General features: G+C 37.5%; 3 protein-coding genes across 3 annotated transcripts; 2 read left to right on the top strand and 1 right to left on the bottom strand.

The window, feature by feature from the left end:
- Window positions 1-30,463: 30,463 nt before the first annotated feature.
- PTGES3L (prostaglandin E synthase 3 like) lies at window positions 30,464-41,251 on the bottom strand. Its single transcript, XM_072403989.1, has 8 exons — window positions 41,135-41,251; window positions 37,443-37,556; window positions 35,939-36,005; window positions 35,728-35,826; window positions 34,328-34,417; window positions 32,781-32,843; window positions 32,188-32,211; window positions 30,464-30,581 (listed from the first exon to the last, which is right to left on the bottom strand). Exons 1-7 carry the CDS (start codon window positions 41,137-41,139, stop codon window positions 32,200-32,202), a joined length of 450 nt encoding a protein of 149 aa, XP_072260090.1. The 5' UTR covers window positions 41,140-41,251; the 3' UTR covers window positions 30,464-30,581; window positions 32,188-32,199.
- Window positions 41,252-45,874: 4,623 nt separating this feature from the next.
- Window positions 45,875-60,609, top strand: RUNDC1 (RUN domain containing 1). The gene is made up of 5 exons (XM_072403990.1): window positions 45,875-46,374; window positions 51,615-51,773; window positions 52,147-52,345; window positions 54,279-54,362; window positions 54,903-60,609. The coding sequence occupies exons 1-5, from the start codon at window positions 45,973-45,975 to the stop codon at window positions 55,766-55,768; spliced, it is 1,710 nt and encodes a 569-aa protein (XP_072260091.1). The 5' UTR covers window positions 45,875-45,972; the 3' UTR covers window positions 55,769-60,609.
- A 3,907-nt stretch (window positions 60,610-64,516) lies between these two features.
- Window positions 64,517-69,252, top strand: RPL27 (ribosomal protein L27). The gene is made up of 5 exons (XM_072403991.1): window positions 64,517-64,603; window positions 65,940-66,022; window positions 66,516-66,685; window positions 66,964-67,074; window positions 69,159-69,252. The coding sequence occupies exons 2-5, from the start codon at window positions 65,942-65,944 to the stop codon at window positions 69,205-69,207; spliced, it is 411 nt and encodes a 136-aa protein (XP_072260092.1). The 5' UTR covers window positions 64,517-64,603; window positions 65,940-65,941; the 3' UTR covers window positions 69,208-69,252.
- The last annotated feature ends 2,837 nt before the right edge of the window (window positions 69,253-72,089 follow it).

Here is a 72,089-nt window from a genome sequence, read left to right on the forward strand (position 1 = left end):
TCTGGCCAATAGGTGGACACAAGACAGGAAGGGTATGTTAAGACACTGACATGCAGAACTGTGGATAATACGCATATTCTAGGATTCTTACTAACACATGGTAAGAGGCTATGGGGTTAATGACATATGGAAAAAACACACACAATTTCCTCCGAATTATAATTTCACACCTTACTTATTGATCAGATGTCATTTTAATTCTCAGTAGTCTACAGATACCCTTCTATATGTTCACCGAAGGATACTTAAGATTCTGTCCCTCCCCCAATTGATTTCCTGATGCAACACCCTCAACCCTTACAGATTTCCAATGTACTATGATGGATTGTTGCTGGAAATGATGCTTCATGATTATTTCCAGTGGCAGATAAATAAATGAGTGCTGCAAAAACAGTGCCATTCCATTCTGTTTCTTGGAGAAGGGAGAGGGGAGGACAAACGAGAGGCACCTTATTGTGCTTTCTTCCATAAGGGTGACTGGCCATCATTCCCAATCGGTCATTCATCAATCTTCTGTGGTGAATAGATGAACAACATTAGGGGACAGTTGCACAAATGTTAGATTTTTAAGCATGAAGTAAACATGACTGTTTGCCTAGAAAAACTATTATCTCATATGTGTAAGTAGCTTTAGGGGTGTGCCATCATAAAACCTGGACTAACAACAGTGTGCAAATGTCACTGCCTTTCTCTGTAGTACAGAGGACTGTCCACCTCAGATAAATTAGATGAAAAACAAAGACTCTGTGCTGACCGCCTGTCTAAAAACCACCTAAAATTAAATAATGCATGTAAATTTTATTTTTTATATTAGCTAACACAGCAGTTCATGAGAATGTACGTTTTTTAGAACTGTTGTGGACTGTTAGCGCACTCCAGCCAAGATTTTGGGTGTTTGTTTGGCCATGGGTGTTACCTACATCGTCCCTACAAATTTTCCTTAACCCTGAAATGTTGTTTTTGCTCATTAATGACTTTTTAAACTATTTTTCAGCTTTCAGCAGCTGTTGGACACAAATTGAAACTATTATATTAGTTTACTTACATTATTAGTGTATTGCTTTAAAATGTTCATTTAACAAATTTGATTTATTAAGAATCATGTAAACACCATAGAATAAAAAGTACAATAGCTTATCTGCTGCAAAAACACCTCAATTATCTTATTGGCCCACAGCTAAAGTTTACATTTGGTTTAAAACGCCACTCTCCTAGCTATGGTACAGTGACACTAAAGCTACGTACACACTTCCAACTATTATCGTTTGTAAACGAACGACGAACGATCCTGCACGATATCTGCGAACGATCGTATAGCACCAATCCTGTACATACAGATAACGACACGATTGTTCAAAGATATTGTACACACGTATATATACACAGTATATATATATATGAATATATATTTGTGGTCATTGGAGGAGCGGAGAGAGCGGCAGGGGGAGTATTTTTTAACCATGTCAGAGATGTAAGTGGGACAATAACTGTGTAGGGATTTACAGACTTTATCTAATATTCTGCACTTAACTGACCATAATTTGATGCTCAAGGTATCCAGGGCAGTTTTTCTCCCTTTTCTTGATCCCCATTTAAGTTGGTTAAAACCAGCAAATTATTTAGAAATGCTCGGCCAACCTCAGGGAGTCATTGTGCGCAGCATTTTAAAATTCATGTTGTGTTGCACCACCTTGCTCGTGTTACCAAACTACTTCACTTTCCCCAGATCACGATCACCCTTTAATCATCACCCTACGTGGTTTCTAGCTCACCCAGGAAAGCTGTTCTTAAAACCTACTAGCTATATAGGCTTGTGACAAGCAAGTCAATGTGTTCTCCTGCAGCTATTATTGTTTTGTATTTGTACAAATCATTAAATAGAAAAAAAACACTTAAAATGGGAAGGGAAAATATACCATGAAATGAGCAAAAACTGTTGATTTACCATACTGAACCATAAAGAATGAACAGCAAATATATTAAGGGCAGAAATGAGGGGGAAAAGTATTTAGTGAAATCTCCTATTAGATAAATGTGGAGAAGTCTGTTAGGTATGTTGGAAAATTTTGGACATATTTGAAATATGTTTTCTGTAACAATCAGTCTTTTCATTCCTGACATGGTAAAAGAATAGGTTTGTTCACAATCTGCAGTTCTCAGTGCTACAATTACAACCAAACTAGATTCTTAAGGCCTCATACACTACATATTGTTAACCTAAGTGAGACTTGCAATTATTCCTACTATGAAACATTGATTTGAGAAGATAACAAGCAGCACATAATACAGGGTGCAACTCCGTCATAAAATTTAAGCCAATATTCATCTTAAAAATAAATGGTGGTCAAGTGTTCTCATTTGAATGACACAGTGTGTAATTTTTTTCGTACCTAATTATATCAACCTGATACAACTAGTAAAAAAAGGTGCTATCCCTATGGCTAGAGAGGTACTATGTATGCATCCGTTCTCCAAAACCAATCTGAATGCCCTTTAACACCAGAGAAATACTTTGCAATGGACCACATAAAACAGATATGACTCTCCAAGCTAAGGTTCCAAATGGTGATGGGGGTTTTATTGTTCTAATATAGCACAATGTTCATTATGACTTAAAAGAGATCTAAAATCACTGTCCTCACAAAGCAACAAGCACATAAGTATTATATATTTTGTATATTTGTAAAAAAAAAAGTCTTGATTTATGAAGTCAATGGGCCTGAATAATTAAAGCTCTCCAAGGACGGAGAAAATACACTTTCATCAGTGAAGCTGGGAGATCCAGCCAACCTTAAAATCATTTGCAAATGATTTGAATGCTGGACCAAATTCATTCCAAGTTTGATGAAAGTGTATCCTCTCCAGTCTTGGAGAGCTTTAAAAAATCAGGCCCAATCTGTGCAGAGGTGACTGGTGTTTTTTCTATTGTTATAGAGGCATTCGCATGCCTTTTATCCCTTTGAAAGAGTATATACCCTGCTCATGAACCCATTGTTTCCAAATAAACCTTAAAACTAACGTGAAAACAAACTTCTAAATTACATGTGTTCGCCGGACTTGTTAACCTTTAGCCGCATTGATTTTGTTTGTGACATAACTGGGTTATATAAGGTTAAATTGCAGTTCATCTGTCATTCTTCAAAAGTGAAGACTTCACAGCCCAAGGTTGGTGACATCATTCCTGAAAAGGGTGTTGACAATTCTGCCTGCGAATCACACCCTTTACATCTGCATAGGCTGACACTGGGACCTTCTTGAATATCAGATTTGTAGGAGCAGCCAGGGACTTCTTATTCTTAATGGACATAGAACGTTTCAACAAGTACCCATGCCAGGGAACATTTTAATGGTCATGCAAAATAACAAGACGTCTGTTTGTTTGGCATTGGAACAATAACTGTCTTGTAGAATGTAGCCTTCTCAAACATAAACAGATATCAGTTACCATTCGCTATCAAAAGAACCTATCTTGCCAGCAGATAAACGTAAACCTCTGAGCTCTTCGTTGTGTAACAAATATTGGATTAGCTGAAAAACATCAAACTCCATACACAATAACAAATGGCTTCCTGCAGAACTTGCTGACTTGCCTTTGTATGTGACCTGGATGTGTAGACGGGGCTTTCATGGTTCTGCAAAATGTTATATATATCCATATACTTCATAAGAAAAAAAGGTAATTAATTCTATTCACTGTTTATTTACAGGCCGGAGAAAGCGCAAGACCTACAATACTTAACTGAAACAGTGAACGATTAGGCATTCCACCAAAGCAAAGCTTAGGTAATCTTGGAAAGACAGAAAGAGAAAATCTTTGGTAGGTTAGCTTTTGTAAATATATATAATATATATACATATATATATAACCCCAACCCTTAATTGGTCAAAACATTTTTTATGTATCTTTCTTTTTCATTTTTTAGGAATGTCTTGCAAAAATTATTTATTTTTTATGCAATTGGAGTGGAACTAAACATAGACATTAAAAAGTTGCAAACAGGCAGATTATAAATCACAGTAGGGATAAGTTGTGTCCCTTCTTCAATAAAAAAAGCTTACCTGCCTAAATTTCCTTGAATCTTGATCCCAGCATAGCCATTGAAAATGAACTCGTGTGGGCAAGCGTGGGAGTTACATCATTCAAGTCTGGCCAATTAAGATGGCCAAGGACCTAAGCCCCAAAAAAGACTGGGAAAAGATGTGGTGCTTGTAAAAGAACAAAGAGAAGTGTGTGTAATTAAAAAGAAAAATCAAAACAGGCAGGTTTTTTTGTTTTATTGCAGAAGGGACATTCTTGTCCCTATTGCAATAAAGAACCTGTCAACTTACAATTGTTTGTTTTTAGTTATGCTTTAGAACAATTCATTTTACTGTCGATAAAATGAAGTGTTATGTTATTATACAATCATATTCATTTTAAAATGGCACTATAATTACAATTCTGGTGCAAAGCATTGAGCAGTTGTTTGATATATTGAATAATATATTGAATACATTTAAATATGTTCTTCAGAAGAATGGGCTTAACACAGTTAAATAAAAACATTTTTAGACTTTTTTATGTAAAGTTTCCTTAAGTGACTTGGTATGCTGGTCAAAGGTTACTTCTTATCCACACATGAATGAGATACCATGTGACAATAATGGTATAGTTATTTCTGAATACAGCCACTACTGTGATACAGGAAAATAGTGTTTAAGGAAGCGGTAGCAGGTTGAGGAACAGGGTGTTTAAAATACATTAAGATACCTATTACCCATTCCAGACAAAATAACATATTCTCTTTAAATCCCATGTCCTAACTGACCTTCACTGAGGTAGCTCAGATATTCACAATCCTCTTCAGTTAAACTTCCTACTTGAGCCAACACAACTTTCTGTCTCTCTTAGATTAACAACACCATGACCACTCATCATTTGGGTTAATTGGCTAATCGGTCATTTATTAAAATAAAAACACACGTTTTGACTATATATAACCTCTATATCTCAACACTTTAAATAACATAACAAACCAGTTAACACTTATCAGGTTGCTGGTCCTTGAGGTTGTTACAATACCACCCTACTATTGTTGCTAACGATATTCAATATTAGCAGCCCCTTTGGCATACCATTCTATCACCACATTTTACCCAAATCATACACCTAAGATGGGTCCCTTCCATACCACCAAAGCTGCAGCCCTTAAGGAGCTTAATTTGCCAAACTTATTAAACATCCCCAGAAGAAAAAACAAAGGGGTGTAGCAAGTTTTCTCTTCCATTTCTGAATGTGGAGTACTCCTACTTCCAGTTACTTCCCCTATTACACTTCCTATTCCCACCCATCCCTCTTACAACCAATCTACCAGATTCACCCTTCCTTAAACAAACCTTTCTTTCCTTAACCCTTACCCAGCTGCTTTCTTTAGAATTGCAGCTTTATTCCCTAAAATAAATTTATCCTTAGTTCAATGATTTGATCTTAGTGAGATTTTCAGCTTTATAGCTTGGCACAGTTCGTTTTCAAATGTAATTGCATTGATAGCCTGATATATACACATTTTAAACCTCTGGATAGAGTACCAATGGATATTAGCTTTAATATAAATGGAATATATTTATTCTTCTGAACAGTAGCAAGATAATATAAGTTTATAAGAAAACCTTTACCCTGACACTACCTGTCTGTAACTCTCTTGCCCTAATAGTTTTTGTAGTGTTATGTTAAAATTGCTGTCTCTTTCCCTTGTTATATGATTTTTTTGTATCTCCTTGTTGTTTGAGACATTGTCAGACTGCATCATTCCAAATCACATTTAATTTAGGAAGTGACCATAGAAGCATGACCACTTTTTGCCCTTGTCTAAAAGAAAACAAAGATAATACATACCACAATAGAAAAAAAACAAGGAAAAGATCACATATTAGCCTACAGATTACCTATTAGCTCTTTTCGTGTGTTGGTTTTGACAAACTGGCTGTGTCAACTCACAGTGCGCACAAAGAGCATTGCAGTGCCATTCTCCTAGAGAAGCTTGAATTGTGTAAGCTTTTGTAGCCAGGACTAGCCAGGACTAGCCAAGAAGTCTGATTACAGATAAAAAGATACAGACTTCAAAAAAGAAGAGTCTACAGTCAGGCAGGGCTCCGCCGTGAAAACCATTGCTTGTAAGCAAGCATGTGTGGAGCATAACCCTGCCTGTCTAGGCTGTGAAAAAAAAAACCAAACACAATCCTGAAGATTTGGAAGATTTGGAATACATCCCTACCCTGCTTGCGAGGATTGCCAGTAAAATCAGCTCCAGTATATGTTTTGTAATTGGTATATGTTAGATTCTTTACCACAGGATCCTCCTGGCTTCATGTTGAATAATATCTAAAGGCATAACTTTTTTTCATCTTGGTAAGAAATTGGCTAGATCCTTTTTTATTGCAGTCTATACAATAAAATTCACCCCTCTATTTGTATTGAAGATAGCTGTAGTGAAAATCTAAATTTTGGAGATAGAAAAACTGTCCAGTGGCGAGATCTGTCTAGAAGCTGAATCACAGCAATGGTTTTGGTAAAAGTTATAACCAATGATCAACCACCTCCCATATGTTCTTAACCTGTTAAAAGAATGAAAGCAGCAACTCCTATTTGTTTCAATGTTAATGGATATAGGTTGCCATTGATCAGTGGTTGCCTATTGTATATTCAGCACTGGAGATTTTTTTAAATCACGTCTAACTTCTTGTTGAATAACTGGACAGGAAGTTAAAGGGGAATTTCTCTAATAGTACACAGAAAGCAAGCAAAATATCCTGACCCTTCTACACTAACCAAAACAGCAATAGGAAGTTTTGGCATTACATTACACTTTAGGAACTCTTTAGGAACTCTAAAGCCACATACCCTTTATCATACTTCTTACCTGACAATATCACACGTTCAGTACTCATTGAATTTATCTAATGTGTTTCTTTTTTTTAACAATATTTCTTATTATTTCTTAATATACTTCTATTTTTAATTTCAGAAGGAAGCCAGACATGACAAACCCTGTATGCATGTAAGCATTTGTTTGTGTGATATAAGCCTATACTAAACCTTTTTACTACCAGGAGGGTTACATCAGTCCATTGGAGAAATAGATCTGTAATTCTAGTTGATTCCTGGAAAAATCTGTGTGGGGATGATTCTTGGAGCTGAGTTAAGGCCAGTCCAGGAGAGCTCTGGCTCATTTCCTCATCACTGTCTCTGTGCCAAAGAAGAAGAAAAAAATTATGGCTTATTTTGAGTCTCATAAAATAACTTCCTCAGAACTTCCCCTTTTGAATTAATTCCATCCATTGCCGCTTTTCCTGAACACTGTGGGAATAGCAGACACTGCTGCTGAGGTTTGACAAGTCAAATAAAATAAACCTACATGGGTTGCTTGCTTTAAATTTTAGTACAAAGACAAATGTTTTAGGACTCATCTAAAGTTTGTTCTAAAAAAAACTAATTAAAACAAGCAATATATTACTTTGTGCGCTCAGCTGAAGGCAATTTAAAGAAAACCATTACTTGACATTGTTAGTCACTTCACAAGTCTGCATAAAAGAGTTTTGTTCATGTCACAATATACAACAATATACATCAAAAACATAATAATGACAAAAAAACTAGAAAAGATGAGCAGCCCACAACGATGTGCAAAATAAATCAAAATCACACAGGAAACAACAGTTTCTCTATGTTAAATTTTGAGTGAAAAAATTACAAATCGATCAATATGTATCCCTTGGTACTCCAGGTGCAGTCACTCCATCTACTGACTGCATCCAAATCACCATATGTTAAAGGGTTAGGCAAGCAATATGTGATAATCTCCTCTCCATGGCATCAAATTTGCTTTCCTCTGTGGTTCAAATATGGAAGCAAACTCTCCTTGTCCCTAGAGCACCTTCAAACTGTCTTTTTTTGGTTTTGGGGTCTTCCCCCATCTTGATTGGCCAGGCCAGAATAAAGTTACTCCCATGTATGCACAGGAAAGTTCATTCATTCAGGTGCTGAGCTATGTACACTGAGCTGGACATGCAATGCATGTGCATACATCAAAAATAACTGCACACAGACAGGAATATTGTATTCTGCATTTGTAAGTTTGTATTTTTGCAAAAAACACTGGGCAGAGGTCCTGTTATTGTGTTCTATTTTTAGGATTCATTTTACCCTCTATAGGAATGGGTAAGGGGTACTATGTAGCCTCATGATCATTTCCCAGGGTGATGGGGTAAATATCTTATTAAATTTTTTTATTAAAGGAGACCATTTTCCAATAAGTTCCTCACCCGCAGATCTCCACAATGCTGGGGTCATGTTTTGAGGATTAGGGCCTCTCTTAATAATGACCCCTGCCACCGGTGAGGGCACCACTAATATGGCACAGTACATACAATAGGTGTCGTCCCTAACAAAGTAATCTTGCCTGGGTTTAGCACGTCCAAAATAAATGTTATATATATATATATATATATATATATATATATATAGGCATTGTTTTTACTACTGTTTAAATTACATAGCAGGTATGCTATGGGAACTGCAAATGTTTAGGAAGCACTGGGTCAAAATAAACTCAGTTATTTGTCTAAGAGATGTTTTGGTCATGAAAGTAACGTTCATCAAGTAAAAAAAAAGGGCTTTGTGGAAATAGAAAGATCGCTTTAAGGGTAAGTAAGCAAATAACGTCAGAAAAGTAAAGTCCAAGGCATTTTCATAAGTGAACAAATATGTTGTGTGTATTAAATTATATTATGGCAGCTGATGTGGTACAGAGAATCACTCCATGACATTGTATTGTTTTGAAGTATAATTTTAAGTAAAGCTGTCACAAATCGAGCCAATATAAACCAAGCATGTGGTAGTAAAATAATGTTTCAACAGAGATTACCTTCAGTGAGAAGCACTGTCAATACAACAGATAAAGATTTGTATATATAGGTAGCTAAACGTATATCCAAATCTCAGTGCTGCCTTAAAAGTTAAACCATATCTTTGGGCTTATGTAACCCCTTCACACACACACCTACCTTCCACCCCGCAGCAAGAAGAGACGGCAGGGAACAGCCCCAATGTTTTAAGATCTTTAGGCACTGTATTACCTACTTTCACATGTTAAAATCCTGTTTGAACAATTCTTACTTACATGGATAGAAGACACATCAACAATGGATGTAGAGCTTGGAGTCAAGCTTTACTTCTGCATTCATCATTGTAAGTATGCAGAAACTTTCCCAGAATGCTGGCAGATTATCCTTGCAATGGGTAGGCTCCTCACATGCCAACACGCCATCACCAATTCGTTACAATCCCTGAAAATGTTCCCATAGGCAGTCTGTACTTTCTTTAATGTGAACCATCATGTTTGTATTGTTTTAACTATTGTTTTACTCAGGTATTCAGTTGTGTGCCCACATTTTATACATATTGCCTTTTACTTAGGAAGCTTCAGGAAGTATGAGAATCAACAAGCAGCAATACTCTGACTGCCAAAAAATTATTTTACATTGTGATCAGCTGTTTATTTATGTCATTGTCATATTGATCTTTTATGGGCTTAATTTTAAAAAGTTTCTATAATGCCTAATTTCTACTACTACAGTATTTTTGAAATTTTGTGTTCCTAAAACCCTAACTACAGCCCTACATATTTATGTGTACATATTGTCTTCCTGAGTTTACCCAATTACCTTTTAGAACTCACTTAAAGCTAAAGTTTATTCTGCTAGATATGATTTTTGATTCAACGATATCACATTGTCTCTGCAATGCAAGAATATCATTGGGAGGAACCAAAAGAATACTGTACATTGATTCCTGAAAACAGGAAGCTGTAATAAGACCCACATACAATTCTGATCTTCCATATCTGAAATCCAATAAAGGAAAGGAGCCTGTACAACCAAGCAAAGGTAAGGATGGAGTTTGGCTTTAAAGAAAATAAGTAATAAGCACAAGTAAGAAATGGTCAACTGTTCTTTAGGCATGTTTTTTCTACAAAAGAAATACAATGACTACACAATACACTATTACACAACTACAATAACGGTTTCATGATGAAGTTTAGATGTTATAGAACAGCATTTCTTCTTCTACTAAAAAGCCATTTTTAAGAAGTATAAAGCCTCCCACCACAGACATTTTTCCATTTGAATGATTTATGTTTTCTGCTGACAATCTTGCTCTTCAATTGAGAGATTGGTTCCCTGACCCTTTTGAAAAAAACAGACCCTTAAGAACATTTGAATTCTATGTACAAACTTCAGTGAATGACCAGCTGGAAATGAATTTAAAAGCATTGAGGAACCAAATAAGTGCATTTGAAGTTCTTTTGAAAGCTTATAATATTAAAGGCAATGCAGGCTTTAGTACATTTTCTAATAATGATTTGCATTACCAGCAAGTAACAGAAAAACACTCTTTATATAAAGGTGAAATATATCCTAAAAGCAAATTCTACAGACCTCTTCAAAAGCTGTTCTATTCGTATAATGAGTATTTCCTGCTCTTTAACCAGTACAGCCTCTGCCTCCAACACTAAATGGGTTTTGGACGTCTTTTCTGAATACACAAGAGAATATGAGTTAGAATGTGAATATGTAAAAAAGCCTATTGGTAAATATAACAGGTCTGGACTTCAATGAGAAAAAAAGAAGAAAAAATATGAATTACCATGTTAACTCTTAGTTTCCAGGAAAAAAGAAACGTGTCCTGCTAGGATAAATCTTTGACTATCAATGATCACTGCAATGCACCATGGAATTAAAATCAAAACTGGTGCTTATTAAACTCTGAAAAGCCTATAGATTTACCCCTTAGTGATTAAAACCCATCCATATCTTCTCCATAACAAAAATGTCATCTAATTCACCAAATGAATGTGACAGAAGAGATCACTGTTCAAACAGTCCACCTTTCACAGTCACATCAGTTTCTCCCAACAAGTTTCACTTGCTCCCAAGCATCATCAGGGGTCACCTAACCTACCCTGGTGACAAGGTTGATCCAGTAATCTTGGGAACTAATGTAGATAATTTATTTTTCCATGTGCACGGTGATCTACCACCAATAATTCAATGGGATATGCCAGATCATCAGTTACTTCTTGAACTACACACACCTGAGGATGAACAGGAGTACATCTAAATGTCAAGCCATTGAAAATATAGAGCATCATTTACTGGTATGATGGGTTTCAAAGTTTTATTATCCTGGAACATGGATATCCAAACTCATACAACTATATTTCTCTGAACTTGTAACCAACTTTAGATCTTCCCATTTATTTACTTGCAATATTGTTGAATTTAGCTTTAGAAAACTGTAGGAATTCTGCAATGCTTCAGTATGATTTCCATTTCAGAATCTGTTTGCATTTTACTAATAAAATAACTTGCAAATGGAAATTTTCTTGACCTTTTTCCTACTACAAGAGTAAGTGGCTGACAGATGTACCAAAGCTAGATGAAAAAGACTGGCATGGTTTATGGGACCACTCATGTTCCTGCATGGAGTCTGCCAAGGAGGGTTGATGCAGTTTAAGTTTCTTTTTAGGATCTATATTACTGCATTTATTTCTGTATATTACACGCATCCTTTCCTTGTGGGGGGTGCTGACTACAGCATGAATGTAGTAAGTCAATTACAAATCTGTTTCTCTTATTAAGAAGTCAGCTTTTTCACATTCTAAACAGTTGGTAGCACTTAAAACAGTTATTAAGCACATAAACTATATAACTGAATCAGAGTTAAAGTATTGGAAAATACGTATATTTATTTATAAACCAACTAAGCTAATTCCTATTCTTTGAAGCTTTTTGGCTAAAATGTAGGGTTATACACTAATGAAAACATCTAATCAATACACATTTTGTGTATTGGCCTAGAGATGTACCTTATTGCCAAACATGTTGTAAAACCACCTGTTTTGCCATCTGCTCCCTTGTGTTTCTATAGGAAATCCATAAAACCCATATAGAACAAGGCAGGAAATTGTTATGTGTGCGTGAAAAAAATCCAATTGTTTAGTCAAAACTGATCATTTCTCAACAAGTTTAATGTTTCCTCTCAAATGAAAGGGGTGTTTCATGTAAACAGCCATCATAAACACTTCCTTGCATTAATTGCTTTGAAAACAACAATTTAAACAAACAGAGCCAGCAAAAAAAGTTCTAAGATTGTCTTTAATTAATGAGGTTTTCCACTATAGGTTTTTCTTAAACGATGGAGGTCATGTTGTGATATTCTGGATAGATCCTAAAGTGTATCTGTCATTGAACAGCAGACAATATTCTAGGATAAAAAGTTGAGTTTTACCCTGTTTTTATTTTGATTTAGAAAATATAATGGTTTTTTTTTCAGATGAATACTTAAAATGTAACAGCCTAATGTAAATCATTGGCTCTGATTTATTAAAGCTCTCCAAGGCTGGAGAGAATACACTTTCATCAGTGAAGACAGGTAATTCAGCAAACCTGTAATGGATTTCCTAGTAGAAATCTAGTAGCTAGTATTTCCTAAAAGTCATTAGCTATTTGTTAGCAAACCTTTTCACTCCTGGACCACATCCATTTCAGGTTTGCTTTATCACCCAGATTCACCTAGGAAAGTGTATTTTCTCCAGCCTTGGAGAACCTTAAAAAAATCAGGGCCATTGTATCAAAGCATGTTACTCTTTAAAAAAAAACGTGTTTCTATGTATAGTTCTTTTTATTAAATATCTACGCATTTTGGGAAGCCATGTCTGTTTATTACAGATGAAGGTTGTGTGTTAGGCTGCCTAGTCTTTACACACACAAAGAAACTGCATTTTATAATGTGTAGTATACAAATTCAACACTTTACGTTAAAAATATTTGTTGATTTGGTAAGGTTAATTGATGAACTGTGTTTTATGTGAAGTTTGAATTTAATTCATAGATCAGCTTTAAACATCTATCACTTTAAAGCTACTCTGTATTTGCTTGGGCAAGGGAAGACCTTGTAGCCTGTTAGAATTAGGGAATTGGTTCTTCCCTATGAACTGGCACCATGTACCAAGTAAGAGAAAAACAATACCCTAGGTGTTTTAGGGGAATACAGGCAAAAGTGTTTAAAACTAATTAAATTACATTGAAAAAAAAAATGTTGGCTCAAATTACCAAGCAGTAGGAGCTTGACAACTAGTTTGCAAAAATAATAAATCTCCCAAGACAGATACAATAACTACTTTAGCACCAACTAGAGCAGTCAAATGTCCATCAAGCCATCTGCATATTTCTAAAAGCCTTAAGTTACAGTTAAATGGTGGATGATCTGACATGTGAAGAAGTGTCCAAACTTGCCATGTGATGGGCTGCCTCACTGGCGAAGAGGAATGCAAAGGGGTCAGCAAGGGGTCCACAAAATGCAAGTCTTCTGGTATGTTAAACTTGCTTATTGATGATTTATTATAGACAGTTGTGGTTAGCAGCCAAACTCATTCTTAAGGTCTAAAACGGTTGATTTGCTAGTAACCAGTTTTAAGTTCCAAGTCAGGTGTTAGGCTGAACTTGTGCAACAGCAAACTGTTCCATAGCAATGGAATTGTAGCAGAATTCTAGAGACTTGCTACATTTTGAGCTATTGTTATGACTTGAGCATGGTCAAAAAGATAATAAAAAAGTTAAACCACAGTTGAATTTGTGTCCTTATTTTTTACCAGAACCAACATCTCTAAATGTGAGATGCAACAAGCAACTCCTATTATAGAAAAGAGAACTGGATCAGGGCATAAGAACATATATTATATGCTTAAAGTTAAACTTCAGGCAATGATTTATATTTGTGTGGACCCAGTCTTAGGATTTACCTTACCTTTTGTGCTACAATTAAGATATAAAGTTATGTGACGTGCCTATCCCTGTCTTGTAATTAGGCAGTAAAGGAGCAACAGCAGATTACAGCTCTCTTCTTTATGTCCTCCTTTCATGTTAGCAGTGGTGCATTCATCATACCTGATTTACTGCTGGTGCTGTGCTTCCTTCTTTGCCATTGTGAATGCTGCTGCTTAGGAATTATAGAATGATTCAATTTAGGTAATTACACTGGTCATTTAATTATTGTTTAATGAATAGAATGAAATTTTAATTTTTTATAACTTCCTGGAGTTCTACTTTAATGCTATAATAAATACAAGATTACAAAACAACAGCTTGGGATGGGTTAATAGGTAAAATATATTTTTTAAACACTTGCAAGACAAGACTCTTTTGAATCAAATTTACTAACTTTGGTGGGTGTATCATATTAACAACCACACACAAGAATTTATTTGGAAAACATTTGTTATCTAATAAGACCGTGTCACTGGTTAAAAAAAGCCAGAGGCACCCAGTAAAAAATGTTATCAAGTAGGCAACAACGCCTTTTTTTGCTCCATTTGTAAGTTTTGACCACCGCTTTCATGGATCATGGATCCATCCCAGACTGTAGCTAGGCTGTGAAAGAATGAAGCAGCACAGTGAGGTTCTGTGTGTTCACATCCTATTTGTTCTCTCTCTATGCTGTCCTTGGTTTAAGTAATATGTGTCACAAACAGTTAAATAGTTGACACTTAGCACAATCAGTTACATTCAAAGTGGAGAATGTGGTGAGCTTGTTGGTGAGTACTTGGTTTGCATATGGTCAATAATGCATGTGTTAATAGTCAGATAGTCAAATAGTCAGTCAGATAGTCAAATCAAGTCATCACCCTTCAAATCCAAATTGAGTCCAAGTCATTGACATCAAGTCCCAAGTCAAGTCTCAAGTCACCAAAAATTCTTCCAAGTCAAGTCTCAATTCAAGTCACTTCTTTTCCCCATTTGTCCCCATATAGAAACTGAGCTCTGATCCTGTTCTTGAGCACAGGATCACATTCTAAGTCCATGGCTTTCTCCTCTGACAGCTGAAGGGGGAAGGGAGGAAGGCAGTGAGGCTTCTGTAACACCCCCCCCCCTCTTCAGCTGTCAGAGGAGAAAACTTAGAATGCAAAAAAAGGCAGAGAGGAAGGCGGTGTTACGGAGAAATCACTGCTTTCCTCCCCATCCCCTTCTACTGTCAGCAGAGAAAGCAAGTCACGAGTCGAGTTGCAGGTCACTAGGGAAAACCCCCAAGTCGATTTGCAAGTCATTCATTAAGCGATTTAAGTCAGACTCAAGTCCAAGTCACGCGACTTGAGGTCCCACCTCTGTTGGTAGTCCAGAATCATTTCACTTTCAGTGGTGCAACAATTGAAACACAGAGAGAAAACATAAAACCTTGGGTAGGAAAGCGTAACAGAGGTGCTCACATAAAATCACTTACATGAGGTTTGTATATGTTGTATACCAAAATATAGTCAAAGAGGCTATAGAGTATATTGTAAAAGATAACTTATTCACTTATCTATAATAAATTCATTGCAAGATTAACTCAATAAAAACACAAATAAATAAATTCCTTGCTCAGTATGTTTCATAAAAAATGATTATGATGATTTCACAGCAAAGTATACTAGTTATTACTAATAAATTACAATTGAAAATAACAAATCTAATCAGAATTGCATTGGTAGCAAGGTGCTATCTTGTGGAAAGTTTCTATAAACTGCAGAACTTATTTATCAGTAAAGTGAGTAAGTCATAATGGATTAGAAACAAATACATATTACCTGCCCCATGTGGAGTTTCTAGCTGTCAGCAGCTGGAATTCATTCCACACCTTGAGTTGTTTATAGGTTATTATGGTTATAATGTGTCCCAATTCAACTGTGCATGCACAAATTTACAAGGGCTAGAGAAACATATACTTGGCTGAGATAAGACCAACTGAGTCTAAAACTATGTACACAAGTCAGATGATTATTGCTAAGAAGAAAGGCTTTGCATATCATTGGTGAAAATCTAGCCGCCCTGGTGGACTGATGAACGACCAGTCAAAACCAACCACTTGCTCATCTTCCCCCTTACCTCTCCAGAGAACAGGAGTTTTCTTTCTCTTGTCACTGGAAACGAACATGAAAAATAATTTCCATTGACAGTAATCTGATATCCATCTTACATCTGTATTGGGCCTTAGATAGAAGAGTAAATACAGTAATGTTGAAGAACCACTGGAGTGTTCTGCTTGATTTTAACATTGCATCCTTGCTATTAATCTTTAAATTTATTTTAATTGCAAGTCCCTGCCCAAAGCAACAGTTCTTATTGCTGTCAGGTACTGGACTCTTTATCCAATGGTGGTGAAGACAAAGTTTTGACTCCCTCCCTGGTGAACTGATTTTAGAGATTATTGGCATCCTTAACCAGTTTACTGAATATAAATCTAAAACATATAACTGAAAGCACAGTTTAATCATTTTAATTTTACTAATAATCCTCTTTCAGGTTGTAACACTGCTTCAATGTGTCCCACAATGAGTCTTCTCCAGAGCAGACAATATAGCTTCCTCTTTCTCTCTGCTCAGCTTCCTATTTGACCAATTAAGGGATTCCCACCACTGGCAAAGTTTTAGGTGGACACAGAACGGAGAAAAAGTTACCTGTGGCATTACTGCTCATATTTGGCCTTAGATGATATTCTGGACATCCTGTGAATACCTTAGCCCTGCTTAAATGGTTAAGATACCCAATACCCACCTTGAAAAACTTGAAGGATTCAGAAAAGTATCATTGTTTTATATTTTTGAAGCACTCCGCTGGTAAAAGCTCTGTCTCAAGCACCAATCAAGCAGAAGAAAAAAGCTGTATTGCTTGACTTTATCATGGCATAACAATATTCCCCCCAGACACTTTTGTAAGTTAGGTGGGAAAAAGCTATAGGGGGGTGGCAGCCCTGGTATCATGACCCACATTTTCAGTAACCACCCAAAAACAGCTGGGTGGTCACTGAAAAGAGCTGGGTGGTGCACCCGGCTAAAAGGGGCTAGGGAGAACACTGGTAGTCTATAGAGCTTTAATGCACTGATGTATAAAAACACGGAGAAGAACTGCTGCCTTCAGGATCTTGGTAGATATAAATCTGTGGAGGGGAGTTATTTTATGTTAAGGGGGAGGGTTAAAAAGTATAAAAGAACTTAATTACAAGTACTTTTATCATTTATTGTAGCAAGTGGAAAACCTGTGATTTCCGACAACTACCTTACCAATGTATGTCTGCAAAAAAATGAGTGCGTTAAACTTATAAGCTCAGTATGGATAAAACATCTGCAGATAGCTGCTAATTATTTCATAGGCTGCATTCTTTTTGCTATGCGCTGTTTGGCACTGTTTGCCAGTTATGTGCAAAATGTCAGCATAAGCTACTATTATAACTCTAAAATGTTAAATATTTCCACCGGTTTTAAAACTGATTTATAAATAGCTCCATTTTATGCAGGATTAAACGACACGGTACACTGGATACACAGATATTTTTTTTCATCAGGAGGTTTCATTGTTCTGAAATATGCTGATGGGAGCATGTGCCATATAGAGAGGCTTGTGGAAGAGTCCTGAGGAAGGAAATGGATCCGCCCAGCAACAGAGCGACACTTGGAAAAGAGTTATTTTTCATCACTTCAAGTTTAACCGCACCGTAAATTAGCAATTTCATTTCAGAAGAAAAAAAATATTGTAACGTATGTCATGTTGTACAAATATCCTTCTCCTCTTCCCTAAGATAATCAAATGCAGAAATCAGACTTTTGAATGTCTGTTTTATTGCATCTGCAGATCAGAATATGTTTTTGTATTTTGATCTATTCCCTTTATACCTTCATTAGATATATAATAGTATGTAGCCAATTGACATATGATATATTTTGGTTTAGACACATCAGGATGGAAAAACAATGAGGGGAAACTATTTCCCTACCTTAATCTGAGCTCTGATGTACAAGGACGGCAAAAGCATGTTATCAAGTTCAATTCATGTACTTATACTGCTTTCGTTATAAGCAAAAGCAAAATACAGTTATGAATTAATGAATACATTACATACTTATTTTCTCTTTGTTATCTATGACTGGTATATGGTAATTCTATATTTGCATTTTTTTATATGGTCATGATATGTTTATTGTGTATTGTACACTTAAATTTATGAATCTAATGTAACTTTCTACACTATTCTATTGACCAGTGAAAGTCTCTAATAGAATCCTCTGAGGAAGCCTATCGTGGAAACGCGGCGGGCTTGAAGACTGCAATACTATTTAAGATCACATAATAAGAGACTGCAATAATTAATCATCATTCATGCTATACCTAACCATGAGAATGTTTAAGTATGTATACTTTATGATATTTTATCTATTTGAGCAAATATAACTTAAATCGCAAGCCTAAAGAAGCTCTCTCTGCATCTATCCTTTTTGCGACTTTTATACTGAATGGCTGCAGAATGACCAAATCTATCATTGCCTTGCCAGGCTAATCCTCCCGCAATCTTTGCTCCCGTCATCCCCATTGTGTTGTATGGGGCTTCACAAACATGGAACTACAAAACCTCGAAAACCAGGTATGAAACAAGAAATGGAATCAATTCAAAACTAAACCAAACATAGTAGGTAGAAAATCAATAAAGGCAAATCTGAAGTTCAGCTTCCGTTGTTACATCTAACTTAAAGAATAATAGTGCCCATTTTTATTACTTATTAAAAATTATTATTATAATGCCCTCAGATTCCATTAAGATGCTATACTTACTGTAATACTGGTATACTGTAAATGTAAAAGTGCAGTAAATATTTTAATAACACATGTTTGCCATGCAGTGTGATTCACAAGAAACACATGGGAATGTCTTTGAGAATGTTTTGTGTCCTTTTTCTTACTTTTCATTTTATGTTGTAAAATTAGAGTAGGAGATTAATTAAAACACTCTGCACACATTTTAAATAACCATTAAATATGCACATAAACCATGGTATAGCATCTTTTTTTCATTTTCAAGTGGTTTGGTCAAATTATATAGCACCCTTTATAGAACCAATAATACACTCCGCTGTTTATATTTTTAATGATTTTTAAAATTGTTCAGAATTCTGAGCTGTGGAATAGGAGCTCGGCACAGCGGACTCACATTGCATGGATCCTGAGGCACCCTGCGACTTTTCATCTACATTTCTAGGCGATGGGTCTTAGTGGCTTCCCAGCGGATTTATAATTCACACAGAGGTGTAGTGGGGCGGGCAGGGGTGGGAACGCTGTGCCTCCACTTTTTTTAGAATGGGCACTCGTGCCCACTCTTATTTTGCAAAGAATTTCTTGGTGGTCCGCAGCTCTGGCCAGTCCACCCCCCCTTGCGGTATCAGGAGGTTTCTTCTGGGGGAGCGCTCCGGCATGAGCCGTGGACCATGTCTCCCGTATTGAATTGCAGGCTCAGGGCGGTGGGTGGGTTGTCTCTCTGAACACAACCTGCCCACACTCCCATCCCAGGCTCAGACTCAGACATGGTGCACATCTGTGGCAAGCATACTAACCACCAACACTAAAACTAGTGTCTTCCTCTGCAGAAGTGTAGCTATCACCCCTGTATCCCCTGCAGTTTGAAGATGGGGGGTCACATTTGTTGCTCCTTTTAATTACCTTAATGCTACTTGTGCACTGGCACTTTTTTCCCCCTTGCTGCTTTGATTTCCAGTGTGACACAAAAGTGTGGAGAAACGTTAACTGAAAAACAGAACAATGTATAACCATAATGTAATTCAAGAGAACACATGCCATACATACAGATTCATTAACCCCTTTATGCTCAGTATGGCCTTTAATATTCTCAGTGGTCTTCACTGTTCCACAGCCACTAATGACACTTATAGTATTATAGGAAGTATTTTACATAATCAACTGTATTAAAAAAAAACAGAGATTCAATCACCATTACTGCAAATGGTAAAAGTGATATAATTTCGGATTTATTCTTCAATAGGTTTGATTACAAAGAAAACAAAATGTGCTATATGAAAGACATGTCTGTGCTGTTGTGCTTTATTCACAAAGATTGGCTTCTATTAGAAATGATAAATTACACCTTAACATAACTTAGAGGGAACACTTCAACAGTAAGCCCAGTAAATGTTCATTCACATTGGATTTATTAAAGCTCCCCCAGATTGCAGAAGATAGACTATCATGGGAGCACTTGGGTGATCCAGCAAACTTGGAATGAATCTGATCAAGGATTAAAACCATTTGCCAACTAATAGTAAGCTATTCCAGGATTGTTCTTTAACCCAGTGGCTGTGTTCCAGCTTTTTAAGTGAAGATGTACTGATCACATGGCTTTTGTTAGTTAAAAATAATAAATCTGTCTTTTTATGTATTTTATTAAGACTTGATTTTGGCGTACGATTACTGGAAGGAGCTAAAAAAAATATGGTAACAAGATAGCACTCTGTTGGCATGTAATCACTGTGGCATCAGTGCGTTGCTCTCGGGAAAAGATTGTGGTTATTAGGGAGGCATTGTGGGCTTGATCAACTTTCTTCTTCTATTGACATGAAGTTAAGCAATTTTTTTTACATAGAATAGATTCAAAATTAGCAGGTTTGCATTTGGCCAAATGTCAGTGATTTTACTCTACTACTACTGTTTTCTAAGGCAAAATGACATTTCAAAAAAGATTCAAACTGCCCCATGCACCAATCCCTCTCCATGGACAATTTTACATTTATTATTTTTATATATTACTAAATCATCCAACAGTAAAACAGTTTTTTTGCATTCAAGTTTGAATAACATTTCGAATGCTACACCATGAGAGTTTGTATTTTGTGAGATACAAGGTGAGGAGAGACAGAGAGTGATTGGAGGAAAACAGAACTGGTGGAAAATTAGCAAATGGACTTTTATACAGTGATGAAAAAGCATTTCAAAGAGTCTTCGTAGGGCCTTTTCAAGGAGGAAATGGGGGATCATCTGAGGAGCAGAGCCTAAGTGACACCTTGTGACACCAGAACACCTTGCAGGGGGTGATGGGCTGGTAATCTTGGGTGCCACTGGACTATTTGCTGCAAGGTCACAACCCTCAGGATCACTCTTCCAGAGAAGGTAGGACAGAGAAGCTTAAGTGTGGAGACAGGTGGTGTCCAGCAGGCAGGAGAGGGAGACCACAATGCAGAGCTGGCAGCAAGCAAGTGGTCAGGGCAGACAGAAAGCAAGCCTTATCCAGGGGCCAATCAAATAGAAATAGTGTACAAGTGCAGAATAGCAAGGTAGCTGGTTGTAAAGTCATAGCACCACCACTGCTGAGCATAAAATAGTAAAATCCATCAAAGCAGGACCTTTATATAGCAATATCCACAACCTAGATGTGGCACAAACCTAGAATGTAAGCTCTTCAGGAGAGGGTCCTCTCCTCCTGTGTCACTGTCTGTATTGTCTGTCATTTGCAAACCCTATTTAATGTACAGCGCTGCATAATATGATGGCACTATATATATTATGTTTTAAAAAGCCTTTTACACATCAGGTCAATACTCTCTTTGACATTGTAAAAAAATGTTATAAAAGTATAGAAATTTATAGATACAGTTAAGTTAAAAAAAAAAATGTTGCAGGCAGGTCTAAATAAAAATCTATCATAGTAGACTTTGGTATTTGGCTTCATCACTCACCTCATAGGCGATGAGTAAGGCCTCCCTGACTACAGATTTTATGGAAATTTAGTTCAACAGCTTCTAGTGCATACCCCATGACAGTTCCTTTTTTTTCTTCTTTTATTAGACTTAAAGGTTTCACTTTTATGACCTATCTACCCATAGGTTATTTCTCTACCTTTACATCAGTTAAACACCAAATGTCTTCTTTTTATGTTCAACTATAATGTCAAGATTTTTGAAAAAATTGTTACTATTCTCTTTGGAATTATAGTCAATTCTTTCAGAATTAATATATTTGTTCAAATTGTATTCCTACTGCTCTAAACTAGACGGACATCCTGCTGTCCATTTTCTAACGACCATTCTCCTTTCTGCAAACAGTGTATGTGCTATTACTATCTTTACTATCTTTTATCCAAAAATGTATATCCATGGACTATCCTCCAAGTCATACCTGTTTAAATATATTCAGCACAGTAAACTATTATCTTTTTTATTTAGGAGACATTCATATCAGGTGTACCAAATCCCCATTATGTGATCCACATAATTTAAGCCCCCGGTCCAGGAAAAACATACAATAAGTATGATACAATCTCTGTGAACAATACCAGTTGAGTTAGCTTATGGGATGGGGATATCAAGACCCTGCATATATCTGCAAAATCAACTAAGAAATGTCATCACTTATCAACCCAACATCCTCTTTCCACTTACATTTTACATTGTGTTTCTTCCTTTCTTTTTCCATCAAAGCTAGATAAGTCCTTGTTGACATGTGAGTATATGCTTTCAAATATATATTTGTTTCCAAGGCATTTGGAGGATTGCACTCCACAAACTTATATTCTAACATCTAGTACAGTACCCTATGACACCCTCATTTTTACCATGTAGCAGAAACAGATCTGTGAAGCCAAAATACCTAAAGATTTAGGCAGCCAATCCACCTTACCTCAATGGCAGCTGTGGAACCACTAACCACAGTTGTGACATTTTTCCCAAAATGCAAAACATGTACTAGAAAATTGAATAAGTTTAAAAGGAAGATCATAATTTTTTGGTTGATGTTGAAGCTGTTGTGTATACTGTGAAGTATAATTGATACGTCCATTTATTAGGTATTCTCACTAGGTAATGCTAGTTAAAAATGAAAACTAACTTCTTGCATGTACCAGTAACATCACATGGTATTATCTCAGGGTCTGAAGAGCCCAAATCCTGTGAAAATATACTTCTGTACCAAACATCTCCTGGAATCTGGCAAAACTAAAACCAAAAATTTTCAATATATAGTGCAGTTTAGCATTCTTTAGATGTGGTGACTGCATTATTTTCCTTTTTTCTGAAAAGAACATTTTCAGCAATTGCAACAAAATGCCTGCTGATGTTGCCATAAATGCAGTGGCCTTGTCATTGGCAATAGCTGAAAGGACAACGCGAACAATGTTATCTTTGTTTCTGACCTACTAGTAATATCAACTACCATGTAATGGAAATAAACACAGGCAGATGTGTTAAGCTGCATACACACATGCAATAACTGTCTAAGCACTGCACGATGCATGAACAAGTGCTGTATACAGCACCATTCTGCTCTATGGAGAGGGGAGGGGGAGAAAGGTGGAGCGACACCCCACTGCGCGCTCTCCCCCTTCACTTCCATTACCATCGTTCGTCGTCCATCGTACGTGGACCCACCAGGTCAGTCATTCGGATAATGGACGAAAGGTGCTGTACACACGCCAGATTCTCGTCCGATATCAGCCCTGAGATGATTATTGGACGAGAACCATTGCAAGTGTGTACGTAGCCTAAGAATGCCGTCCAGTGTGACAGCCATGGTTTTTTCCCTATATAAAGCAGATATGTAGCCACAAAGGAACAGGAAGTTATTTGTTCACAGGTTTAAAATTACACGAAAAGTAAAAGGTAAAAGCTTAAAAAACAAAAACAAATACTAATGCAACCATTTCATCCAAGGATCAGTAAGGCTCAGTAATTACTTTTTTGATTGGATTAGATACATTTCAAGGCCTGGTACATCTCTTGTTTTCCTACCAAAATCTGTAGTTACTCTGCAAACATTCAGGTACAGCCTTACCTTCAAGTTTGAACTGTATTAGAGACCATTGAGAAATGACTCCAAGTAAGAACCCACTGACATATCAAGCATAATCAGTGACCTTTAGGGTATCTTTAATAAAAGAACCATCTTTATAGCACAGTTCCAATCTTTTTTCCTCCTTATTTAACTGAGTCACCCAGACAGTCTGTAACCAAAAGCTAGAAATAGTTTCAATATATATTATAAGGAAACTATCCTTTAAAAAAATTTGGGAAGAGGGCCAGTAAGAAAAAAGCCCCTCATACAGTGGTGGCTATAATAACATATTCATAGATACCTAAAACATCATTATAGCCATGCAGCTGGCTTGTCTAAGTGGTAATGACCCCAGAACTATGCAGGAATCATCAAAAGGTAGGTCAATCAGCCACAGTTTGCAGAACTCCTAGCAACCTCAGAAGAAACCCTGGGGTTCCACAAAAGTCCTGGCTAAGCATGAGCATTATAATATGCCACATCATGGAAGGGGTTGCTCCCATTCACTGAGTCTACCCTGCAGTGGCAGGTGACACCATAAAATTGGGCTTACAATAATAGAGCAAGAACAATAAGCTTAGTACACTGAGGAGTAACTGATTTCTTTCCAAAAGGACCTTCTACAAGACAAGGGCTGCCCTGTGCAGGTCAATGTATGTGCATGTGAAATGCTTATAAACTAATATGTACATGTATGAAAAAATCCATATTTTTTATAATATGCACGTTTAAAATTGTAGGGTTGCTAAAAGCCTTTTTATTTCTTTGATATCAAGGTATTTTTCTTGCATTTGACTTGCTTACTAATATTGTGATGTTCTACTGCCCTCTGGTGACGAAGAGTGTGAAGCGTTTTTTTTTTCCAAAAAGGCTGTATTGTGAAATAGTGCTGTGCATCTTGTTTCCATTAGTTAAAGTTCTTTAGTGGACTATAATTCTCTGTAAATCACAGGAAACTAGTAAATTAAGGCAATGACAGAAAATACACTGCTAACGTCCATTAATGACAGTTTGTGAAATGGACTGAAACAGATAACATGAGATTTTAATTAATTTTATTCTGTAGAGATAGATTTATAATCAGAACCCCATATGGAAAATACAGTCAAATATCCAAAATTCACTTTAAATGCTACTGAAACCAATCCTTGTAAACAAACTTAAAACACGCAGTAGAAATGATATTTAAAATCTGGATTTTTTTGTAGGTTCTGTTTTGGTATTATATTAGCTTTGTACATTTTAAAAACGTAGTATCAAAACCTTTGATTTAGGATGTTGACCTGTAATATTGTAAATCCACAGGCAAAACCTGAACAATTTCACTATACGGCTTAGAAATGTCTTGGTTTGTTTTAGAATTTAAATATAAAAAGGAAACACCAAAGGTTTTAATTGCTACATCCCATTATGACATAAACAGAAGAATTTAAATATTGGAAATCCTGAATATATTCATTTTTGTATCCCCTTGTTTTGGTATTTTATTAATATTCTTTCTCTGTCAGATTCAAAATGTCAGGCTTAGCTAAACAAATAATATAAAATGGCACAGGGTTAATATAAGATTTTTTTATACTTCTGATTTGGACAGATCGTTCTTCTTTCTTTGCCCTTCAGTTGTCTCCATTTTTGGATGGACCTATACCCCTCTAGAACATTAAAAGTGTAATTTTCCATAATAACGTCACACAGCCTCTAAATTATTTGTTAATATAAATAGCTAAAATAAATAAAAGTGGTGGTAAAATAAAGCACTTTAAAGATTCATTTTTGTTGGTCTGTAGAATGGGGGAATGTCAGCAGTAAACTAAAAAATGGTTCACTTCCCTATACCCAAAAGTTGGAAACCTTCTTTAATAAATCTTACATGATCTAAAGTTCCACTAAATATTTGTCACCCGGCAGGGCTTGATCACAGAAAGACACAGGCGATGTCCATTCAGCAAGAAGCTTTCCTACCTGCCTGATCGCTCATTGGGGCTGTCAAAATTGCTGAGCTGGCAACCTCGGCTTCCCCTGAGAATGCTGGGACTGAATATACTCCTGTGCGCCTGAATGGGAGCTATGTCAGCTTTTTTAAAGTGACAGTGCACGCCAACATAAATTGTTAATCAAAATCAGAGCCAAGTCTACTTTAAAGTTAGTTAAAAACTGCAAATTCTTTGTAAATACTCTCTGCACATATTTCTTTTTTTTAACCTAAAACCCGTGTGGAAAAGGTATAAGTGTGTCATAGGCTGGAGGTACAACATGAGGGGGAAAGAACCTTTCTTAATAAAACATTTGTGGTCTCCATGTCTACTGGGTGAGGTCCGCATGATTCCCTTAATATAGAAAAGACTAAAGGCGCTTCCTAAACCATTAACTACAAATTCACCAATTTATGATAGAAACCCTTTTGCTATGAGAAATGACAGTAATAATAGTAATAAGTAGTAAGTAATAATAGTAATAAGTACTAATAGTAATGAGTAATATTAGTAATAAGTAGTACGTAATAAGTAATATTAGTAACAAAGTAAAGCAGTGCAGTTTTCCTGAATCTGATCTGGAAAGATACATTAAGACTGAATTCTACATTTAGCATTTATGTTTCTGGGAACAATTTTGGAGGCTACACAAGGTATAGAGGGGGCTTCAGTGCTAATTTGGGGTAAAACTTTTTAGAATTAACCACCCACTTTCAGACCTTCCTAAAGACAAGGATCACTAGCTGCCAATATTACTGGTGGTTGGAAGGTAGGTGAACATTTTCTTTACAATCAATGCCCCCAGCCATCTATTGGAGCTAACTGAACGATTGGAGGGATAGAAGGTGTCCATTGTAGGGCTACTTCCCACTCCTCAGCTTGAAGACCACCCATTGGCTGGCTGGGTTTCTTAGGGATCATGTGACCTGTGGGGGCAAATACAACACACCAATTTTATTTACCTCACTCCTGTTATGTGACCATCAGAAATAAATATATAAAAGTTGATGAGGTAAACCAACAAGGGCTTTTTCTCAGCACCGTCTCTCCATTATAACTAGGGTTTTTTTTAATGACAAATGGAATATTTTAGAGGCTGTAGGGAAGGTTTAGTGACAATAAAAATGTGTATAATTTATTACCGTATTTTTTATCATTAATATTGTCTGGTTTTCTAACATTTGTAATCCTGCCAAAATCCCCGACATACATTAAAGAATAGAAAAGCAAAGAGATAGGGGCTTTAACGGCAGTGAATATTGCAAAAAAAATTTGCAAAAGGCAAAATTAAAATCACAACACACAGAGATGGAGGTGTCCCATATATGTTCTCCACAGCGATATTCAGTACTTCTCCAAGTATCATTGGTAATGCTCAATTCAATTATGGAGTGGTAATAGGCAATTATCTTCCAAAACTGGATTCAATCCAATAATTCCATCCATGAACAGGCTTGCACTTAAACTCCTAGGTGTCACAGAGGATGGCAGTTCTCCTTACACTTTAATAATACTTGGAGAAGTACTGAATATCGCTGTGGAGAACATATATGGGACACCGCCATCTCTGTGTGTTGTGATTTTAATTTTGCCTTTTTCCTGCCTTCATGCCAAGAGAGTAAGCATACCAGTGAATGTAAGGTTTGTGCTGATACCTCTACTAGCTGAACCAGTTACATGCCTGGGGAGGTGGACATGGTCTGTGTGGCGTGTCGGGTGATCTCATCATATGTAATTTTACATATGTAAAATGTCGATTAAACTCTTCCTGAAACTTGGTATAGGGGAAGAGGCATGTATATTTTAATTGTTGTTTTTTTAATGAAGGAAAAAAAAGGTATACAATATTTTTTTTACAATATTCAGTCATTAAAATCCAGTATCTCTTTGCTTTTGTAGTCTTATATTTATAAACATATTTATATAAAACTGTATTATCTATAGTCTTTTATACCGGATACCGCGCCATAGGGGAGAGGAGAGTATTTATAATCCTTACTAAACAGGGACATGGAGGTCTGATAACGCAACTCCTTGTCATGTGACCTATGAAGCACAATGCCCCCATCCTTGCCATGTGACCTATGAAGCACAATGCCCTCATCCTTGTCATGTGACCTATGAGGTATAATGTCCCCAACCTTGTCATGTGACCTATGAAGCACAATGCCCCCATACTTGTCATGTGACCTATAAAGCACAATGACCCCATCCTTGTCATGTGACCTATGAGGTATAATGCCCCACCCTTGTCATGTGACCTATGAGATATAATGTCCCCCCACCATCGTCATGTGACCTATGAGGTATAATGTCCCCACCCTTGTCCCACCTACGAGTGTTTCAACAACCTCACACCTATACAACAATTAGAGCACCTAATTCACCCTATTTGCCTTTATTGTATTCCATATTTCCTTTTCTGTGCCTGTTTTGTACTCCAAAACCGTCCTGTGTGCCGCTATTACACTTCGCATCACATCCCTGTGACTGTGTTGTTCCCCATATTCTCCTCTGTGTGTCAATTGAACTCCAGATCCACCCTCTTGAGTGTCTAATAGGAAATCTGGTCCTATTACGCAGGCGCGGTTTTATGATTTCGCGCCTGCGCATTATAACACTTTACCCATCTCTACTGCCCCAGCGCGAAATTGAAAACCTGAGCCTGCGTAATAGGCATGTGACATAGTGTACAGACATATAAAACCACTGTACCTACCGAGCTCCCCCCAGCAGGTAGACAGGCGAGCTGCCCCTCCACCTTCCCAGCATTTACATGCCCCATTCATTGACAGGTTACGGGGATTTTTTTATTCAACAAAAACTTTATTGAAAACAAATTTCGCAGACAGAAGCATGTCTGCAAATGGTAGAGGTCGCTCTTACTCGTTCAGTCTAAATACGTCCATATTGTTGTGGACATTTCCATAGAGTTACGCTAACTCTGGGCTACGAAAAAATGGCCGCTTAGACGACCCATCCCATTGAAGGATTATGTTTTTCAGCACATCTGGTGGTAGGATTCTAGGATCTAATATTTCATGTGTAAATTAGTCCGGGCGCTGCTCTCTGTGGGTTGAGGTGATGATTTTATCTGTACGTGTAATGTGTCATAGTTCCCGCTAGATGGCAGCATTACAATAGGAATGACACATGGCAGCTGCAACTAATGAAGAAATAATTAGGAAATCATTTGACGTCGTAATTAGTGCAGAGTTCTGAGGGAGATAAATGAGGTTAGACCGATATCTGTAAAAATGTTTTCACTGACGCGGAAGTAAACCCGTGATATTCACCTGTCTGTTCTGTTGCGGGCAGGCAGGTAGGGAGGGGTTGCTGAGTATCCTGGCAGCCAGAGCTGAAGGTGCCCATGTGCAGCTCAGCTTTCTGACAAATACGATCAGGCAGGTAAGATTCATTATTGTAGAAGGGACATCACCTGTCTCTCTGCAATAATCACCACCCTGACCACGATTTCCTAAAATTAGAACTTTAGTTCCGCTTTAACTGTCAGGTACAGAAATGTCAATTGTAAATTTTTTTATTTTTTTTCCTTTTAATATTTTTACCTTTTTAAGTCTTTGGGTTTTTTTCTAAATCGGTGGTCGCCTACGGGGAGCCGGGTGTCACTCAAAGGAGAAAGCGCACAAATTGACGTCACTATGACATACCCCGCCCACTCTCCCATCGCTGATCGAAGCCTACTATGTGAGTGGGCGGGTTTTGTGCGGGACACAGCCCGCCTACTTCCCCGAGCCTGGGACCTGCTTAGGGGCGTGGTCTGCGACTCTGGCCGGTGCGTCCCCCCAGCGGGGTTCTTCTGACCCTGCTCGGGGGTGCACCGGGCAGGGCCGCGGACCACCGGTTTGTGACCGATGTTCTGAATGCTTCCCTTTAATTTGGCTGTCAGTTCATTCCCAGTCATTTACATTCCTATGCAATGCTGCTATCAATGGCTTATTCTGCCACCTGGTGGACAATTATCAGAGCACAGCAGTCACAATAGTAAGTGCTGGACCTTCAGAATGAGCTGACAAATTTAGGTCAAATTGTCAGAGGAGTCATTCATAAATTCACCTCCTCGTGTTCTTAATATTTATAAAGCCGCAGTTAACTATTATGCAACATGACACACAAGAATGGTGCAGTATGGCTGGCTCTGTGATTAGCACTCTGGCCTTAGCAGCTATTAGGTCCCAGGCATCTTTGCTAGTACACTGTTTATTATTATTCAGGATTTATATAGCGCCAACATATTACTCAGCGCTGTAGCGCCAACATATTACTCAGCGCTGTACAAAGCCCATAGTCATGTCACTAGCCGTCCTTCAAAGGAGCTCACAATCTAATGTCCCTACCATAGTAATATGTCTTTAATACAGTCTAAGGTTAATTTTGGGAAAACACTGTAAAGGCCACAGTAACCTTTCCAATACAACCCTGAGCCCACATGCTGCCCTATCTCCAAGGAGTTTGTATGATGTTCTTGTGTAGGTTTCCTCACACATCCCAAATACCCGCAGTTGGGTTAATTGGCTTCAAAAGTGTCCTTAGTGTTAACATATATGTTTAGTGTTGTACATATAACTATGCTAAGGATAATATACTGTCTATAGACTTAAGCGCTGTATTTTCCCCATTACAATACAACCGTAGTCACTCATGTTGGTTAATTAGTGATCCTGCATGTGTTTTTTTTTTTTTTTTTTTTTACTAAATATTTTGTTGATCCCTGGTGCAATCAAATTTTGTCTACATTTTGACAAGAAAATTATATAACAGAAAATATTTTTATAGAATAAGTGTACTGGAAATTAGGAAACATAAACTAAAAACATTTATTATGAACATAAAGTGATACAAAATGAGAAAGCATCAGCTTCCCCAGCCAAATATTTTCTTCTTTACAACTGTCTTGCTTAAATTTAGGATCTGGAAAACAAAAAGATGAGTTAATGTTTCCTTTTTGTTTGTATATGCAGCTCTAAAAAATGTATTGTTTGTCTATTTTTGCTTTTTGCACTCAGCCCTCTAAATATTTTATTTGTTATTTGAAAATGTTATTATCAAAAGTTGGTTTAACCAAATTGTTTTTACGTATCAGCAAAATATGGGCATTAAGTTTGTGTTATTTGCCTTTGAGCTCTTAAGTGTCTTCCCTGTCCGCAAGCTGGGAAGTATGAAAGACAAGGAAATTGATAAGAACAAAATAGCGAAAACAGTAATAAAATTAAAAGGTTTGCATTGCAGTACTGACAGAAAGAATAGGAAAATAAACAAGAGGAAAAGAGCAAAGAAGAAAGATAAAACAACTTGAGAATTGAAAGAAATGTCAGCAGTAGAGAAATGAAAATAAGAAAAAAAAACTGAACCAATGGAAATACAAAAAAAGACAAGCAAACAGGTAACAAAAATACTAAATAAAGAACATGAAGGATAAAATACTAACATATAGGTGAAACAAAAAAGTGAGGTTAGCAGAAGGTAGAAAAGGTCACACATAAGAAATACAAAGGATAGCAAGCGAAAAGATGCACAAAACGCATTGCAGATATGACAAAAATAAAAATTCTAATGTTTGCCCAGCTCTGTACTGAGGTGATAAATATCACAAATCCAAAATATTAATAAATAAAATAAATGCTATTCACATCACCAAAAGACAGTCTGAATCACATATGCACCCTTTTCAGAACTGTAGAAAATTACTTGTAGGAAGGAAACATGTTAAAGATAAAGTGGAATTAAGACCTACACGTAGACAGATCAAGATAATGATAGAACCACTACACTTCTGTTTGTTACTCTGATGGCATTACCAATTGATTCATAAGACCTGATTTAAATAAAGCTCTCTAAGGCGGAAGAGGATGCACTTTTATCAGTGAAGCTGGGTGATCCAGCAAATCTGGAATGAATCTGGTCTAGTATTGAAAATATTTGCTAGCAAATAGCAAATTACTTTAAAGAATTCCATTCCAGGTTTGCTGGATCACCCAGCTTCACTAATGTAAATGTATCCTTGCCAGCCTTGGAGCTTTAAAAAATCAGGCCCATTGTAGCAGAGATTCTTTGTATTTTCTTCTTTTAGGCAGTGATTTATTATTGCTATTTATATATTTGGTAATTTCATAAGGTTGTTCTTGGTCACCTTGATTCATACCCTGATTCTGCACAGCCCCAATATGTCAGACATTATACCATGTAAATCAATTTCAGATTTTGCTTTACTGCTACCTGGTGTGCTGGCTATGTGAAATCTACTGCATATGACACATTAGGTACTTTTGTATTCAGAAAATAGATGGGCCCACAGGTTTCCCGTACCATTACAGTGCTTATCAACTGGTCAAAGCAACTGTTGAGATGTATTCCCTTTTTTCATTCCTGAGTTATAAAATACTTTTTTGTAATACAAAGATATACAGCAAGCCTTGCAGGAATCAGGAATTCATTAAAAAACACACCGGTTTTGTGCTTAGCATTCACACACTTATGAATGAAAGGTTTAAGAATAATATTTAAACATTAAACTTACCTTATAGAAAACTTATAAATCATCCTGTGAACATAAGACAAAGAAACCAGTCAGTTTCACAATACTTTATAAACTGTATATATAAGATATTAATTTAAACCTTTCCAATACAATTTCTATCATGCAGTGATTCAATTTAAAGCCCAACTAAACCCAAAATTGCTCAAGGGGATTTCTAATAGCAATCAGGTTGAATTGTAAATACTAATATATACTGTATAGAGACAGTGGATAGAATACATATTTTAATCATTCATGCACACTGCATTACAGTTATTTCCTCAAATCTCTGGATTTAGCCAGTGGGTGGAACAATCAGGTGTGAAAACGTGACACCCAAAGCATGAAAAATCATAGATCCCAGACTACATTTCCCAGCATTCCCGCACTGCAAAAGAGATCATTTATCTACTTAAAGAGGTGGGGAAGTAGTTCACTGTAAGTAGGTAAATGTGAGAGAAAAATAAAAGACATGAAATCTCATAAGGTGCACATCTACAAACATGCAAATTTACACGATGATGTTTTGAATCTGAAAGAATATTTTTCAATGTTAGTACCTATAAATTTTTGCCTAGTTGTTCTATACTTACATCTAAATCATCCAGATCATCCATGCTTGGAGGTGCGCCTTTTTCTTTGGCACTGTTGATCAACTGTAAAAAGAGAAGCATAATTGGGCTTAGACGATTTATAAATTGATTTGGCAATATTTGTTCCTATTTCATATAATACACATCTTGGTTGTGTCAATTCTCTGCTCTCTTCTATTCCTTTTGGCTCAACAATATGATGGGATGGTGTACCATACTGGCCCATGTGGGAACAAGCAAGCTTGGGATTACTAAAAACAGCTCTGTACCAGCTGGACATTGAAAGCCCCTATATAAGGATATTGATATGTGCAGACACAGATGTAGGACATTCATTTACTCCATTTGGCTTTGTCTACTGATCAAGTCTCCCCTTGCTTTCTTATTTGTAATGCAGGTTAGGTTTCCCAAACATATCAACGGTGGCCTTCTTAAAATCTCCCACATTCAGGACATTTTATCAACCTTATGTCAGTGTATAGTTTGGTGGAGTTGCAGTTTTCAGAGGATAAGGACTGTTAAGAAGCTCCACTGCCAGTGCTCCTGATACATTTCATTTAAAGATCACAGAAAGGGTAAGCAAACATGTATTTTCGAAAAACTTAGTGAAAAAAGTAAATGTTTAGAGTCAGAAACAACATTCAGCTTTTCAGGAAATGTAATTTTTAGAATTTGCAAGAAAACAAGATGGCAGCCTTCTCAACATACACAGTAAATTTTACAACACTGTCCAGCAAGGCCTGATGACACTGTGCACAAGACATGAGATCAAGTGAAGGTTTGCTTTAAGCCCCCAGGAAGTAACAAGGCATTGCTGCTAGCATGATAAACTGGTATTTTTCTATACACACTAAAGACTGGTATGCTGAAATACATTACATTTTTGATTTTGGGGATAGATAAGCTTAAAAGGTGAGTCCACCAAATGTGAACCTGACATTCTGATTATCAATTTGTCATGAATACTCCAACAGTGACATCTACTTGTTGCAATTGTTCACAATTTTGTTCATGACCATCCTTTGTGTGTTTCAGGTCCATTTATTACATTTCCCAATAAATAATATCAATACATAATCTCACAGGGCAGAAAATTTTAAACTCTATAATATCTACCAAAATAAAATGTAAGGCTATGTACACACGTGCACAAATTGTCGTTGGAAAGGATCTTTCACAATCCTTTCCAACGACTAAGGACTGCACGATGCATGAACGAGCACTGTACATACAGCACCCTTCTGCTCTATGCGAAGGGGGGAGAACGACAGAAAGGCACCTCGCTGCACGCCCTCCCACTTCACTTCCATAACAATCGTTCGTCATCCATTGTCCGTGGATCCGCCAGCATGGTCGTTCGGATGATGGACGACGGGCGCTGTACACATGCCAGATTCTCGCCTAATATCGGCCCTGAGCGGATTATCGGACGAGAAGCATTGGACGTGTATACGTACTTTTAGTTTTGTTTAGTCTCACCCATCATTATGATGGCTGTAAATTGTTAAATAGGATCTGACAGCAGATGTGCTATTGTTATCACTCACATCTAAGTAATGCTCCGCTAATGCCATCTCTCCTTCCTCTTCGGCATCCCAATCTCTCCAGTTATCAAAATCGACATGCAACCAGGCAGGCTACAAAAAAAAAAGAAACATAGTTATTACCAGATAACACAAAGATGCCAACTGACTAAGGCTGCGTACACACGTAAGACCTTTGTCGTTGGAAAGGATGTTTCACATTTGGATGTTTCACACACACCTTTCCAATGACAAAAAACTGAAAGATGCATGAACAAGCACTGTTCTGCTCTATGGAGGAGGGGGGGGGACGAGCAAGTGGCACTCCGCTGTGCTCTCTCCCCTTCACTTAAATTGCAGTCGTTCATCGATCTGCCAGGACGGATCAATGAACAACATCAGATGGCAGCTATACACATGTCATATTCTCGTCAGTTACTAGCCCTGAAGCGATAAGCCAACAAGAATCATCTGATGTGTGTACGTAGCCTTAGGAATAAACTCATTTAAGTAATATTTTAGGATAATTGTTTTAAAATATCCTATCAATATACATGATTGACTTATTTAAAAATAAGCTCTTCAGCTCTTAGCAAGATAACACAAACCAAGTAAAAATCCATAGGTGATTTAATGAAAACCACAATCCAAACAAATAGTAGATCCAGGAAAAAGTGTAAAAAAAATTGTTGCAAATGCCAACTTAAATGTGCAACTTTGTAAATGTTCAACTTACAATTGTAATTGATTTAACAGTATATTGATCCTGTTGCAGCTTGAAGATAATTTTACACTATATTTTACACTTTGTCTATAATTTTGCTTGTCTGAAGTAAGTTGTAAGTTGGTCTTTAGTGTCAAAAAATATAGCTTTTGCCTTTGGTTGGTATTCCAGGAACTATCCACATGATTACTAATAGAGCTAGCCATGCTAAATGTATTGTTTATACAGAAAAAGTGCAGGAAGGTATTACGGTAAATGCTAACTTACCTAACACTGTTTTCTAAAGATAAAAATTATTCAACATAACATCATTAATGTGAAACAAGTTAATCTGTCATGTTCAAATCCTAATTCACAGCAATAAACATGCAAGTACTGCATAGAACTAAGCTCAGAGATGGGCAGAAGCCCTGGGCGGATGACTTTGGCATATTACGGTAGTAGGTGGGGGCTCAAAAGTACCAGTCGGCAACGCTTCTGTAAAGATAGTGCAAAGCTCATGGTGTGTGGAGGCACTTTTTTGTTTTTTTCTTAGGTAATAAACCTTTTTACAGCACTGGTCAAGTGTAAAAAAGCATACATAGTGGATGTAATAAATGTACAGGGTAGACAGAATATAGAAATTTTCTACAGGAAAAAATAAGAGAAACACTAACAGTCACACTTTATTATTAGGTATGTGTTTCCTATATATACCCACCTTGTTATTTTCCTTGGTCAACCTTGGCCAAGCTACTTTTTCCTTCCACTTTCTCAGGAAGCAAGTAATTGATCGGTCTGATCTTTTCTCCCTAGAGTCCTGAAGGGATTGGAATGTTTAATAGGAAATATTGCCTTATGATGAGTATATAAAATGATGCTAACTGACATCTATAGCACACAGGCTTTGGAAATAATGTCTGGCTACTTACATTAGGTTGTATTCTGTCATATAACTCAATTTCATTGTACATTTGAATATTATCTTCATTATAACAGCTGCATAGCAAAAAAAAAAAAAAAAATATTAGACATCAAGGGTATATTAGCACTGAAACAGAAATTCTTAATTCCTAGTGACTCTTCTGACAGCATGAATAAACCCCAAACATTGTATCTTTACCTGAACATGGATGGATAATCTAAAAAAAAGTTGGACAGCCATAAATAAATCAATTTTATAAAGGCATTTACCTACTCTAATGCCCATAGTCTAGGAAGAACAGGAGAACAGTTTTGCCAACACTGCTTGTGCTGCTTAATAAACAGAAGTAGTTTGCACAAGTTTTATTATTTTCTAGATTAATTCATTGGGGCAGATTTATTAAAGCTCTCCAAGAATGGAGATGATATACTTTTTTCCTGTGAAGCTGGGTGGTCCAGCAAACCTGGATTGGATCTGGTCCAGGATTGAAAACATTTGCTAACAAATAGCAAATGACTTTTAAGAAATCCATTCCAGGTTTACTGGACCACCCAGTTTCACAGATAAAAGTGTATCCTCTCCAACCTTGGAGAGTTTTTTTAAATCAGGCCCATTGTTTCTACTGAGAAGAGTCATTCAACACATGACATAAGATTCTTAGATGTGAAATGCTGCCATCTCACGACCATGACTTGCCTGTGGTTAGCCAAATACATTAGATGATGGCTGGAAAATCTGACCATCACAAATTTCTTTTGTTTAAAAAAGAACCTTACCAAAAACAAAATTTGGTAAATCCATCCTATTTTTTTGCTTTCATAGATATAAAAAAAATAACTAAAGTACAAATGATGTTGGCTACTTGTATGGGTAGTATGAATATAAACAGAATGTCTTACTAGTACAGGGCTGTGCAACTCCAGACCTCAAGAACCAGGATCTGCACACATTTCTAGTAATGTAAATTTAGTAAGGTATGGTTTGCAAAACGTTAAAACATGTTATTTATATAAAAACCCTGGCCTGTATGTGGCCTTCAAGGGCATGGGTTGGAAAAACTTTTAAACAAAAAGTCTTTTTCACAAAACTGGATCCTACACCTATGGATGGAACTGTGAAGTAATACTAAGACTCATCTATAGGTAACTTGTTTGTTTTATTTCCCATAATATTCACATGCTCTAGTAGGTCCAGCATTCTCTCCCAGGACATACTGCTTAGTGATGTCTAAACATTGTAGTAGAGGAGTCTTGGGACACAGTAACAGTCAAACACACATTTGGCTATTCTCTAGTAGCTTGTGTAGCAGGTTATTTCTAGAATGCACTGAATACATTTTTATAAACAAATAATAAATGTATATAAATATGTCCATGATATGTTGCTATTGGATAACTAGCCAATAAGTATTTCTCAGTAAAAGATTTACCAGTATTTTACGAACTCGTATATGCCGTTAGTGTTTTGTGTTCATTGAATATATTAATTTACCAGCTCAAAAACCTGCTTACCTGAAAATAAGTTTATTGGCCTCTATTTCTACTTTGACATCTCGACTATTTTCTACACAGAATTCCAAAAAGACATACCTTGCCCGGTCATACCACAAGACTTTTGCTTGTTGTCTGAAAAAAACAAACATCCGTTAGGTTTAGTAAGGGCATTTTATTATCCTGTCCTCAAGATCAATTTTACTTTTGTGAGAAAAGTGACCAGAAAAAAAAACATTTTGACCAGTTATTATTTCTATTATTGTTTTTTTGTATTTGTGTTATGTAACTATCAACAACCCCATAAATATAACACGAAGGAGCATTTCAATTTGTGTTTTCCAAGACAATACCCATAAATTAGGTCCTTGGTTTATTATTTAACTCACTCCCAACCTACACGTTTGTCATAAATTAACAGCATTTTCAATGAGTTCACCTCCAGTTTGGTTTCATGTTTCAACTTCCATCTAGTTCTAGTTTCCCATTTTCCATAATTCATATAATTACCAACTCAACAACACATCATAGTTTTCTTAGTGACACATATACACATTAGTTTAATATTACTAATATTAGTAATATTATTACCAGCACATCCATATCTTTATCACAGACATACATATATTTTTTGACATACATACTTTTCTCTTTATATATATTTGAAGCAATGTGTTTACTTTGTGTGTACTTTTTTTTAACCAATATTACCATTAAATGTATATAATTTGTACTGTTCTATTACACCAACATATCGTACAGGCTCCCATTCCCGAGGAACCTAGGAAAGGCGAAACGTGTCAGGGTTTGAGACAATTATCCTGCCTACAAGCATCTCAATTTATGGTACCCCTAAATGGGTTTATGGACTTTTTGATAAGGAAAATGTTGTATAGTCTTGAATCTCAATAAACCTCACAAACACCATGTAGGGGTATAGACTATAAGACTTTAACTATTAAGCGGAAGTGAACTAAAAACAAAAAAAACTACATTTACCTTTAACCCCGCAGATCCCTCGATGGTGCTAGTCCTTCTTGCAATCTGGTCCCCCGTCATTCTGAGATTCCTCTTCTTCCCGGTGCAGAGGAAGAGCTGGGCGCCCCTATCTTCTGCCTTCTCTTTTGGTCTTCCTGCTCCGTCGCCTGATCTCGCACTGCCCAGGTGCAAGATCAGGTGACGTAGCCACTGTGAAGGGGGAAAAAAGACGATCTCACCGTGCATGCGTGAAATCAGCATGATGCCCTTCTGCGCATGCCCGTTATCAGGCCATGCGCAAAAGAAGCAGCCAGAGCCTCCCGTGATGCATGACATAGATATCCCAGGAGGCTCTGCACCCACATTAAGTCTTGATCGCAGCGGCGGTGCTGCACCCTTTTTTTTAAAAAACAAAAGGGTGTTGCCCCCCCCCAAAAAAACATTTTTACTTTTTATAGAAGGATTGTCTACCCTTCTATGTGAAGTAAAAATATTTAGTTTAGGTCCACTTTAATGTCATTGTATTCTATTATGATTGCCACTTTTGTTGATTCTGTTTAAAATTTGTCACTAAAATATATGTTTGTCTAAAAAAAAAAAACTCTTTTGTCTCTATTTATTTCCCCTATTGTACAATTCTAATAAGACTTAAGGTGCGTACACACTTCCAATTTTTATCGTTCCAATCGAACGACGAACGATCGATTGGGCGAAAAATCGTTCGTAAAAAAGTAACCAACGACGCCAACGAACGAGGAAAGTCGCTGGAAACGAACGACCGGACCGACGGATCGGATTGGACGACGATCGTTGAACATCGTTCGTGTGTACGGTCGTTCGTTGATCGTCCATGTTCAGAGCATGCGTGATGAACGAACGTCCGTTCACTTTCCTGTCGTGCACATAGTTCCTCTATCGCTCAAACGATCGTATCTATCGTGTGTACAATATCTACGAACGATCGTGTCGTTAACTCTATGTGCAGGATCGGTGCTATACGATCGTTCATATATATCGTGCATGAACGTTCGTCGTTCGTTTTCCAACGATAATAATTGGAAGTGTGTATGTAGCTTAAGGGGCTAGCTGATAAGAAATAGGAGGTTCCGATTTATATCTGTCTATGAATATTTATCAACAACCCCATCAATGTAACACGGATGAGCATTTCAATATGTGTAACGTTGCTCCCATGAACTAAATGAACCTTTTTATGATTGCATAGGTATAATAAATATGCTGGTTCCTAAAATGTTAAATAGTTTTGTTATTGTCTAATAAAGAATAAAGAGTTGCATTTTGCCATCTAAAAACAGAAATAATGCTTCGGTTCCCTGGTATTTTTTGGGTTCATGCACATGTGTTAAAGAACAACAGGTGGTGCATTGTGTGTGAATGTTCTCTACAACAGAAAGGAGTTGAAAAGTGAAGAATATAATTTATCCTTTTTTATCATTTGTCAGTAGGGGAGGAGTAGTCCTGAAATACTTGAGATACTGTCACAAAGAATGGAGGGTGTGAGAGACTGCAGACACCACACAGGAGGGGGCTGGGGAGGGGCTGTATAGCCAGAAAATGATAACTGTAAAGCACAGGAAGCAAAGTGTGGGAGAGCCAAATGCTGCTGGCTTGGCCAGTATCCCTCAGAAGAGAACATATTAGAAACTGGAGAACAGTGCTGTTTTTTTTATTGTGCATAAATGCAGAATGCAATGCGAACAATGGGCTTGGTTTATTAACCTCCCTGGCAGTCTAATTCTGTCTGTATTTTGATGCCAAAAGCGGTACATTGTTTTGCGTGGAAATTTATTTTCATTGTAGGCCTATAATTCTTAGGCATAACTTATCGAAATATGTCCAATATTTAATACATTTTATAATAAACTTTAAATTTAATAAACACAAAAATCTGTTAAACAAGGGTGCATAAAAATACTGAAACCTGTAATATAACTGTACAGTAGCATATATAATATAGATATATAATAAAATAATAGCAAATTATTTAAAAAAATCCATTCCAGGTTTGGACCGACAACATCCATTACCTCTCTTCTCCCTCAAAAGAAAGTGGAGCACAAATTTTACCATACAAGATTCTAAAGGCCACACAACGAGGCCTGTCAGATGGAGTGCAGGTCCATTTTTGCCATTTTGTGTACTTCAGTGACTCTAGTTTTTGTTTAAAGGGACATACTAGACGTTTACTGGTTAGTTAGTTCTTTTTTGTTTTTTTTGCCCTGTATAGAGATAGGGCAGGGTGGAGATAAATAGTATAAATCACTGCTGTGAATAATGTAGTTTTATGTATAAATGTAAATCTATGCTACTGAGCTCTGAGAACAGGCTTTTTATTTACCAGAAGAGCTAAGAATAGGCAGGTTAATACATAGAGCTCTCAGAGCTTTGTCTGCAGGCTGTAAATTAAAATACAATATATGTGCTGCAATTATCTCTGGAATGGAATATACATATAATCTAAAGCTTTACAAAAAATGCCCTAAAATTAAAATCAAATAGTAACAAAACCTAAATTACCTAAAATTAGAAATATTCTAATCCTGTTATTTGTCCCTTTTTTTCTGAATGAGTCCACCTTGACTTATATTACCACTAAATACAACATGATATTTGACTGGATTTATGAATAGCAGCTTTATGTGTTTGCGCTTATCAATTCTCCATAAATAAGTTCCGTTCAATGACACATAAAGTAAAGAAAAGGGTAAACATACCTCATGATATTTGTGTGAACTCCAGGCAATGTTCTCCTTGGAGTTGTTTTAGCAGGAAAGACTGATGAAAGTCTCCCTTACACCATCCAAAGATCATTTGGAGTCCTAACTATTTTTAGGAACAGCTGCTCTGTGTCACTCCCTCCCCCATCAGAAACATTAGAAGCAGTTGTCACTGACCTGGAAGACTCCAATACTTTCTAGAGTATTCTTCACACCAACATTTGCGCCAATATTTTGACATTAAAAAGTTTGCGCAGGTAGAATTGCAATTCACTTTTAGTGTTTTGGTCACAGGTTAGGGATGTGACATTTTTGCTGGACAAAAAAATAATCCATCAAAAAAGTAATTAATTTCTTACAATAATGGTAAACATAATTCACTGTTATAGGGACAACTTTGGATTTCTTTTCTCTAGCATTGTGTCAATTCAAATTTCCTATTCAATTATTAGTGCTGATACTCAATAAATGTCATTGAGACATTTATTGCGTATCTTTAGTGATCACCTAGTTTTATAAAGGATTACTATACAAAAGTGATAAGGGCAAGGCTTTAGCCTTTATCCATTAGTAACACCATAGCTGTCATTTGGTTTGTTTTTTTTTTGGTGATCTGACCTGGCAGATGTTGTGGAACAGCTATACTGACACTTGATAGACAAGGCGATAAAAAAATAGCTATATGGACTGCCTCAGTCCCAGCCAACACCACACATGCAAATAATTAAAAAAAAAAAGAAAATATCTGAGTCTAGGAATGGCATCAAAAACTGGACCCAGTTTTGGGGACGAGGCCCTCAAACTGTTGGGGCAGACGGGGGTCCAGTTTTTTGCTTTTTGCTCCTTTCTTTTTTGGGAAAACTAGATATAAGAGAACCTTTTATGGATGGGAGAGGAGGCTCACAGGCTAGCTATCCCATTTTGTATTTAGGAAGGTTCCAAGCCTACAAAAGGGTCTGGTTTGGATGGGCCTGATTTGTTAAAGCTCTTAAGGGCTGGAGAGAATACACTTTCATCGATGAGCCGGGGTGATCCAACAAACCTGGAATATTTCTTCAAAGTCATTTTACATTTGCTAGCAAATGTTTTGAACCCTGAACCAACTCCATTCCACATTTGGTGGATCACCCAGCTTCACTGATGAAAGTGTATCCTCTCCAGCTTAGGAAAACTTTAATAAATAAGGTACAATATATCTATTAAAAACCAACCAGAAAAAATACAAGGAGGAATGGGCAAAAGTAAATCTCATAGAGAAAATGAAAAACAAACTTACCAATAACAGGAATAAATTATTGAACAAGATAATAATAAATTTATGATTGGATCTCAACTTATTGCAAAACATAGAGGGATCATCCTAGTGAAAATGTGCTTTTTTTTTGTGGAACAAATAAGTCATGTATGAATTTGGGATGCCTGTCCCGGATTTTTTCATCTTTTCTTTTCCACAATACTGATGTAAAGGGATGTGGCATCCTATTGGATATAATGGATATGGCTTATATGGACATATTTACTAAAAAAATCAATGCAACATTCATTTTTCCTGGAGAAAAGATGGTAAATACTTACACAAAGCATTTCAGAGATAGCATAAAAAACATGAAAAAACATTTTAACCCTTACCTGATCCTGGTGTTAGGCTTCCTTTTTAATAGCCATGGGTTACAATCCTCCTATTTTTGCTGTTTTTACCTATAAATATATAAGCGTTAATTTTAAAAAATGGTTTAGTCCCCTTTACTGCATATTGTTTTACCTTATTTTTCTTCATGGAAAATCTCAGAACAATAAATTATGCATTGTATCCCATTCCAGCTCTGTCATGGAAGGTACCTGTGTCATGGAAAAAGAAAAAAAGAGACCCGGAGGGTGGAAAGTATACAAAGCAACAATCGCCTCTGTTAACACTGAGCAAATATGGGTGGATTTTTACTGATAGAAAAGCGAACTCTTGTCACACAAACACCAGAGTATTAGACTAAGGAAGATAAAACAGGACTGGGAAAAGGTTTGAGCAATGTATTTGCTGTCATTTGTTACATGGTATGAAGGAAATAAATGATTTTCATATATTCCATTGTAGTTAGTTCAATATAAGATTCATCAATATCTGACAACAAATTCATTAGAAAACATTGATTAATGCGGTTGCCCTTTTTATAAATATGCAAAATATTTGCAGTACATATTTTTCTGTTGCAGCTGGGCTTTTTCGTGTTGTGCTCTACTAATAATTTTGTGCCAAATGTGCAAAAAAAGTTGCAAATGACAACCGGCATTTGCAAATTTGTTGCAAGTGTTCTAAAACCAGGAGGACTACTTACAGTGATCAGATCCCTGCCAAAATCACCCACTATGTGTAAGTAAACAATATACCTGTAGGGGAGAAAATTAAAATTATTATTATCCGAAATCAAGTATTCTGCTTGCAGACCTTGGGAAAGGACTAATATTATTAAACAGTATTTATATAGCACCAACATATTACGCAGCGCTGTACATAAATAGGGGTTGAAAATGACAGACAGAATCAGACAGTGACACAGGAGGAGGAGAGGACCCTGTCCAGAAGAGATGGCATGCATCCAGTCCTATGGAACACAAACAGGTGAGAAGATGTTCTTGTAATGGACTGGAGTACCTGTTTACAAGATTTTGCCTGCTCTGCTGTCCAAGGGACTCAGCCCTGAAAGGTGGTAATGGCACATACACACACCAATGCAGAATAGTAAGGGAAGTATATTCCCATTTCCTTTACAGGTTAATTTTTCACCTACAATTAGTTGGTGATTTGGGGGCAAGGTCCGGCCATTCCCTATTATTAGTAATAAAAAATTGTTCTAACCACTGAGCATGGTGGCTCAGTGGTTAGCAGAGTGCTAGAGTAGCCTTTGCAGCGCTGGGTCCCAGGTTCGAATCTCAGCCAGGGCACTATCTGCATGGAGTTTGCTGGTTCTTTTTTTTTACCTGTTTACGTTGGTTTCCTCCCACATTCCAAAAACATGCACTTGGATAAATTTGATCCCCCCCCCCCCCCCCCAGCAATATTGAACATAGACGGTATTAAAGACATATGGCTATGGTAGGGACATTAGATTGTGAGCCCCTTTAAAGGGACAGATAGTGACATGACTTTGTACAGTGCTGTGTAATATGTCGGCTCTATATAAATACTGTGTAATCATTTATTTAGCGCCATCATATTACGCAGCGCTTTACAAATTCCATAGTCAAGTCACTAGTTGTCCCTCAAAGGGGCTCACAATCTAATGTCCCTACCATAGTCATATGTCAATAACACAGTCCAAGATCTATTTTGGGGGAAGGCAATTAACCTAACTGATTGTTTTTGGGATGTGGGAGGAAACCGGAGTACCCAGAGGAAACCTACACAAACACAGGGAGAACCTGCAAACTCCATGCAGATAGTGTCCTGAACGAGATAGACAGATATAAAAAATTTGGCATATTTGCTGATGTAATGACTGAAATTCTATTAGTAGATCCCCTCAAATCTTTTTTTTTTTTTAAAAGCAAGTTTAAGGATAATGGATAAAGGATAAACATTCACACTGTATTTTCTATGAGCTTTTATAAACCAACAAATGAGTGCACAGCAAATGTCTGCCATATTAAATATGAGGCAAATGACTGAAACAAAACATAATTAGAAATACATTTATTACGTTGAATACAGGTTAAAAATAAAGGATTTATAATTGTATAATATATAAATCTCTCATTGTCCTAATTCTTTTCCTAAACCTACAAGATAAAGAATTGTGAGCAGGGAGATTCTTTATTTGAGAGGGGACAGAAGTTTATTCAATTGAGCCAGCTATGTCAGGATTGTGCATTGGGCTTTTATAACCTCACCTATGGACATTTTCGGATTCTAATTGTTTTTAATTGTAATTTATTTAAATTAAATTTATCTAATTTAATTTTAATTGTACTTTAACCTCCTGGGCGGTAACCCTAAGTGTGGCTCGGGATAAAAAAAAAACAGCTAATAGTGGTAGCCCCGAGCCAGTAGCTAAAAAAATATTAAAACTTACCTGGTCCCACCTGGTGTCCTCCAGTGTCATGCCCGTCCTCTGGCCGCATCCTTTTCCTTCAATCTGTCCCCATGGCGAGTGCACTGACGTTCCCGGAAATTCAAAATATTTTGTAATAGATTCAATACAATATACCTGTATTAAATCCAATACAAAGTAATCATTATATATATATATATATATATATATATATATAATTATATATGCTACTGTACAGTTATATTACAGGTTACAATATTTTTTATTTATTTATACACCCTTGTTTTAACAGATTTTTGTGTTTTATGTGTATAGTTTATTATTAAATTTATTAAATATTGGACATATTTCGGTGAGTTATCTCTAAGAATTACAGACCTACAATGTAAAATAAATTTTCATGAAAGACAATGTACCGCTTTTAGACATATAAATCCAGACAGAAATGAACCCCCCAGGAGGGCAATTAAATTTTTTACTGAACATTTTTTTATTTGATTAAAGTTACACCAACATCTTATGATATAATTGCAATTAATATAAATGTATTCTCTGGTTTCAGGATTTTTGTTGGGGGGTGATTTACAAAATGTGCATTTCTGGAGAAAAGGGCATTTTCTCAGAGAGAAGGGCGGGAAGCAGCACGTGACGTCACGTGGAAAGCCCTCCTGCCGGAAGTACCTGCAGTCTCCAAGACAACTGGGATGTGTCACCCATCTGCGCTACGGCTGACGTCAGCAACCTGATTCCCTTCAATATGGAAGTGTAAAGTAAACCCGGTGACAGGTCGCAATGTCCGCTGACGAAATGAGCATGTCGGACGGGGAGCCCTTCACCCGGGAGCGATGGGCTCCGGTCGGGGCAGTGGCGGAAGAGGCGGACGAGCAGAGTTCGGTGGTCGGGGTGAAGTCGGAGTGTGAGGAGGGAGCGGGCCGGCTGCACAGCGGTGCCATGTCTGTGGAGATGGTGGACAAGCTGCGCAGACTGGAGGAAGAACAGGAACTGCTGAACTCGTCTCTGCTCGCCCTCACCTCTCACTTTGCCCAGGTGCAGTTCCGTCTGAAGCAGATAGTGAGGGCGGAGGGGCCGGAGAAGGAGAAGCTGCTGGCCGAGCTGGAGGACTTCGCCTTCAAGGGCTGCCCCTATGTGCAGGGGGCCTGGGGGGCGCAGAGCCAGCAGGTGCTGGATGACTCGGTGAGTGCAGGTGAGGGGCTGACATAACTAGAAGGATCCATGCCATGGGGTCCAGCAATCAGATCCTCTGGAGATTTTATTAAAATGATTGTATTATGTATATATAAAAAGTTAACAAAACTACTTAAAACGTACCTAAATGTCGCTTTACATGAAAGGGTAGACAACCCTTTTATGAAAGGTAAAAATTCTGTTTGTATTTTTTTATTAAGTGCAACACGGTGCAGCACCGCCCCTCAATTCTCTATCACATAGGTGATCAAGAACCTACAGGGATACCTACGTTACGCATCCCGGGAGGCCCTTGGGTGCTTCTTCTGCGCATGCCCGAGCATATAGGACCTGCGCAGAAGGAGCCTTTTTGTGATAAGGGAAAAAATTGCTGATCTCACACATGTGCAGTTAGATCAGCAAGTCTGGGTCAGGTGATGTAGGTAGAAGATGACGGATACGGGGACCCGATGAAAGACACCCCCCGACTGTTCGACTGATCTGGGGGACTGAGGGTAAGTGCATTTTTTTTCATTTTGGCCATTTTTCAGTTTACTTTCACTAATGTGTCACTATCACTTTTCTTAAAGTGAAAGTAACAGTTACCTTCAATCCTGCAGATCTGTCTGTCAGGAGGTTTCTTCCATCGGGTCCCGCGTCGTCCCAATATCTGTTCTCGGCCCAGCACAGAGGGAGTGCCAGGTGCTGCCATATTCTCTCTTCTTCCACTTTCTTCTTCCTATGTCACCCGATTTTCTGATGCGCAGACGTAAAACCGGGTGATGTAGATTGGGGAAAAATTTGTCGATCTCTATGTGCATGCGTGAGATCTGCAATCTTCCCTAGTAATAAAAGGACTCCTTCTGCACATGCCTGATATGCTCCGGAATGCGCAGAGGAGCAGCCAAGAGCCTCCCGGGATGGGTGACGTTGGTATCCTGGGAGACTCTGAGCTCCTATTCATTCTTTATTACTAGGGGGGCGGTGCTGCACGTAAAAACACGAACAGAATTTGTACTTTCAACAAAGGGTTGTTTACCCTTTTATGTAAAGTGTAAATTCTGAGTTTAGGAACATTTAGGTGGGAAAAGTGATCACAATAGTGAACAAGCGATGGTGCATTGAAAGCTTGTAGTCAATCAGAAGGATTCACTTAACTTGATTGTCACTGTGATTGGAAACCGATCTGGAAAGTTGCATTGTGTATGCTTAGTATGAGGATGGCAGTGTACAATGCGGTAGGTTGGTGGGGGCCCTGTATTGTGACACAACTTTTAAGTAGCCACCCAAAAACATCAGGGTGATTACTAAAAAGTGAGATTAACAACAATGTTGTACAATTACACTCCCATTATGCCGATTTGGGTTGGGAATCATTATTTGTAAGCAGTTGTGGTGCGGTATCTGGAAGCAATGTGTCTCATAAGAGCGTGCGATTGTTCGTCCACTATAAGGTTGCAAAAAAGGGCCTTGGTTTATAGTGGATGTGGGGAATGCACATATCAGTCCTGGTACACTGTGGAGAAATACCTTAAACCATTACTAGATGTTAAAAAAATTGTGATCAGACAGATTAAGTACTAAAAAAAAAAAAAAACTTACCTCCCTGATTGCAATCTTTATTTGCACTCACCTGGCCTCACTCGGGCGCTGCCAACTTTCTCCAGTTCCAAGTGTTGGATCTTTGGCTTTTTTGGTTGGCATGCACAGCTCAGTTTATTTAGTAAAGAAGATGGGAATCAAACAGGTAAGAATGTTTTATTGTAGACAGGATATCGTCTGTCCCTTCTGTAAAAGGAATCTTGCCTGCTCTCAGTTTTGGAATTTGGAACTTTAGTTCTGATTTATTGATACCTCTGGCATTTGTTTGCTGCCAGGTCCCTAAATAGGAGCGGTTTCTTTGCAGGTTAGTGTTTAGCTTGTTGCTCCTAATTTTAAACATGTGTTAAATTTATTTTAAACATATCTACTTTAATATGGAACATTTACATCCAGCAATGATAGCTATGTATTGTCATTTACTGCTGCTGTCATCTTCTTCATGTATTGACATGCCCAGTGGAGTGGCACAATCACACCGCTTGGCTCAGCTGGCATCTCTGAGATACTGAGAGTATACACTGCGCTGTGCATGCATGTGCATTGTATATAGATATATCAACATTTATTTGTCATTCATTTATTTTTTTGGGCAGAAGTAAAGGTCTCTTTTACCAAAAGCTGCTTGTTAGCATTTTTTCAGTTGAACTTTTAGTATTTTACTTCCATGATCTCCTTGATTCAAAGCTATTGTGATAATGGCTGCAAAATGAATCCATTGTTTTTATTTAGTTGGCCATCTCAGACTTGTATAGGAAGGAAGGAAGGAATAGTAGTTCCCACTGACACCAGTTGTGCCAGGTTGTGTGTTGCTGCAGCAATGCATTCCAGTGCAGGAAAAGCTCAAAATAAATCATTTTCAAGGTGCCCCGGTTTAACATGCCTTTTATGATTACAGTGAACCATTAGGAAACCAGTTTCCCATCTGCTCAAAACTGTCCATGTAAGTTAGGCTACATACACATGTTAGATGATTCTCGTCCAATTATCACTTCAGGGCTAGTATTGGATAAAGAGGAGAGAGCACATTGGGGTGCCGCTCGCTCATTCTCCCCACTCCATAGAGCAGAAGGGCGCTATATGTACAGCACCCGTTCATGCATCTTTCATGTGTGAAAGATCCTTTCCAATGACAAAAAGTCTAACGTGTACGCAGCCTCGGTCCTATGCATTGAGGGAATCTCCTCTAATTTATATATTCAGAGCTGTGCAATGACTGCAGATATTGTGGAAGGACACTGACTAGACTTACACAACTTCTGTAGCTAATAGCCATATTTTTTTATGTTGTCTGTGTCACACTTTTATCAATCCCTAGATGATGGTTTGCCATTGGTTTAGGAATTTTTTAGCCCTAGGTATGTAGAATAAACAGTTAGGAACACCCATAAACTCTTTAAGTTGTTCATGCAGGCTGTACATAATAATTGCGTGTTGTCATAATAAACTACATGAGGCCTTGTGCAAACAACCACTGAATATTAGTACATAAAGTATTACTACTTGTAGGATAATGTTGACCAACATGCACATGGACACAACCTTTATATTGCTCCAACATTCCAATGTAATTTTCATTTTTGAAGTTCTTGGCGGTACAAGCTAAATAATAAACAAATACCACACCTAGGCTTCTTTTTCAGCATGTAAAACTGGTTGGACTTGTATGTTGTGGTTTGTCTATTGATTTTAACAGTTTTTTTCCTCCTTTTTATTGCTCTCCTGTCAAGGAATTGGTAAGTGTTATTTGTGTTGTTTTAGTTTGTAAAATATAGGTATAAAATACTTTTTTGCATTTGTTTTCTGTTTTTTTTTTTCTGTTTGTTTGAATATATATTTCTATTTATTTGTATTTTTTTAAAAGTAGAAATATCCTGCAGAAATATTTGTTAAATAATCCTTTTTATGCACAAAATGTACCCCCTATTTTTTTATTATATAAATTTTGTGTGTCTAACAAGGAGATCTACCTTCTACATAAAATTTTGGGCACTCTATCTACTCTCCCCTATGAATTTAAAATACCAGGGAGAGTTGAGACTTATATTGACCATAGATGGTATACAGACCCAGGAACCCGAGCGGATCAGCTAGTATTTGTTCCATAAATACTAGTCATCCAGGACTGTCTTTTAGTAATATTAAACTGCCAACCTATGAAAGAACCTCTTCAAATCTTCTGCCTTTGTCAGTGATTAAAACTTTTACTCACATAGCATATAGCTTACTCCATATATCTCCTATGCTATATTAGTGACTCTGAAGCTTGGCAGAGTTTCCATTAAAAAAGAATAAAACCAATGTAAGGTTTTGTTTGAGATATCCTGATCTTGGTGGCTTATATAATTCCCATGCTGCTTAAGAGCTTTTTACCTGGACCCACACAGAGAAGAAGACACATGTCATATCTGGCAGGTTTTTTGAAGGATGGATTCTGAAAGCAGATTGTGTCATCTGTCTATGCCTAAAGTGAATGATTGGCCAAGCTAAGCACTGAAGAATTTTCATAAACCCAAAACAAATAAATCACACTTACCTTCAATCCCGCAGATCAGTCTGTCCGTCAGGAGCTTTCTTCCATCGTGTCCCGCGTCATCTCGGTATCTGTCTTTGGCCTGGCAAAGAGGAATTTCCGGGCCATGACATCTTCTCTCTGTTTTTCTTCCCACGTCATCCGATCTCACAGTGCGCAGGCACGAAATCGGGTGACATAGAGTGAGAACGGTAATTTTTTTCCTATTGATAAAAGGGCTCCTTCTGCGCATGGCTGAGATGCTTGGGCATGTGCAGAAGGGGCAGCCAAGAGCCTCCCAGGATGCGTGACGTAGGTATCTCGGGAGGCTCTGTGCTCCCATTCATTCCTAATTGCTTAGGCGACCAAGAATTACTGGGGCGGTGCTGCACCTTTTACACTTAAAAACACAAAAAAACTAATTTTTTTACTAAACGGGTTGTCTACACTTATGTAAAGTAAAAAATTTGAGTTTAGCTACGCTTTAAGCAAGCCCTTGCTGCTTTTTGTATCTGCAGACGCTGTAGAGCAATTCACCCTCAAATTTCACTCAGGAGCCCTAAAGTTAAATCTAGCTGTTTTCTCAAAACTCTTTGTGCTCCCCATTCCTTCTAATGTACATACAAAGAAGGTGCTGTGTAAAAGGATACTAGGTGAGCTAAACTGCCTAAAAAAAGGCTCAAGTGCTTTTGTTGTAAATTTGAGGATTCATTAGTTCACATTGCTTCTATCTACAAAGCTCTTTGAAGGCTTGTTTGAAATCTCATTTACTGGTGGTGAAGAAGATGTAAATGTTCCAATGCCCATCGCCTTGACCCAAGTTCACTTTATGTCAAGGCTTTTTTAGAACAGACTTAGAACAAATGGATAAAACCTGTCGGAGAGCAATTAGAAAACAGTAGCTGGGCAGGATATACAACATCATAATTTCTTTTGAGGACAATTTCTTTTTTTTTTTTTTTTTTTTTTACCATATCCTCAGAATACAATTTACCAGCATGCACATATGGAAGAAGTGTGGAATTGTCTCTTCGCACCGTTGATCTGATTTTTAAGTTGTATTAGGGTGTTTTTTAATACAACAATTTTATTATGTGTATGTTTTTAAATAAGTTTTTTTTTTTTAAATTCTTTTCAGAGTGATTGGGAAAAAAGGGAACGTATTGAAGCACAAAGGAAAAAACAGAGGGAACTCATTGTTCAGCTCAAAAACCAGCTGGATGATTTAGAACATTTTGCTTACCAAGAAGGCAATTATGATTCTTTGCCCCAGTCCATGGTCATGGAGAGACAACGGGTAACTGTGTTTTTTATCTGTTTACTTTTTTTTTATAACTATTGTATTAACTGAATTTCCAGATCACATAAGGAAATTGATTGCTATTGCAAGCTGTTCTACTAGAATTTTTCCTTGTGTTATTCACATAAATTTGTTATACAAGGGATTGCATGTTTAAACAGTACTTGGAGCATCATTGCTGTTCTCTGGAGTGGGCATTCTACATTAGTAAAAGAACACTTTGTAAACTTCACTTGCATCATATAATACCTGCACTCACTAAATATAATTGTTTTAATTATTTTATCTATATGACAAATATTGGAAAGTTTCCTTTGATTACTTGCCATGTTTTTTCTTACACTGTGTTTATGATTTCTAACTTCTCCAGGTAATCATTGATGAATTGATTAAGAAGCTGGATGTTAATTTGAACGAGGACATTGGCTGCCTGTCTCCGGAAGAGTTGCGGCAGAGAGTAGATTCTGCCATTGCTCAGATTGTTAACCCAGCTAGAGTGAAGGAGCAGTTGGTGGAACAGTTGAAGACCCAGATCCGAGACCTTGAGATGTTTATTACATTTATTCAAGGTTAGTAACTGTAAAAAAAAAAAAAAAAAAGAAATCTGAAATCTTCCCAAAAGCTAATGGCTTGGAGATTATATTTGGGAAAATTGTGTTTAAGATTTTCACATATTAAATCCTTGAAGAATGCAAATGAATAGCATAAAGTATTTACTGTTATAGGTTTGTATAACTTCAGGGTAATAAAGCTTCTTTAGTTTGGTGTCATGGTTGGCCTGCATTCTTTAAAGCGTACCTAAATTCAGAATTTTTACTTCACATAGAAGAATAGACAACCTTTTTATTTGAAGTAAAAATTTTGTTTGTTGCTTGTGTGTTTTTTTAAGTGCAACTTAAATTGAACTGCATGCGCAGTAAGATCGGCAATTTTTTTCCCATTCTACGTCACCTGATTTTGCGCCTGCGCAGTGCGAGATCGGGTGATGAAGGAAGAGGAATGCGAAAGAAGAGCGGAAAAGATGGTGGCACCTGGTGCTCCCTCTGCGCTAGGCCAAAGACAGATACTGGGACGACGTGGGTCCTAATGGAAGAAACCTCCCGACGCATAGACTGGTCTGCGGGATTAAAGTGTGATTTTTTTTTTTTTGGGGGGGGGGGGGTTTACTTCCGCTTGCTTAGCACAGAGTCATATTGTTACAGTTATTAGATAACTGTCCTGCCTACTTACCCATCTAGTGGCTTATCATCTTTAGTAAAAGGGTGAGTGCTTACCCCTGATAAGTGAGTCTGGTCATCCTGTAACCATTTTTGATGTTTTAGCTGGTTACAGCTCACCTATCTCAAAGCCTCTGAAGATCTATTGGAATATCCTTTACTTGTACAGTGCACCTGGACAATAGCTTTGGAAGGAGTGTGTGTGTATATATTATTCTTTTCATGTTTTATGAAGTACATTCTGTAATGTTTATTTGAAATGTATAGTTTTAGAGTCCAGCAAAGGTGCATTTAAAGTGAAATTTCATGCTAGCATTTTAATATCTACCTCCTACCTGCCTCAGGAGAATACCAAAATATAAAAAGCACAAACCTCATATTGTCCTGATGTATTAGGCCATGAAGCTGCTGTAAGGTTCCAGCAACACTGCATGTTTGTCGCCTTTGTAGAGAATAGTAAATAGCCCAAATATCTGCCTGGGACAGATGAATAGACAAGCCATCAAAATACAGGTTTTCTGGCTAATATTAAAAAAGACAGTTTAAGAACTTTAACTTTTAAGAAATGTTACATGTAGTGGGGCATAATCAGTCGATTTTTTTTTAGAGCCAGTTGTCTTGAATATGTTGCTAGAAGTGTGTTTTGTCTTGCTTCACAACCAGAAGGTTTACTGTGTCAACATAGTTGCACATTTTTCTGTAAGGTGGATATGCATGACTAACACTGATAAATGTAATACAATGGTAGCTTGGCCACCTCCTTTTTTTATATAGCTTAAAATGGAGCTGTACATAGCTTTTTTTTTTTTCTTGAAGGCTTTTTATTTTAAAGAAAAATACTTGTCTCGTTTTTAATAAAAGCTTCCTACCTGCCTAGTGTTCATTCTTTGAATGTCACATTAGGTACATTGAAAACCCTAATGTGTAAAGAAAACTTCTCGTTGGCACAGAAGCAGTAAAAATGGTTTAAGGCCTGTTTTTAACAGCAGGTATTTTTATTCTGGGCATACTGTTGTACTTTGTAATCACATGCATATTTGTTATTTCGCTGGTTAATTTGTGTTGCTCTGAGGCAATCTTTTATTTTGATTGGGATACCTAATGCACCCAGACTGTTTTATAACCAGTGCATAGTAGTTTTTCTTGTGAGTGTGAGTCCAGCCTAAAAAATAAGCAAGGGAAAGATCAGTGGTATACATAATTTATTCCTACATGTAAAGGATTTATGATCTCTATAGGATTTGTACTATAGGAATGTGTAATATATTTTTTTTATTTCTGCTAGATGAAATTGGCAGCCCATCTGATACTGCTGGCAGTGGAGCAACAGGTCAGCCCTCAAATTCTAGCTCAAACGCTCGGACTAATGGTAAGATTTTTTATTTGTATATTGGTATGTTTGAGATACATAACATGTATATGCAGGATAAGATTTTGGGATGAACTGGTATAGCCTTGTTATGTCACACGTAATTTTGACACTGGTGATATGTAATAAAATAATTTTTGCAGTACTTGTCTTTTATGTGTATGTAAATGATATCTGTTTTATTCAGTTACCTCTCCTTAGTTCTGTGCACACTTCTTTTCTATCACAAGCATCCCAGTTAACCTTCAAGATAAATTAGTGCTTGCATTGTGTAGAGGCAGAATTTTTTTTAGCACACATGTAAATGCAAATTTCTATACGTTCTATGCTTTTAGAAAATTTATAGTTTGATATTTTGTCAACTTTGAAGTAAAACATTGCTAAAATGTTTCAGCTACTTGTATTAAAAATGAGAAACTAGGGCCAGCTGCAAAAGGGTTAGAGATGTACTTTATTCATATGTATTCATAACCAGATAGTTGTATGTTAATGTCAAATGGATTCTAAATAATAGGTTTAAAAAAATGTTCTTCTCCACAGTGAGTCCAGAGCAAGCAAAGCAAATGAGAGAAACAGGACTACATCTGTTACGCCGTGCCCTGGCTGTCCTGCAGATCTTCGCAGTCAGCCAGTTTGGTTGCGGCACAGGACATGTTCCTCAAAACCTCTGGAAGCAGGATGAAAGCAATAGAGACTTCACTCCATTAATAAAGAAGCTGGAGGTCGCTGTAGAAAAAGTAAGGCAGTTGGCAGTGCGGCAGCAGCCTCAGGAGCATGTTATTAGCTATGCCAGCATGCAGGAAATCGCTCTGGGAGGCAAAGATGAGCTAACAGTAGCTGTGCGGAAAGAGCTGGCGGTTGCAATCCGAGATCTTCTATCGCATGGTCTTTATGCTACATCTCAAGGAATGAGTTTGGTTCTCGCACCCATTGCCTGCCTCATCCCTGTCTTCTCTACTTCTCCACCTACTATGCACCCATGGGAACTTTTTGTAAAATACTACAATGAAAAAAACGGGAAAGCATTTGTTGATTCTCCTGCGCGTAAGCTCTCACAGTCCTTTTCCCTCCCTGTTTCAGGGAATACTAAGGTTACCCCCAAACAAAGCCTCCTCTCTGCCATCCACACAGTTTTAACAGAACACGATCCTTTCAAGCGGAGTGCAGACTCTGAATTTAAGGCTTTGGTCTGCATGGCACTGAATGAACAACGTCTTGTGTCCTGGCTTAATTTGATTTGCAAATCTGGGGTGTTGATACAATCTCACTACCAGCCCTGGAGTTACATGGCAAGCACTGGATTTGAAAGCGCTTTAAACGTCCTCAGTCGAGTCAGCAACCTGAAATTCAACCTACCAGTGGATCTTGCTGTACGACAGTTAAAGAACATCAAAGATGCTTTTTGATGAAACTCAGTAAAAACATCATTGAAGGGAATTTTAAACATTTGTGGGTGGCAGGACTTCTGCATGATTATGTGTATTTACAGCAGTCTAGATGTGCACACAAAGCAGCCAATTAAGGGTAGAGGTCTATTTCTAGTTTTTTTTTAATGCAATTGAAAACATACAATTAAAAAGCACATTTGCCAGGTCCCGGTAAATGGCCTGTAAAAGGCATATTGAAGAAGTTAAAATATATGTATAATTTTGTAATGCATTTTTTGGTAATGTGCTCACTGTTGCATTAATATCCTAGACAAATTATTCACAGGAAACAGCTTCGTTATCTGGAGCTATTGCAACAATCCTATAAAAAAAAAGTCACCCTTGATGTGGACACCCTGTTGTGAGACCTTTCACTTCAATTAATTTCTATTATATGTGCATATATTTAACTTTATGCATGTTGTTAACTAAATAAAGTCTCCTTTGTGTAGACATCCCAAGGCCCTGAGAGTGGCTCCACCATCCTGGATGTGATGCCAGCAGTCTCAGTAGATTCATCATTTAGCAGCTACATTAGAAGTTATGTAGGGAGTTGATGTGAGGGGAGAAAGGAGATTGTTCAGAACAAAGAGTTACTGGACTCTGTTACAATAGGAAAGGTACAAGAGGGGAGCTGTGTAGAGAGCTGTGTAGAAAATATGGTAACTCCAGTAGAGCCGGTTCTCAAAGGCACATTGCAAGTGGAATAAAAAATAATTTTTGGAGAAATGTAAGCATTTAATACACTTGATTAGTTTGTTGTGTGGTTTTACCTGCAATATTTTTATATTGCTGACAGGGTCACTTCCATCAAGGGGGTCACATTTGAAAATGATTATTAATATATATATTTTTTTTTTTTTTTATTTTACTTGTCCCAGTTATTGCCATTTAAAATTTCTGCAACAAAAATTAGCTCTTCTCCATTCTGATGGCGGCATTGTTGCTGTTTACGGAAAGAATAAACATGTAAAGCGGCTGTGAGAAAGCCAACCCAAAAATCTAAGCAAAATGTAGATATAAACAGTCCTACTACTAGCTGCCAGATATGTTTATCTGTTTCTGAATGCTGCTATATTACTATGGGTTTCTATAGTTCTGGTTACATAGACACTTTCATACTTGGTTTGATGCAGAGTAATGGATAGGTAGAAAAATACAATTTGTATTAGCTGTACTCTACACGCTATGAACTTTCCTGTTTACAAATTTGAGTGGTTGCAGCATTTTTTATACTTCTACGTCTTTCTATATTTTTGCCAAATATAAAACTTAAATTTGAGCAGCTAAAATTGGCCAGCCACTAATTATATAACTGCGGGGTGAAAAGTAGAAAAGCATTCCTATTGTATTAGAGAATGCAGTTCATATTTCATATTGTGTCCCAGCAATTGTAGCACTATAGGCAAGAAAAGATGGTATTGAAAATATGAAGCAGAATCTTCAGTTAGTATGTTTCATTTTTTAGGGTAGGATATTCCACTCTCTAACCTTACATGTTTTTAATAATTAGACATTTGATTTTGTTGGAATGGTAAAAAAAAAAAAATAAAAAAAAAAAAGTCCTGTGGTGGGAATGTGAACTTTGATCAATAGGAATCAGAGATTAGATCCTCCTCCATAGCAGAATGGGACTTAATTACCAGCACACACGCAGTCCTCGCTGTAGGTATCATAGAGCAGCATCTCAGACCTTCCAAATTCTACAAATTCTCCATTCCAGCAAGACCGCTTTTATATGTTAACAATTTAATATGCTGCAGGTCCTCTTTAATCGTATACATAGCAACACTGTGAAATAAAAAGGGATCATAGAAATGTTCTAAAAGGTGTTTGCGCTTTGCATATTGCAAAGAAAGAATGTCTTTAATTTTTTTTTTCCCCCAGTTATTGTTATCTCTCTTCTAAATCCCCATTCTTGTTCTTCAGTCTATATTACCATTTTACAAGGATAGTAAGGGGGGAGTTTTATATAAGAGCCCCTAGGGTACTCTTAAGCTGGCGGACAATTAGAATACCATTTTGTTTGTTCAGTCTTCTTCCTTTCAAGCTCACTGTTACAAGAAAACATGAGTGACTACAACACTACCAGTTAGTGACTGCCATCATATCATTCATATACACAGAATCAAGTCCTTTCCCCTGGCACTGCCTTTTAGTAGCTGTTGGCTATTTTAGCTTCGGCCGGTCTTTCCTTGCTGCCACTACTGACCCACTCCTGAGTAATCATTCTGCTTATAGCGATGCCAGATACCAGCTTTGCATAGCTTACGTTATCTGCCTGCGTCCGTGTCACCTATGTTTCTTGGTTGCCAGCAGTGTCCTATTCCTATTTAACATTGGCTTCATTAGGCGGGGTCTAGCCATCTGGGATGGGGGGGACTGACCAAAAAACAAATAAATTTTGCCCTTTAATGATGTAAGGATTAGAAGCTGTACAGCACCAATTAATTTTCCTGAATTTAGGGCTGCTTTAAATCATATAGATATTATTCTTCGTTTTCTAAACATATCTGTTACCTTTTTTTGGAATTTATATTGTATATTTTTGTTAATATTTTAGTGCAATACGTTTTTTATTAGTTATAAGAAAGCCTGTACAGAAGAATCATCAAATTTACAAACTCTGTGATATTTCTTTGCTTTCGGAATATATGTTTGGGAAGACTTCAGTGAACTGTATTGTGGTTTTTATGAGTCTATGTGAAACCAATTAAAAAAAAATATGTGCTCAGCTATCTGAGCTGCACAATGTTGGACATGTTGCTCCACACTGAAAGGTTTAAAGCTTTAAAGTATCTTCCCTTAAAATGGTCAATGTCAAATGTATTTAAAGCCAGCCATGTTCTATACACGTCTGTTATATCGCTGTAATCCTTATTATCAGATAATGAAGCTTTGCATGATGCGAGTACTGTTTCTTAGACATATTATATGTGCTTAGATATAGCCGTATTGTATAAGACTACTGAAGTAATGTATTGTCTGTTATGGTCTGGAGAGATAATCTTACTGTTGAAAAGGGTGAAAAAAAACTCAGGCTTTGCTTTGTATGACTTTCCAGTTGGTACTCCACATGATAGAGATTTCTATTTTTAAAAAATATCATATAATTGTAAAATGGCATATATATATATATATGTCACTGTGAAAGATTGACACATAACTAATGACCAAAAAAAAGCAAACTGAGATCCAGCAGGCTGAATATTTTATAACTAACTGCTCGTTCATAAAGTATGAATGAAAATCAAACGTAATATTTTGCAGCTCACAAATCCTTATTTGTGATGACAATATTAGGTATCTTTTTAAATGATATGTACATTTTCTGAAAAATACCGGTCACAAATCTTGTGTCCTTAAATTTTTCTGTTGACTGAGAGGAGATCTTAAACAATGTTATCATTTTATAACTGTGTTCAGTGAACTTTAAATTAAAACCACTTCTGTGTATTGAGGAAACAAATCAGAAGAGTCACTTAAGCTGGCAATGCTCCTCATCAATAGATACAGTGCAGTGCTCAACCCAGAAATTTTTAAGCTGGGTGGGAAGAAATTGTAGGCTGTGGAAGCACCTGAATTGTGACTCATCAGTAACTCATTTTAAATCTGTCTTGTTTACTTCCCACTTCTGCAGGAGCAGGTCCCTAAAGTGTACCATTAAACTTTTGTTTGGATACCCTATTATTGGGCTTTTTGGGGGGTGCAATATGGTTAGTATTGGGGCTGATGTGGACAATAGAGTTTCGATGCAGTTACCAATTTTCAGATGACCCAAATCACGTGCTATGCACTCCGTGGCCTTTGCATGTGTGGTGTTCAAAGCTACTGGAGTTTTTGCCTAGTGTTTTGATTGCCTTGTAGAGATAATTAAGTAGTAAAGATGTTCCTTTATACAAGTGATTCAAAAACACCTTTCATATGGTAAGCAGGTATTTGCAAAGCCTTCCCATTCCAGTCCCTGGAAGTTAACAGGACTGACAAAAAGATGCTACACACTGAGACTGGAGAAGATAGACTATAATGGGAGAACCTGGGTGATCTAACAAACCTGGAATGGATTTGGTCTAGGATGAAAACAATTGCCAAATAATGTCATATGATTTTAAGAAATCCATTCCAAGAAACCCAGGTTTACCAATGACAGTCTTACAGAGCTTTAATAAATCATGCCCAGTGTCTTAAAACTCAACATAAATTCTTTCTCTTCACAAGCACCAAAAAACTATATAAAAGCCTTGTCAACCTGTATAATTTGCTTCTGTTAAAAGACAGCTTGGTGATTTTTTGGCCATGAGAAGTTTGCCAATCCAAGATGATCTCTCCCACACAAATCCATCCAAGCACCCTCAGGTATAAGCCTTACATCTGCTTTGTGATTAGTAGGTTTGTGTTTCAGCATTCATCATCATCTTGATTTATTACATAAAATATCCCAGGGTCCATTGAAGCAAAAACAGCCTATAAAAAGCACATAAGCTTATATATAAATTGTACTGGGCAGTGCAGGAAGTGTCGGTAGCTACCACTGACCTGGTATTTTATTTTCCTTTCAATTGTTTGGCGTTGCTCATTGACTTGGCTTCACACTTGGGTTATTGTTTCTGGAGAATGATTCCCCACTGTGAATACCATGCTATGAAGAATGTAATGTCTGTAGATGCCATACATTGGGATCATGCTTTGTTTTATGTCCCATGCTACATATGAAAACTTGTCTCAATGTTTTTTTTGTGTGTTGATTATTCTGAATGGTTAAGTATTTATATTTGGTGGAAGTAGAGCATTTCATGGAAAATAAATGCTTCTAGATTTCATATGTTGTCTTGTTTTTTTTTTTGTTTTTTTCTTGCTTTGGCTCAGATTCTTTTGAAGGACTTTAACATGTAAATAAAATTGAATTATTATGAACATTTAAAATTAAAAAAAGGCTGTTAAAAGACTCAATACTGACTTATGTTATTGATGAACTCATTGGTCTCTATAAATTATTTCCTCTTCATTCATAAAATGTGATTCCTTCCTATTCCTATTGTGACAGCTGTACACTTACCTTGATTGGCCACTAGGTGGCAAAACGAGTCATTGTTTTAATAGGAGACCTAAAGTACAATACGATCATAAAAATCAACCAACTAATTTTCAGCGGAATTAACCGAGGAAATAATTTATAAATAGAGACAATTGTAAAAAACGGTTATGTCCTTGGTATAAAGCTAATCTTTTGGTTTCAGTAGTAACTGTGACATAAGTAGCTGCATCTTCATTTTGGGTCAGGGATTCAGAAAGTAATAAAAGGCATCAACTAGAGAAGGTGTATAATTAGAGCAATGTCAGCATTACCAGCCCTATATAATCTTTTATTATAGATCCACTTTATGTTTGGGCAGAGAGCGGCCATCATGCTGTACATTTTTTTTTTTTTTTCATCTTTACGTTCACTAATATTAGTACTCTAATAAAACTATTAAACCTACATTTAATGCGGGGGAACCCTTAAAATAATTTTTTATCTCCTGGGCACCCCTGCTATAATTACTAGTATAGTATATTAGTGTAGTGGTTATTAGGAAGAATGTCATCCTTACAGATATCCAAAAAGATCATTAGTATTACCTAAACTGACCTGAGGGGAAAAAATTGCTTATCGATTAAGGAACCCTGATTGTGAAACACTGTCCTACACTGTGTTCCCTGAATTATCAAATTTGTCAAATTTCATATTTCTTTTCACTTTATCCAACCTTGATTAGATAATTATTGTGATCATAGACTGGGGTGAAAATAAGTATTAAATGATGGCACTGCTCCAGCAGAGGTTTACCTTGCCAATAAATGATTGCGGAGATGCACATGTGTTTATTGAAAAACAACAATTGTTTAGAGCTTTTTTAATCCATAGCACTCAAAGTGATAATATATTTTTCAGGGGAAATGCTACATGCTACAACTGCGATCCTGCCTAAAATTCAAACCTGAACCCCCAGCACTGCAAGGCTGGAATGCTAAAAAAAACATCCAGCATGCATGAAAATACCTAATAATAAGCTTTTATACAGGTTAATCACCTATTTAACATTAGGGTCATTAGAAATGCTTACAATTACATTAGGAGAAATGCTTACAAAGGTTGATTCAAGGAAGACAAGGTCATTCTATTTTCAGTGCTTTCCGTTTTTAAACCCAATGACATTATTATTATTACACAGTATTTATATAGCACCATCATATTACGCAGTGCTGTAAAAAGTCCATAGTCATGTTGCTAGCTGTCCCTAAATCGGCTCACAATCTAATGTCCCTACTATGGTCGTATGTCATTAATACAGCCTAAAGTCAATTGTGGGGGATTCTAATTAACCTAACTGCATGTGGGTTTGGGAGAAAACCGGAGTACCTGGAGCAAACCCATGCAAACATATAGGGAGAACCTGCAAACTCCATGCAGATAGTGTCCTGGCCGCCACTCAAAGTTGAGACCCAGCGCTGCAAAAGCCAAAGTGCTAACCTCTGAGCCGTCATAACTAGGGGCTCTATTTATAAAACAGAGAATCAGACATTGACTCAAACATTCCCTGGTTGGAATTTTCCAGCAGCATCCGTATCAATGGCATTGATCAATTCCCACTGAGGAATGATTAAGAGAATGTCAGATTCCTGGGAACCTTGGGATGCCTATTATACCAATCTACAGGTTTAATATGTCGCTGGTTCCAGACGCCACTGTGCTTCCTATCCACCTTTGTTTGTATCCCCCACCCCCACCCCCCCATTACCCGGCTTAGCTTTGTTTTTTCTTTTTGATTCATTTCTTGTTTTCTGTTGTTTATTGATCTGTTGTTTCCGTATTTTTATAGTCTATGGGGTTTGATAGGCCGGTACAGTACGACCACTGTTTTTTACTGTTACTTACGCCGAGTTTTATGTACCATTATTGGATGAACCTATCACCCTGTATGCTGTGTTTACGAGATGTTTTGCTGTATAAGCCTGGTTGTCTTTGTATGTGAAAATGTTCAATAAAAATTCAGTTTCAAAAAAAAAAAAAAAGAGAATGTCAGATTCCCTGTTTTATAAAAAGAGCCCTAGGTCTTTGAGCTTCTCTATGTAATGCAGGTAGATCATGGATGGTGGGAGGGTCAGGGTGGCGTGCAAAGCTTCATAAAATCATAAAGCTTTGGTAGTATCCCGGTGTGAAGCTTGGCCTTTATAATTGAAAGAATGGGGTGACTGATATGAACCCAGGGATAGCCAGGCTATTGAAAAAAAGTTCATAATGAATCTGGATGTCCTTCGGCCATGCAATGATGCAGATTCTGATGCACATAGTGAGAAATGTGTACAGAAATCAGTGTAAGCATTTTTAATACAGACTCATCCATCCTTCCCTCCGCTCCTCTTCCGCTGCATGTCTTTGCAGATCTCTTCATTGGCTTCCATTTTACCCAAGAATCGAATTCAAGCTCCTGTGCTTTGCCTTCAAATCCCTCCACACTTATTGTCCCACTTACATTTCTGACCTGGTAAAAAAATACTCCCCCAGCCGCTCTCTCCGCTCCTCCAATGACCTACTACTGACTTCCTCACTCATAACCTCATCACATGCACGGTTACAAGACTTCTCTAGAGCTGCCCCAACTCTCTGGAATGGTCTTCCTCATCCTATTCGGATTGCTCCTACTTTCTGCTTATTTAAAAGAACACTAAAAATCTATTTTTTCAAACTTCCCTACCCATATTCTTCTGTCTTTTGAAACCACCACTACATATCTCCCCTCCTATTGTGTGTGAAATTCCCCCACCTACTAGATTGTAAGCTCTTCGGGGCAGGGTCCTCTCCTGTATCACTGTCTGTATTAGTCTGTCATTTGCAACCCCTATTTAATGTACAGCGCTGCGTAATATGTTGGCGCTATATAAATCCTGTTTAATAATAATAATAATATTAATAATGAGTCTGCAAGACTAAAAGTTATGTTGGACTACAGCTTTAAATCTGGTTGGGGGCTGACAACACACAGCATTTCTGTGGACGGAGTGTTGTCAGGCATTTCAGACCCACCTACTCTCCCATCTCCATAACATAAAGACTGCAGAGAAAATTCTGGTGAATCTTAGGGTGAATGTTTTTCATCCAACTTTTTATAAATATACACCTTAAAGTGTATTTATGTATATATATATATTGTAAGCTCTTCGGGTACGGCGTCCTCTCCTCTTCCTGTGTCACTGTCTGTAGCTGTCTGTCATTTGCAACCCTTATTTAATGTACAGCGCTGCGTAATATGTTGGCATTAAAAAAATCCTGCCTATTAACAATAAATAAAATATATATATATATATATATATATATATATATATATATATATATATATATATATAATTTATACTTTCATTCATACATTTGTCAGATGAAGGGAAATCTTCTTGGGTTCCCCTATACCCCTCTTAATAACATCCTAATAGAAATAATTGCTAAAGCATTCTGATTGCATTGCTTAGGTAAATAATTGTGCAAATAAAATTAAAGAAGGAACATAGTTCTGCAATAAAAACTTGCGTGCACAAATTTTATAAAAAATTTTAGGTTTGGTTCCAACTTAATCTGTGTAAATCCCCAAAACACCTGAGAACAACATAGTCACAAACACGTGACTACATTCATCTCATTCGTCCCAGAACCATAGAGAAGCTACGTGTGGCTGCTAGATGGGGCCCTGCAGGAAGTACGTCACGTAAAACGCGGCGTGAAAGGTGAGCTACGCCGCAAGTACTTCCTTTCTTTTCAGGGCGGCCATTGAGCTGTAGCGAGTGAGTAGACGGAGCTGTTGGTTCAATCTACATTCATCCTCCTTGTAGCGTTATCATTGAGTTCTGGAAACTGTTTTATATTGTAGTACAATAATGGCTGTTTATCCCAGAGGCTGTATATCTGAGCTCTGTGTCGGGGTTTAGAGGTTTTACGGGCGGGAGGTTTCTGGTGTTGTGGCCGGGTGAGCCGTATAGGAGGAATTCATGGCCTGGTGTGTTAGGTGACAGTGCAGAGACCTAGTTACACTAGTGTCATTCCTGGAGAGCAGTGGCTGCTCTTATGGTGGAATAGAATGGCCTACAATGTGATTGTTATATGAGTGTAATAATGATGTGTGACCCTGTATGTGTGTATAGTGAGAGCTTACCAGGAAAGTGTAATCACCCCCATATTTTATTCATCCTACTGGGGCAATTCATTGCCTTCCTACCCCAGTGATGCAGAGGTGAGCTGATAACTCTGAGTTTGATTTCTCTCCAAGTGAGGGCCAATCTGTCCCCATGTGTCAGTTCCTCTGATCCCCTCCTGTCTGGTCATCCTCTTCCTGTCTGTATGCATAGACTCCAGTGTGGGCTGCAGGCCATGCTTGTACAATGTGGGCTGACATGACGCCTCTTCCAGGGATTCATGTGACAATGTGGGCACAGTTGTGATACTGTTGTCACCTTATAAAAGGGAATGCAAGCGGATTGGATTGTCTTTGCTGGTTAAAAATGACTCCTGAAATGTAGATTTTAGTGATTGGCTTTATATTGGTAAAACTGTCACTGTTAGGTATTTTTGGGCAGGATGGCAATGTGTTGCGGACATGCCTTCGGTTTTAGTTCTGCAGCCTTGTTATTAATAAACAGGATTTATATAGCGCCAACATAATATGCAGTGCTGTACATTAAATAGGAGTTGCAAATGACAAACACAGACAGTGACACTGGAGGAGGCGAGGACCTGGCCTAAAGAGCTTACAATCTAGGAGTTGGGGGAAGTCTCATGCAATAGGGGAGATATGTAGTGATGGGAAGTAGTGGGGGTTTTAAGAGACAGAAGATGGGTAGGCAAGTCTTGAAAGTGTGTGTTTTGAGTGCTTTTTTAAATGAGCAGAAGGTAGGAGCATGCCGCATAGGTATTAGATATGAGAGCTGCCATTGCCTGGCCACTGATATCTGGGTATGGTAAATCAAAGCTTTGGACAAAGCATGGAAAGGTAAAATCCTAGGCCAAGTTGTTGCAATGAGGATTTTATTGGTTGACACATAGCCTCTATTTTCATTAGCATTTGTTATTTTTAGCATTGTTTGAGTAAAATATTTATTTACCAATGTAAATGTTTTTTCACAGAGATGGGCAAGTTTATGAAACCAGGGAAAGTCGTCCTTGTCCTGGCAGGACGCTATGCAGGCCGCAAAGCCGTCATTGTAAAGGTGAGTGCAGAAATGGGATTTTTTTTTTTATAGAATGTGATTATGGAAAATTAAGGCTTTGTTCTAGCTGCCGTTCTGATGTTTGTGCTGACTTCCCCTACTGGTGTGCTATCAGACTTTTAGGATTTCTCCTGTTCATGGGAGATTATTCTACTTTTATCATAAGCACTCTTGTCAGCAGAAATGGGTTTGGGCATAAATCGATTTAAATTATCGGTAGTGCTGTCGCTCCTTTCACTACACTACCCCAATATCTGTGCCATTACTTCCCCCTCATGTCACATCCAGCATGTTGTCATTGGGGATGGAGGCAAATGCAGGTGAAACTGTATTCTCTCACACTGGGGAGGTGGAGTTATCAAATTGGGTCAGTGCAGCATCAGAATCCACAGCAGGTCCATGCAGGAAAATGTTAGCCTTCTATTTACCAATCTGCTCACCATTGTGTGTGATAAAAAAACATTGATGCAGAATTTTATTTTCTCCTGAACAGAACATCGATGATGGCACCTCTGACCGTCAATACAGCCACGCCCTGGTCGCTGGCATTGATCGCTACCCCCGTAAGGTCACCGCCACTATGGGCAAGAAGAGGATTGCCAAGCGTTCCAAGATCAAGTCTTTTGTGAAGGTGTACAACTACAACCACCTCATGCCAACCAGGTGTGTGGAGCGCTTATTAAACGGGATTTAAAAAAATGCATCAACATATTACACAGCGCTGTAAATTAAACGGGTTGCAAATGAGTGACAGTGTTTTCTTAAAACAGTGACGCTTTCCCTAGGAGCTGCCCTAATCTGTCACTGCAAAGGGTTAGACATGTCAGACCTTTGTTGTATATTGATCCCATGAAACAGAAATATTCTTAGCAATTCTGAATTCCTCTTATTTATATGGAAGCATTTTTTGGATGGTATTGACTTTACATTTGTTTTTCCAGATACTCTGTTGATATCCCTCTCGACAAGGCTGTGGTGAACAAGGATGTTTTCAGGGACCCAGCTCTGAAACGTAAAGCAAGAAGGGAGGCCAAAGTCAAATTTGAGGAAAGGTTCGTAGTCAATGTGTTTGACACATCTTGCTGTATGCTATACTGATGATTATGATGATGATTTTTTTTCTGATTGTCTAATTTTGACTTGTGCAGGTTTTTGTACTGCTGTCTGGGACCCTTATAAAAAATTGCTTCTGCCTAGTAGCTGCATGAGAAATATATTGAGCTCTTCAACCACAATGGACAGAAATAAGAATGCTTTTGTTCAGTTCTATAGGGGCAGGATAAAACCCCTGTCAGGATTTGTGTAATGTTTATGCCCCTGCTACAGATATACTTTAACCTGTCTGGTTAGACAGCAGGTGAGGGGAGAATCTCCCCGAGCCCTAGATTGCAGTAAATGGCGGATCGTAATCTTTTCCATTTGAGCACTTTTGTGTTGATTCTTTGTCTTGACATTCTTTGTGGTTCACATATTTTTGTTACTAGTATTTGTAACTGGTTGTACCAATATGGTAAACCTTCCATTATGCTGTTTTTTCCTGCATTATCTTTAAATGCACACTTGTGCTTCCAACAAATTATCAACACAAGGATCAGGTTCAAAGGTCTAATGCTAGGTACACATGTGCAATAGTTCTCGTCCTAAAATTGGCTCAGGGCCGATATCAGACGAGAATCTTGTGTGTGTACAGCGCTCATCCATCGTCCAATATGATGCACTTTTCAAAGTCCATAGTCGTGACACTATCTGTTCCTCAAAGGGGCTCAAAATCTAATATCCCTGCTTCAACCATATGTCATAATGTAGTGTAAGGTAAATTTTTTGGGGAAGCCAATTAACCTAACTGCATGTTTTTGGAATGTGGGAGGAATCCCACGCAGACACTCAAACCATTATCAGTAGCCATGTGTTCTGAAAATATTGTGTAGATTCACTTAAAATACATTCATTCACACCATATGGAATCATCGTAATTTTTGTTTATAAGCATAGATTTTTCCTAAAACAGAAATACACCTAAAACTGACATTATAGGGCAGTTATTTATTGCAGATGGGAATGCTATGACTGTTCTGCAATAAAACTTACCTACCTGTTCAGAATCTTCTGTATAATGTACAATGAGCTGTAGAGCTCCATGTAGTATCCTGGCATCTGCAGCCTGCTTGCAAATAAACTTAAAAAATAAAAACATCTTGAGTTGAGGGTTGAATCAAAGTATGTGTCCCATTACCAACTCTTTCAGGCCTCTGAAAAGCTAACAGAGTTGAGGTAGGTTAGTGTTTATATCTAAACGTTGCAATTCAGCTGTTGAGTGTGAGCTCTTCATTGCTCATGGAAAGTCCTCTCCAAAGTGACCAGGATGGAGTGGAAAGGTTATGATTAAATGAAAGTCAGTATATTTGGCGCTGATATAAAATAGATGATTTTTGTTCTTGTTTGACAGCCCTGAGCCATTCACAACAAAGCATTAGAGCTGTCACATGATGCTCTATACGTAGAAGTAAGGGGTACTTCCAGAAAGTACATGCTAGTTTTGTATGGTCCTATACAGTAGCTGTTGGCAAATTTTTTTTTTCTGATACATAAATCTGCATGAAATCTGATTGCAAATTTTTGAGCTGATGTCATACGCAGAGAATAGGGATACACACCTGGTGGCAGGTGCAAACCTTAATGTCTCCATAGAACCTGTACCCTGAAGACTAGTCACAAATTATGCTCCCCAGTCTGGGTTTCAGTTTCACTGGATTATTTGGTTTTGATGGTGTTACGGAAACACCTAAAACAAGAATGCAAAACTGTGACTGTTATCTGAACCCCTGAGCCGCATCCTCCTTTCTCAGTCAGTAAATCAGAAGGTATTAAAGGCAGAAGATCAGATCCACGTAAACAAAAATTTTACACCCAAACTAACAATGGCCACTTACATAGTCTCTCTCTATAGGTTCTTTTTTAGTGTTAAATGTAAAAAATGTACATTGATAGCATTTATGTGAGAAATTCTGTTGCTGAGCCAGTCACATAGCGCCTGGTTCCTAGAAGTCCTGTTCGGTGATGGCATTGGTAAAGTGATAAATGGTTTTTATCCGAGTATAAAATGTGTTTTGTAATCCATTCTGTTTATTTTTTACAGGTACAAGACAGGCAAAAACAAGTGGTTCTTTCAGAAGCTGCGGTTCTAAATCATTGTTTATTTGGTGTAACAATAAACTTTATGAAAAACTAAACCTTATCATTTGCTCTGTACTTCACCTCTTAAGCCATCGCAGCTTGTATGCTCCCTATGAATCGGCGCAAAATTTACATTTCTGCTGTAGTTCAGTTTATTCATGGATAACTGTTATTTAACAGTAACTTTAACAAATATTAGGTTTTGTTTTCTTTATTTTGAGAAATCTGTAATGTGTTTTGAATCCTGCAAAAAGAAAATTTTTAACGCTTTAGTTTACACTAACCAGTTAACTTTAGGCTACATAGAGATGTCTGATAATCATCCGAGGCTAATGGTTATGCTGATCTTGGTTTAAAATCTGATGAGTACAGCACTCCCTTGATGTCATTCATGCATCCTTCATAGCAGATCCATGAATAGCTAGGGGGGAGAGAACAGCAGATGCACTCGCTCGCCCGGCCAGGGTGTTTACAGTGTATACAAAGTATTTGTCACTGGAAACTATTAGGATTGTTTCCACCAAGGAGAATCTGCCGTGTGTAGGTAGCCTAATGCTGCTACTAGTATTTGGATATACAGTAAACCAGACACCTTTATCTGGAAACTTTCAGCATTTTTTAAGAGTTGCAGCAGACCCCTAATAACACAACTCTATGGAGCAGAACAAGTTTGTGCAAGTAAATTTAGGAGTAGTATTAGCCTGATGCTTAAGTATACAAAGAATGCTCTCAGACCTGGTGAAGTAAGCTGTACTAAAACTATAAAATGGGGTCACCCAATATTTAAGCTAACAGGTGTGAACAGTAGATCCAAACAAACTACACACCCCAAAAAGAGAAAAATCTGTTTGAACTTTCACTGAACATAAGGATTGTAGGCTTTGGTCCTGATTATGGTGAAAAGCAGAGACCATGTTTGAAGCTTCAATACTGACTACCTGTGAAAAGTCTAATAAGATTTATTACAAAACAGGGCTGCTAGCCCATGGATCTATCTATGGCCAGACAGACACGCAAATAAATATTGATGCTAATGGACAACAAAATTCAAATCCCTATGAGGATAATTTGCAAGAGGCACCTACATGACTTGCTACATGACAAGACGGTGACGAAAGCAAAAAGTTTGGTTGTAAAAGATGTTAAAGGCTAGCTGCATGTCAAAACTTGGATCCTAAAGTAGATCCACCTCATTTAGAAACTTCTGGGATGAAAGACTTGCACCACTCAAAGTATCCGTTACGAAGTCTAATTTATACCTTGCAGTAAGTGGATTTATATGCCTTCTGCATAATAGGAATGACAGATTCCATGATGACCCCTTCCCTCAGAATCAAAGCTTTTATAGCTATTCCATGAAAGCTAGCAAGCAAGATAAGGCCATGGGTAAGCACTTTGGGATGCCCTGGCAGAGCCCACAGGATTTTTAAGATCATCTTTACCAGATCAGTTTATGACACTTTCCTTGGCTAGTCCAGATATAGTAGTATCAATGGAATATCTACCTCAATCCTGCCTAGCAAACAAAACAGCAACTCAGAGGAGGAAAAACTATACTGCAATGATTCTTTTGAGCCTTTAGTACAGGGGTGTCAAACTCAAATACACAGAGGGTCAAAATTAAAAACTTAGACAAAGTCACGGACCAACCTTGAAATTTATTGAAAAAGTGTTTCCTTCTCATATATATACATATAAACTTTTCAACAGGTTTTGCTTCACATTCAAACTGGAACAAGCCTATAATTGAGAAAGAGGCATAACATATTACATCGATGCCTTGGAGTAGCAAGGCAAAAGTACAGCTGTGGGGGAGTGTTGGAAATGCCAGACGCAGCCAATGCGGAGCTAAATCCTATAAATGGCCCTCCATCTTCATTGAAATAGCGCCGCTACTAAAATTCCGGGCATTATTTGCATCTATAAAACAGTCCAATGTGGGGCCATGCATAGGCAGGGAGCCTGCTGTTTTATAGATGCAAGTGATGCCAGGAATTGTAGTAGCGGTGCTATATAAATGCAGCGGCAGGACAGCAGCAGTTTGACACCCGGGCCAGAGTTTGACACCCCTGCTCTAGTACATCCACTGACAAGCCTGTCTAATTATAATCTGGGAATGCCCAAAACTGTCTTCCTTTTGGGAAGCAGTGGCCACCATTACCCATCAGCTCACCTAAGTAGATATATCAGGGGTAGACTTAGTGTTGCTTTATATCTCCGGCATATCAGTCAGGCTCGGGACTTTTCCCTAACCCTTCTAGCCTGTCCCCTTGATTAAAACTTTCCAGAATAATGGAAGACATTTTTAACAGAAAAATAAAAGTTTTATGGATTTTCACAGCATATACTTAAAGAATATACAACAGAGTACACATAATAATTAAAAAAGCAACATTGGTTCTGGATAAACAGACATTTTTCCCAATGTAAGTTCTGTCCAGATCAGCCAGTACTGCTTCCTCAAGAGTAACTAGGGACAGGAAAAAAGAGAGGTACAGATGGCTTTTTGGCAATAAAAATAACTGAAATATTACTCTAAAAAGTATTAAAAAGGGGGCTGGCTGCAGGTATCCCATCCTTCCCACTCTCCACCAACGTGACTGGACACCATCTTTGAAATCACTTTCTCCCAAGTGATAATTTGGAGTCCTCGTTCCTGATTGAATGTACCTAATATATTTGCTTCAATATTGGCATTTGTGCAGTTCATTTTGAAACTGGGACCTTATCCCTCTCGGGTACCCTCCATTTAGCTTCAACAATGGAACCCAATAAATTTCCTTTCTAGTACTGGTAATTTAATTTTTCCACAAATATTGATTATCAACCAAGTAGCCATCGCTTATGGACTCCTACCATATCAACTGGAAAACTAAGTTATTTCTATTAAACT

This window comes from Pyxicephalus adspersus, chromosome 3 (genome assembly GCF_032062135.1).
Source record: "Pyxicephalus adspersus chromosome 3, UCB_Pads_2.0, whole genome shotgun sequence".
NCBI lineage: Eukaryota > Metazoa > Chordata > Amphibia > Anura > Pyxicephalidae > Pyxicephalus > Pyxicephalus adspersus.

Excerpts from the sequence above, each read along its gene's own strand:
- RUNDC1 (XM_072403990.1), top strand. The coding sequence starts at position 45,973 with ATGTCCGCTGACGAAATGAGCATGTCGGACGGGGAGCCCTTCACCCGG. Across the intron at positions 51,774-52,146 it reads TGGTCATGGAGAGACAACGG|GTAATCATTGATGAATTGAT; the intron begins GTAACTGTGTTT and ends TAACTTCTCCAG. Across the intron at positions 54,363-54,902 it reads CTCAAACGCTCGGACTAATG|TGAGTCCAGAGCAAGCAAAG; the intron begins GTAAGATTTTTT and ends TCTTCTCCACAG.
- PTGES3L (XM_072403989.1), bottom strand. Across the intron at positions 34,418-35,727 it reads TGACCAAGGAAAATAACAAG|CCTGCCTGGTTGCATGTCGA; the intron begins GTGGGTATATAT and ends TTTTTTTTGTAG. Across the intron at positions 32,844-34,327 it reads TAGCGGAGCATTACTTAGAT|TTGATCAACAGTGCCAAAGA; the intron begins GTGAGTGATAAC and ends CTCTTTTTACAG.
- RPL27 (XM_072403991.1), top strand. The coding sequence starts at position 65,942 with ATGGGCAAGTTTATGAAACCAGGGAAAGTCGTCCTTGTCCTGGCAGGA. Across the intron at positions 66,686-66,963 it reads AACCACCTCATGCCAACCAG|ATACTCTGTTGATATCCCTC; the intron begins GTGTGTGGAGCG and ends TTGTTTTTCCAG. Across the intron at positions 67,075-69,158 it reads AAAGTCAAATTTGAGGAAAG|GTACAAGACAGGCAAAAACA; the intron begins GTTCGTAGTCAA and ends TATTTTTTACAG.